Consider the following 72,089-nt stretch of genomic DNA (forward strand, 5'->3'; position numbering starts at 1 on the left):
CCCAGGGATGTTGGTTTTTTTTAAATATTATTCATGTAATTTTACCATTATTTTTAATAAAAAACTTTATTAATTTTGCAACTTTTTTTTTTACAACCTATTAATTTTCCAACTTGAATACATGAACTATTTATTAACAAGACCCTCTAAAAATTGTTATTGAGAATGAATTTTAACAAAATTGAAATTTACGAATAAAATTCTCACATACACACGTTCACGAGGAACGGGAAATAAATTGCAATTTTCAATGAAAAATGTTCCATTAACACTTTAATGAGAGTGTCTAACCTTGGAGAAAGAAATATAAGAGGAAAAAAATTATAGATACAATTGATGATATGATTTATTTTTACAATATATATATATATATATATATATATATATATATATATATTATTTTTTTACATAATGGCTAATATGATAAGAAAAAAATTAATTAAATATTTATATTATTAAATTATATTATTAAAGTGATTAATATATTGAACTCAATATCCAAGTTTTATCCTTAAAAGAGTTTTTTTATTAAATTTTACTTATCTCACTATTAAACTAATTAATCTAAGACAAAGGCTTAAAACATGGGTGAAAAAATATTTATTTTAGTTTTTTCATTATAATTAACTGTCTTGTCAAATTTTCATACTAATTAAAATTATTTTTCATATTTAAAAGAATTAAAGATAAATACACCGATTGTTAAAACCTTAATTATTTTCACAGTTAGCCTCTTCAAACACGAGGGAAAACAGAAAACTGAAAAGTCTTTATGCAGTTAAACCTTACCAGCAAGGAATTATATATGCTTATAAACAAAAATGGTTTTAAAAAAAAGGTAGGAACTTAGAAACAAGTTGTGACCTTAAAAATTATTAGTTACTCTCAGACAGCACTATATAATCCTATAAAAAAGTAAAGTTAATTTTAATCTTGGTTAATATAATTATACAGCTATAATCATAATCTTGGTTAGTTTTCTCGTAATATATAAGATTTTAATATATATAAAGTTAATAGTAGTAACGGTTAATTACTGTGAGAAGATTAATAAAGAGAATAATAATCCTGGAATATACATAATAATTTGTCTACCTTCAGGCTGAATGCAGATCCTCTGATGTGTCTCTCCAGCATAAACATTGGCAATTGATAAAATTCTCTCTTAAAATATGCAAAATAACCGATTCATGGTTAAGATATATGTTGTAAGAGATGGAATTGCAGTAGAGCAATTTGGCTGGAGAGGATCCTGGTGCGAAAAGATAATGGCGAACGTGCAGCTAGCTACAGCAAGTTTCAGTGCGAAAATAAACCTAAACTTTTTGAATAGTTTTTGAAAAACAGAAATGATAGGTACACGGTTAAAGAGAAAACAAATGAAAATCAGAAAAAGAAAAGTCTGCATGTCTGTCTGCAACACTGTGGTCTGCGACGCAACAGGCAAACAGTGTACGAGCGAGCTTTGCCGCGTGAAACGGCCACTCCTAGTTTAAGATTACTTTCTCGCTTTTTCACACATGCAATCGATGAATAATTAGTAGTATTTGAAACGATAAATGGAAGAAATAGTGAATTAAGCAAGAGTGGAGAGAATTGGAGTGAAAGTCCGTAGAGCAATTAATAATGGAGTAGGCGGTACCTAGTCTTGAACAAACAACGTCATAAGGAACATAAAATAGTGGAGTGATATGGCGATGGCTGAATCAGAGCAAAAGCAAACACTTTTGGATGATGAATCTCCTTGAGTCCAGAAGCAAACAAGGACATTAATATGAGAGAGAAACGAGAATAAAACTAGGGCGGTGTTAGGGAATAGGGAGGAAAAGACGAGAAATGTGAAGGAACACAGCAAAGTAGTAGTAACTTAATTTGCACTTGCATTCCTCGCACGTTAAATACAAACTAATAATAATGTTGAAATTATTCTCCTCCTCAGTCCTCACCAACACTTGCAACTTCACTTTTCTACCTTTCTCTTGATTTGCTTGATTAGGAGAATTCGGAATTGGCAATTATTGTGGAGTGGTTGGATCCATTCCCAGCTGAACGTTGCTCGGAATTAGCTAGTACACATACATAACCGGAGATGTAAGAATTAACCCTATATAGCTAGATCTCCATTAGATAACAGATTAAATCTCCAAGCATGGCTAAAAATTGAAGAATGGACAAAAGTGAATAGGTTAGGGTTTCTTACCGAGAGTGTGTTTGTTGTTGTGCATCCAAACCTTGAGGACGTGTCTCTTGACAGAATTTTCAGCACAGAATTGCTCCACAGCAGCTTCGTCATGCTTCTGGATTCTCCACCCAAGCTTCTCCGCAAATGCCAGCATCTTATCCTTTTGCTCCTGCGTGAACTTTGTCCTAAACCTCTTCTTCGTTCCGCTCCCGCCACCAACTCCTCCGCCGCTGCTGCTCGGGTTTGACATGTCTTCTTCTTCTCTACTGAACACTCCTCCCGAGGCCAGCGGCGGCAGAGCCAAGGGCCGGTGCTGCGACACCGGCGGAGTTACCAGGGGGTGGTGGAGATATCCCGCGCCAGCATGCGGCGGCCCGCGGTGGTAGTAAGGGGAGAATTGGTGGTGGTACTGCGGCTGCGACCGCGGTTGCTGGTGGTAAGGGCTGATTTCGCCGTCGATCTCCTTCCGGTGGAAATTGCGGTGGCAGTTACAGGCGGCGCATATGACGGCCTCCAGCGTGCCTTCCTCTCCGGCGGCCAGAAACTCGCAGCAGCCGTCGACGGCGTGGCCGCCGATGCTGACGGCGTGGTTCTTCTGACATTCTCTGTATCTAACAGTGGTCGTTCCCGCGGACACGCCTTTGCGAGCGGAAGCGGCGCCCTCGGCGGCGGTGACTTTAGACCTGAGCGGTGTGTTCCCGAGCGAGTCGTAACCCGGCGGCGCCACTGAGAATCCCATTTCCTCCTCTTCTTCTTCCTCCTCCTCCTCCTCCTCTTCCTCTTGGTCCTCGTGCTCGTCAAATTCCATATCGCTCTCCACTTTTCTAAGAAGCGAATAAAATAAACAAATAATAAATAATAAATAAATAAATTTTGTGTGCTGGTTGAGATGGGACTAAGAGAGAAGAAGATCTACAAATCAACAATTCTACTCGAGAGTTGGGAAGGGGAGCTGAATACAGTCATAAGGCACCGCTAACGCTAACGCTAAGGATAATAACTATCCCAAAGGTTCTCTCTCTTTTTTTTTTATATTTTATTTAAAATATATTGCCTGTAATAATAGTAATTAATATTAAGCCTATTAATTATTTATTTGTTTGAACTCGGAGTTGAAGATAAGAGAGGATGTGGTCATCAATGACCCGTCTGCAGAAAAAGAGGTGTCTCACTCTGGAAAGCCTTTCAAATACTTGCCATTACATTAACATCTGCATCCATGATCTTCACACTTTTACTTTTACTTTTACTTTTATCAAAACCTACTGTTTCAATAAAGTTTCCTTCAAAAATAACTATATATTCAACAATATATATATATCACAAAAACCCTTCCTATTAAATCTGACTATTCATTCATTTTTCTTTTTAATAATTTTATTCATTTGTCTCATTTAATATACGAGATTTAATAATAAAAACTTATCTCTTAAATATTTTCTACTGAAATTTTAATTCATTAAACTGATGATTGATTAAGTTTTAATAATATATCTCGAATTTGATTTTTGATAGAAATAATTCTTTTTAAACTTTTTTTTTATCTTATAGTCAAATTAAAGTAGTTAAAGTGAAGTCTTAAAAAATTAGTATGAAAACACATACTAATAAATTAAATATAAATTTAAGATTGAGTTGTACAAATTTATATACTTAATTTATTTTATGAGAGTATTTTAATATAATCAGACTAATTTTTAATTTGTTAATAGAGTTGTTAAAATTTACTCGATAAAATGCTTATTAAAACTACAAATTTGTGAACACTTACATTTAGTATCGATCGATGGATCTCATTCTTGATCGTATAATAAAATTTGATATTTGACATAAAAATGATAATTATAAATGTGTTGCCAAAGTATATTTATAAATAAAGTTGAGGAAAAAAATTAGAAATGTTGGAAGAATATAAAAAATTTGATGTTAAGAATTTGTATGATTAAAAGTATAAAATGAAATACATTATAAAGTACATCGTAGAAAGAAAAAAAAAAAAAAAAAAAAAAAAAAAAAAAAAAAAAAAAGGTGCTTGAAGAATTAGCAGCAGAAGTGAGAGGAGAGGACCCATAACCTTAGGACACCGACTTGTCATCGGAAAAATTAATCTGTCGGCATTTATGGGAGCTGCCTACGTGCCCTCCTCTTCCGACATGACATGACGTCACTCACCTGTCACCATTCTCTCTTCTCTTGTTAAATTATGGATCCTAACCAATGTCATAAATTCTTGCTTAAAATATTAACAGTAATTATTAAACGGTAGCTTTTAATGTATCTACATATTTCTATTTATTTATTTATTATAATTAATATTTTTGAAGCATTTTTTCTCAAAATTATTATCAATATATTAGCATGTCTTGTTATCAGTTTAAAATGATACATTAAGATAAATTATCATATTCTATTTTAATTTATTATTTTATGAGTCGTTAATTTATGAATTTATTCTATTTGTAATATTATTTCATTCAACTCAAAAATTATAAATTTAGAAGTTATCTTTATCATTACTCATATTATCTTCTTCTATCTGGAGAAATACGGTGAAAATATTTATTTTATATTTATTAAAAGGTTATATAATAAATTTTTTTAATATATTTTATTTCAAATAAATTACATTTTCATGTTTTAGAAAGTTTTCAATGTCATAATGAATGAGCGGAAAAGTAATATTCTCTATAATATTGGAAAAGTAACCAAATATTTTTTAAATATATTTAAGAATAACATTTCTAATTATAATATTTATGAAAATCTTAGGAAAATTTATCTTCCGAATCCTAAAGATCGAAAAGTCCTCCAACCTTTTGAAGTTTAATATTATGTCAATTAATTTAAAATAAAAATAATAATTTAATATAATAATTTTAACGTTTCACCTTTAAGACAATAATTCGGCATATACAATTCGAAAGGTATAACATATATTATAAAGATAAAACAAAACAATACCTTAAAATAATTTTATTAACTTTTATAGTTTTTTTACTATCTATTTTTTTGTGCACCAAATAAAAGATAAGACAAGGAGTTTATTACTATTCTTATTTTATCCTATTTTCTATAATACTTTAGAATATCATTATTAAAGTTAGCCTGCTAGTTCATAGAATTGAACTGCTCCAAGGTATACCTTTTGCAAACTTTTTTTTTTTTTTACCATTATCGTATTAACGAAACCGAGGTTGCAACCAACTATCTATGGTGTATCTATCCAGGCTACTTTACTAAAATAAAAAAAGGATAAATACATAAACTCTTATAAGACAATTTGACTCTCTAAGTACCAATTCTCTTTTTCTTTGACATTTATATTGTTGATCATCGGGAAGTTACCTCATATATACATATGTCTCTATATTAGTAAGTGTACCGTCTAGGTAAAAATCCGACTGATCTCTACTCGGTCGATACCCAACTATGTTACCAGGCCACAAGCCCTCTCGCCTTATCGGCTCAGGGCTGGAAGGCTAGTGTACCTTCTCGGTAAAAATCCGACTGGTGTACCCTCTAGGTAAGAACCCGACTTGATCCTCTGTCTGATTGGAAGCAACTCGCCTACAACCGAGTTGACATCCCTAAGCGAGCCGTCTCCACTCGCCTATAAGGGGACCTCTCGGCGCATACCCGATTGGACCCTAGGCACATGCATAATCGGTCAAAATCCGACTTGACTAATCCTCACTCGTTGCGCGGCATCGTAGCAAGAACGGTTGAGGAAATCCCTACGTTCACGGGGCCCATAAAGCCCATGGACGACGAAGTATAAAACCTAAAACCCTAAGGCTAAGAAGGCAGATTACACTTTTGAATGCTCTGGCTTCGCGGCTTGACCTAGAGGAAACCCTAGTTCGTCCCGTGGCCGGAACATTTTAAATAGGCATTTGAGAATTACCTCTTTCTTGTACTAAGACTGCACTGATGGCGCTATCGGAGGCCGACAAATACATCAGTAAAGGGAGATTGGCTTGCGGTTTGGAGAGTATTGGTGGCGAGGTGAGAGACTGTTTGAGCTCGCCGAACGCCTTCTCACATTCCTCTGTCCATGCAAAACGGTCGTTTTTCCTCAAGCACTGGAACAAAGGCAACGATTTATCCGCTACCTTGGAGAAGAACCGAGAGAGGGAAGCCATCCTTCCAGTTAGTTGCTGGACCTCTTTTACTGTCGCCGGGCTTCTCATATTGATGATCGCGGAACACTTCTCGGGATTCGCTTCAATACCACGATGAGTCAGTAGGAAACCGAGGAACTTTCCTGCTTGGACACCGAAGGAGCACTTCGCAGGATTCAATTTGAGTTGATAACGCGCCAAAGTGTCGAAGCATTCCTGCAAGTCGGCGGAATGCCGAGAGAAGCTGTCCGACTTTACGACCATATCATCCACGTATGCCTCGACATTCCTCCCTAGCTGCTTTGCCAGGACTTTGTCCATGAGCCGCTGATACGTTGCTCCCGCGTTCTTCAAACCGAAAGGCATGACTCTGTAGCAACAAGTAGCCTGATCGGCTATGAAGGCCGTTTTGTCCTCATCTGCTGGATGCATCCGGATCTGGTTGTAACCGGAATAGGCGTCCATGAAACTTAACAACTCGTATCCCGAGGCACCGTCGACGAGGCAGTCTATGTTGGGGAGTGGGTATGAGTCTTTCGGACAAGCTTTGTTCAGGTCAGTGAAATCTGTGCACATCCTCCAACTTCCATTACTTTTTCGTACCATTACTACGTTCGCCAGCCACGTCGGGTATTGAATTTCCCGAATGTGGCCAGCTGCCAGCAATTTCCTTGTCTCCTCCACTATAGCCTTCCTTTTGTCTTCTCCAAACTTTCGCCTTTTCTGAATTACAGGTTTCGCCTTGGGGTCGACCATAAGGTGGTGACATAAGAAATCAGGATCAATACCTGGCATATCTCCGGCACTCCATGCGAAGGCCGATATGTTGCTCTTTAGCACTGTGATTAGGCTTTCCTCGTCTTCCTTGTTTAAGGATACACCAATCTTGACAATTTTTCCCTCGGTCAGGGTAACCTCCTTTACATCCTCCGCTGGGGCTGGTCTGGTATCAAAATGATTCACTCTCGGATCCAACTCGATCGACTGAACACCCCGATCAACCTGTGTCACGTATAGATGTCGCCTCGCCCTCAAACTGTCCTCGTAGCATTTCCTCGCTACGTCTTGGTCCACGCAGACAACACCTACCCTTCCGCTGGGTAAAGGGTACTTCAGCTTCAAGTGAGGAGTGGAGACGACCGCTCCCAGCTTATTTAGTGTTGGTCTTCCGACTAGTATGCTGTAGGAGGATTGAGCGTTTACTACTAGGTATCGGACAGTGACAGTTTTCATGTCGTCTCCCTGGCCAAATGTTGTCTCCAAGTCGGCATATCCCCTGGCTGTCACTTGATCGCCTGCAAAACCAACTAACGTACCTGCGTACGGCATGAGACGATCGGCCGGAATCTTCATCCCGACAAAAGCTTCCCAGAACATGATGTCCGCCGAACTGCCTTGGTCCACCAATACTCGTTTTACATTATACCCCATGACGATTGCCGAGACAACTATAGGGTCATCCTCATGGGGGGATACCCCCTCAAAGTCGGCATCTGAAAAAGTGATGGGAGGCCGAGAAGGCCTCGCCCAATCGGCCACAGACAAAACCGACCGAGAGTATCTCTTCCGAGCCGCCGAAGTCGGCCCTCCTCCAGCAAATCCACCTGCGACTGTGTTGAAGTCTCCATGAACGGCCTGCTGGTGAGCTTCCGTAACTTTCTGTGGGGGATCCCTTAGGGGTGATCTCACTTCTCGCCTTCCTCCCCTGGTGTCTTCATTCCCCGGCCTTCGCCGTCTGTCGGATGAGCCCTCACCCTGCTTTCCGGCAATAAACTTCTTCAAGCGACCCTCCTTAATAAGGCGTTCAATCTGCCTACCCAAGACGAAACAACTCTCCGTCGCATGTCCGTGGGTTCGGTGAAACTCGCACCACTCGGATTTGAGAGGTCCCAACTGTCTGTCAGTCGGCGCGGGAAATTCAAAAAGCGATGCGCTGCTCACATCATGCAATACGTGGCGTCTGGGGACATTAAGTGGGGTAAATTTTTCTTCTTCGTTGTGACGCGTCAAATCGGCCCTTGGCCTGGCGACATAATCAGCCTTCCTGTAGTTAACCTCCTTATGATTGTAGCGATCGTGTCGCTTATTCCAATCCGACCGTGGCCGGAGATGCTTGTTTCCTTCCTTGTTGTTATTCCCCGCTTCTCGGTTTTCTGCCGCTCTCTTGCTGATTTGCCCCTCCTCCGTCTTAATGTGACTCAGCGCGAAAGCTCGCACCTCCGACATTGTCTGACAACTAGCCCTTTCCAGCGCAATGTCGAAGGCTCCCGACCTCAGTCCCTTTTGGAATGCGATAACGGCCATCTTCTCATCCAGAGACGCTATCCTCAAAGCAACCTCGTTGAATCTTTGCAGGAAATCCTTCAATGACTCTTCCCGCTGCTGCTTAAGATCAAACAGATCCGACGTGATCGGCGGCTTCTTTTTGTTGGCGGCGAACTGTGCCATGAACATTCGGCTGAACACGTCAAAATCGGTGATCGATCGATCCGGTAAGCCACTAAACCAATCAAGTGCAGCCTTTTTAAGGGTGCCCATGAACAGTTTACAACGAACTTCCATGTTTCCCCCACATATCAACATTTGGGCCCGGAAATTTGTCAAATGTTGACTGGGATCCTGCGTCCCATCAAAAGCTTCGACCTGAGGGATCCGATGATCCCTGGGGATGATCTCAGCCTCTATGGCTTCCGAGAATGGTCGAAAATCTCTAGGGACCTCCAGCATGACATCCTCCTCCAAAGTCCTGGTATTAGCCGTTATTCTGGCCTACATCTCATCTGCCCTCCTCCTGATCTCCTCATTCTCACGTTGAATGGCTTCTTCTCTCTCCCTGGAACGCGCATTCTCCTCTCGTAGGCCGTTGATCATGGCCATCATCTCTTCCATGGTGGGGGGTTGTGAATTGTTGTTGCTGCTGCCGCCTCTCGCCATGATAGGGCGTAGGTTTTTGTGTTTCTTGGGGCGTAAGGAAAAGTTTCACCGTAGCCCCACGGTGGGCGCCAAAATGTTCCGGCCACGGGACGAACTAGGGTTTCCTCTAGGTCAAGCCGCGAAGCCAGAGCATTCAAAAGTGTAATCTGCCTTCTTAGCCTTAGGGTTTTAGGTTTTATACTTCGTCGTCCATGGGCTTTATGGGCCCTGTGAACGTAGGGATTTCCTCAACCGTTCTTGCTACGATGCCGCGCAACGAGTGAGGATTAGTCAAGTAGGATTTTGACCGATTATGCATGTGCCTAGGGTCCAATCGGGTATGCGCCGAGAGGTCCCCTTATAGGCGAGTGGAGACGGCTCGCTTAGGGATGTCAACTCGGTTGTAGGCGAGTTGCTTCCAATTAGACAAAGGATCAAGTCGGGTTCTTACCTAGAGGGTACACCAGTCGGATTTTTACCGAGAAGGTACACTAGCCTTCCAGCCCTGAGCCGATAAGGCGAGAGGGCTTGTGGCCTGGTAACATAGTCGGGTATCGACCGAGTAGAGATCAGTCGGATTTTTACCTAGACGGTACACTAGCCTTCCAGCCCAGTCGGATTTTCTCTCGGCATTCCGCCGACTTGCAGGAATGCTTCGACACTTTGGCGCGTTATCAACTCAAATTGAATCCTGCGAAGTGCTCCTTCGGTGTCCAAGCAGGAAAGTTCCTCGGTTTCCTACTGACTCATCGTGGTATTGAAGCGAATCCCGAGAAGTGTTCCGCGATCATCAATATGAGAAGCCCGGCGACAGTAAAAGAGGTCCAGCAACTAACTGGAAGGATGGCTTCCCTCTCTCGGTTCCTCTCCAAGGTAGCGGATAAATCGTTGCCTTTGTTCCAGTGCTTGAGGAAAAACGACCGTTTTGCATGGACAGAGGAATGTGAGAAGGCGTTCGGCGAGCTCAAACAGTCTCTCACCTCGCCACCAATACTCTCCAAACCGCAAGCCAATCTCCCTTTACTGATGTATTTGTCGGCCTCCGATAGCGCCATCAGTGCAGTCTTAGTACAAGAAAGAGGTAATTCTCAAATGCCTATTTATTTTGTTAGCAGGGTGCTGCAAGGTGCGGAGATTCGTTACCAAAAATCGAGAAGTTAGCCCTGGCGATATTGGTTACGGCACGCAAGTTGAGACATTACTTCCAGAGCTACGAGGTGGTAGTCAGAACAGATCACCCGATTAGGCAAATACTGCAAAAACCTGACTTGGCAGGAAGGATGATGAAGTGGTCGGTGGAGTTGTCGGAGCACTCCATCAAGTATGAACCGAGAGGCGCAATCAAAGCTCAGGCGCTGGCCGACTTCGTAATGGAATTAACCTCACCAGTGGGGGAGGTTCGAACTGAAGACACCCAGTGGATCCTATCAGTAGATGGAGCTTCGAACCTTGGAGGAAGTGGAGCAGGGATTGTTTTGGAAGGACCGGGAGGAATTTTGTTGGAACAGTCTTTGCGATTTGAGTTCCGGGCAAGTAATAACCAGGCCGAGTATGAAGCATTGTTGGCCGGTATGACACTCGCAAAGGAAATGGGGGCGACAAGCTTATCAGCACGAAGCGATTCTCAATTAATCACGGGACAGGTAGCCGGTACTTTCCAAGCAAAGGACCCTCAACTGGCCAAGTACTTGGAGAAGGTTAAGCACCTTTCGGAAAACTTCCAAAAATTCACACTTAATCATGTACCAAGAGAGCAAAATTCTAGGGCCGACCTGCTCTCCAAGCTCGCAAGCACAAAGAAACCAGGAGCTACTCGGTCAGTCATCCAGGAAACGCTGTCGCAACCAAGTATAAACGAGGTGCGAGGAAATGTCCTATTCATCCAGGAAGAGCTAAATTCCTGGATGGCGCCATACATTGAATATTTGACTCGGGGGGAGTTACCGAAAGACAAGAGGGAGGCATCCTTGGTGCAAAGGGAGTCAGCCAGGTTCGTAGTCATCAATGAAAGGCTGTATCGAAGAGGTTTTAGCTCTCCTCTCCTGAGATGTTTGACTATGTCACAAGCGCAGAGAGTGATGGACGAGATACATAGTGGAATGTGCGGTAGCCATATTGGTGGCCGAGCTTTGGTCTACAAGGTTGCTCGTGCAGGTTACTTCTGGCCGTCTTTGAGGAACGACTGCGTCAATTGGGTCCAGAAATGTGATGGATGCCAACGACACGCTACCCTGCACCATTCTCCAGCTGAGCGACTACATTCGATCTTGTCTCCTTGGCCTTTTCACAAATGGGGAATCGATATTGTCGGTCCATTTCCGATCTCTGTGCGGCAGCTGAAATTTTTGTTAGTAGCAGTAGACTACTTTAGCAAGTGGATCGAAGCGGAGCCGGTGGCAACCATCTCGGCAGAAAAGGTCAGAACATTTCTTTGGAAGAATGTGGTCTGCAGATATGGAGTCCCTCAAATGCTTGTATCCGATAATGGGACACAATTTGCAAGCACGAGAGTCCGAGACTTTTGCAAAGGAGTCGGCATCCGAATGGCATTCACGTCCGTTGAACATCCACAGGCTAACGGCCAGGCCGAGTCGGCAAACAAGGTAATTCTATCGGGTTTGAGGAAGCGTGTGCAAGAATCAGGTGCTTCATGGGTGGAAGAACTTCCTCGAGTGCTGTGGTCATACCACACGACTGTTCATTCAACGACCCAAGATACTCCTTTCAATCTGGTATACGGAACAGACGCCATGATCCCGATTGAAATTGCAGAACTGTCAGTACGCGCTACAGCTTTTTCCGAAGAAGAATCCGACCAGGGAAGACGAGTTGATTTAGACTTGATTGCAGAAACAAGAGAAAGAGCTAGAATAAATCAAGTAGCGGCTCAGAGAAGGGCAGCCTTCAAGTACAACACAAAGGTAAACCCAAGAAATTTTATTGTAGGCGACCTGGTTCTGAAACGCGCTCAAATAACTCAGATAAAAAACAAGCTGTCACCCAAATGGGTCGGGCCCTACAAAATTGACGATGTGGTCGGAAAAGGAGCTTACCGATTGAGGACCTTGGATGGAGGGCTAATACCGAGGACGTGGAATGCTGCAAATTTGCGTTTTTACTATAGCTAATCTCAAACATTTGTACTAGGTGCACTCTTTTCCTAACTCAGTATTTTGTCCCCGTAAAAATGAGAGGGGTTTTTGCTGAGAAGGTTTTTAACGAGGCACCACTTATTCAATTTTTAATAAATGGCATTTCAAGTTGTTTGTTTTCACGGTTTATAACATGTGTTATTTTCAAGGATTTGAAGAACTCGTGATTGATCGGATGAATGCCGACGGGGCGAGTATAAAACAATTTGAAGAACTCGCGATTGATCGGTTGGATTCCGACTGGGCGAGTATAGAACTCGTGATTGATCGGATGAATGCCGACGGGGCGAGTATAAAACAATTTGAAGAACTCGTGATTGATCGGTTGGATTCCGACTGGGCGAGTATAGAACTCGTGATTGATCGAATGAATGCCGACGGGGCGAGTATAAAACAATTTGAAGAACTCGTGATTGATCGGTTGGATTCCGACTGGGCGAGTATAGAACTCGTGATTGATCGGATGAATGCCGACGGGGCGAGTATAAAACAATTTGAAGAACTCGTGATTGATCGGTTGGATTCCGACTGGGCGAGTATAGAACTCGTGATTGATCGGATGAATGCCGACGGGGCGAGTATAAAACAATTTGAAGAACTCGTGATTGATCGGTTGGATTCCGACTGGACGAGGATAGAACTCGTGATTGATCGGATGAATGCCGGCGGGGCGAGTATAAACAACTCGTTTGAAAAACTCGGAATCTCATATTGGATTCTGGCCGTCGACCTTGACGAATTCGGGATCCAGACGATTAGGTAGAGAAAGTCCACCATTTAACTTAAAAAATTTCCGGCAAATTGGTGGAAAAATCCATTTTTAAATTAGGAAATGTTACCGAGAAGATACTCGGTGAATGACCGACTAGCTACGGTGGAAACACATCGCGTTTTAACTTTTGACCGTCTTCAAACTCGGCATTTAGACGAGTACTTTCATTGGTTTCAACTTGAACGAATAGCAGTTCCTTCTACTCGCCAGTTTGGCGAGTACATTCATTAGTTTCACTCGGGAAAATTATTAGTAATTCCTACCCGGGATTTGGATGGGTAGATCCGTGGACATCCAGATTTAACTTATTAAAATTCTGTCTCTAGCCTGGTCGGTATTTAGACGACTAGGTGGTCTTATATTTGCCCTAGTCGGTAATAAGACGACTAGGTAGACTCAAAATTGATTTAAACTTAGCTGATTTTTAGGAGTTGTTTGCTCGGTTTTTAGCCGACTAAATGTTTCGATATTCAATTTTAAGACTTAGAATATTTTTGGCATTTTCCTAGTCGGTATTTGGACGACTAGATGTTTTGATATTCATTTTTAACGTAGAAATTTTTTGGGTATGTTTCCCTAGTCGGTATTTTGGACGACTAGATGTTTTTGATATTCAATTTTAAGACTTAGAAAATTTTTGGCATTTTCCTAATCGGTATTTGGACGACTAGATGTTCACTTCGAATTTAGCAAAATTTTGGGTATTTTACCGAATCGACACTGGGACGATTATATGGGAGATCAACTTTCTAAGCACTCTTCATCATTTTCCTAGTCGGTATTTGGACGACTAGATGTTTCAAAATCCCTGATTAACTTAGAAATATGCCCGATCAACTTTTTGACCGACTGTGTTCAAGTCGGTATTTGGACGACTAGACAATGTGATATTCATTTTCCTAGTCGGTATTTGGGCGACTAGATGCATTGAGATTCATTTTTAAACTTCGGACAAAATTGTGGTATTTCTGGTCGGTATTTGGCCGATTAGTCACATTAGAATTCAACTTTTAACTTAGAAAAAATTTCGTCATTTTCCTAGTCGGTATTTTGGACGACTAGATGTTTCGATATTCAATTTTAAGACTTAGAAAATTTTTGGCATTTTCCTAGTCGGTATTTGGACGACTAGATGTTTTGATATCCATTTTTAACTTAGAAGATTTTTTTGGTGTTTCCCTAGTCGGTATTTGGACGACTAGATGTTTCGATATTCGATTTTAAGACTTAGAAAATTTTTGGCATTTTCCTAGTCGGTATTTGGACGACTAGATGATTTGATATTCATTTTTAACTTAGAAAATTTTTTGGCATCAACATAGCAATTAGATTTTGGCCGATTTGGCTTCGTCAGTACTCAGCAAGTATCAACATCTTCATACACACCAAGTCACTCAACTCATATCAAAGGTAACACATAAATTTCATATAAAAGCAAAGGGTCACAATAGTCCATACAAACGATTAACAAAAACATGAAAGTACAAAGGTAAGAGCAACATTATAAGGCACCACTCAGTCATCCTCGGGAGGATCCACCAATTTACCATTAACAATCTCCTTAAAGTAGCCCATGCCCCCAATATCGAGATCGGCGTACAGAAATTTTATTTGGGAAGTCGCTGCATCGAAGCCTTGAACAAATTTCGTCAAAGAGTCCATCTTCGCGGCTTGAAGGTCATTCTGGAGTTTCTCCACCTCAAGCTTCATCAAGGACAAGTCGTTCTCAAAAACATTCGCAGCATCGGCCGACTTGTCCCGGGCTAGGCGCATCTCGGCCAACTCGCTCTCCATCGCAGCCTTCTCGGCAGCCCAAGCTTGCTTCTCTCCTTCAAAGACGCGACGCCCTTCCAGTAACTTATCTCGTTCATCGGCCACCCACTTGAAGTCAGCTTTGCTCTTTTTCAAACTTTCTTCTAAGGAAGCAATCTTTTTCCCCTGCACCTTCGTCTCCCTCACCAACCCACGAATCTTGTCTTCGTTGATAAGTGAAAGAGCAGAGAGGCGATTTGTCAGCGATTCAATGCCCTTAGCGATGGAAAAAGCACTCATTTTCTCCAGGTCTTCTCGGTCTCCGTCCAGCAAGTCGGTTGTCCGAATATGAGCGCTGTGATTAAATTTCTCGTCCCAAAAAGAAGCCACATGGTCGCGATCAACTACATGGTCCACTGGCTCCCAATTCTCGCCAAGACATACACTCAGAGTCCTCTCAGCGGACTGAACTTCCATGTCACCTTTCTCCATCTCGGTGGCCATTGCCGTCTCCAGGTTCACCACCGATACACCCTTATCGGTCTCCCTGCGCCGTTTGTGTGAAGCCTCGCCGATAGCCTTCGACACAATTGCAGGACTCCCGGCCTCCACGATTTTCTCGGTCGCCGACTCCCCCACCACAGCAGCTTGGGAAACTTTTTGTTGTTTCCAGAGTTTCATCATTTCCCGGTTGCTCATGCTGGCCATTCTCTCTGCAAAAAGTACATAAACAAGTCGTGTTGGAAGTAGAAAGCTAAACGGAAAGGAAATTCTCAACATTCAAAATGATAGTATACCTATGTATATTTTCAACTCTTGAGGCCTACTCTCTAGATCTAGGAGTTTCCCCGTATTGAATAGGGTTTTCAACTCTTCAATTTTCTTAACATCACCCTGATCACTCTCGCAAAGCTTCGCGGAATCTAGACCACCAAATGCTCTCGGCTTCTGATTCCAATGCAAAGGGAACCCCTCTAACACACTTTCATGACCCGGTATGCTACGAACTCGGAAAAAAGATTTTTTAAAGTCCTTATAGGACGACTGGAATAATGATAACACTCCCCGACCCGAAACCCCGCTAACAGACACCCAGCTAGTACGTTTGCTAATCCTACTCTCAAAGAAGTAAAAGAACTTATCTACAGTCGGGGCTATATCGAGCCCCGCACACAACACCTCAAAACCACGAACAAAGGCCCAACTATTGGGGTGCAATTGGGTCGGGGCAACACCCAAGGCCTGAAGTACCCCCTTTTCACAGTCAGTAAGGGGCCATCTCAACCTAATTTTAGAAATGAGAGTCGTATAACAAAACGTGAACTTTTCCGACGAGGGTGAACTAATACACACCGGTTCTTTGTCAACACAGGGTTCACATATAACTACGTCATTCCCATCACGACAAACCACATGGTCTCTACAAAAGCTATCCATAGCCTCCCAAGAATTTATCATAGACTCACATTTTAATGCGTCATCTTTAACCCATCTATATAACTCCCCGTAACTCGCGACAGCCATGGCAAATATAAACTTAGACTAACCTACAACCCAAAGGTTTGCAAGAAAACCACTACAATAGCAGAATAAATACGCGTACCTAAGGGTCTCTCACACCACTTCACCCACTAAAAACAGGGACAACCACCGTCGACCGCCGTAGCTCCAGAAAGGAAAAAAAAAAGAGACTTCCGGAGAAGGAGACACGCGAAGGGGGAAAAGGAAATAACTCGAAAAAATGAGAGGCCGCCTCTATTTATAGGGGTGAACGGCCGCGCGTGAGGGGGAAAACCCAAAAGCCACAACGCGCGTGGGGCGTTGTAACCCCTAGGCCAAGGGGGCCCCACCTCATTAACCCTGGTAGCAAATGTCGTCGCGTGGCTCCGTCATTAATTACACCCCTGAAACGCCGTCTTTGCAATAAATGCATGTCCCTTCCTCGACTAGAGGAAAAGACACGGCTTGTCAAGACCCGAGAGGTCCCCCAATTCCCAGGATGACATACGTACCGTTACGTTGCTCATCCGAAGAAGTATTCGGTCGATACCCGACTAAGTTAATAGGCCACAAGCCCTCTCGCCTTATCGGCTCAGGGCTGGAAGGCTAGTGTACCGTCTAGGTAAAAATCCGACTGATCTCTACTCGGTCGATACCCGACTATGTTACCAGGCCACAAGCCCTCTCGCCTTATCGGCTCAGGGCTGGAAGGCTAGTGTACCGTCTAGGTAAAAATCCGACTGATCTCTACTCGGTCGATACCCGACTATGTTACCAGGCCACAAGCCCTCTCGCCTTATCGGCTCAGGGCTGGAAGGCTAGTGTACCTTCTCGGTAAAAATCCGACTGGTGTACCCTCTAGGTAAGAACCCGACTTGATCCTCTGTCTGATTGGAAGCAACTCGCCTACAACCGAGTTGACATCCCTAAGCGAGCCGTCTCCACTCGCCTATAAGGGGACCTCTCGGCGCATACCCGATTGGACCCTAGGCACATGCATAATCGGTCAAAATCCGACTTGACTAATCCTCACTCGTTGCGCGGCATCGTAGCAAGAACGGTTGAGGAAATCCCTACGTTCACGGGGCCCATAAAGCCCATGGACGACGAAGTATAAAACCTAAAACCCTAAGGCTAAGAAGGCAGATTACACTTTTGAATGCTCTGGCTTCGCGGCTTGACCTAGAGGAAACCCTAGTTCGTCCCGTGGCCGGAACAGTAAGATATTGTTCACTTTAAGTTTAAGTCCTCACGGATTTGCTTTTAGTCATCACCTAAAAGGTCTCTCAACCAATAGAGACAAGTATGTGTATATAAACTCATGTCTATTCTTGCAGCGAAAACTATGAGTATTATCCGATAGTGGCCCCACAGAGCTTACTCACGTTCAGAGTGCTTGCACTGCCGCTCCATCAACCTTCCTCATGACAGTGGGACACACCTCCTAACTCTCCATGTTAGGAGGAAGCCTCTCTTCCACATGGACTCACCGTTAGGAAGATCCCAAACTTGGATCTACCTACCAGCCATCATACTCGTCAAGTCGTTCACTTGATCAGACCATTGACTCTAATACTATTGGCTCTCTTTTACATTGGTGAGATATTGTCCGCTTTGGGTCCAAGCCCTTGACATCATCCAAAAGGCTTCTCAACCAATGGAGACAAGTATGTATATAAACTCATGTTCATCCTCTTATTTGAACGATGTACAACTTTGCTTGCATCCTAACACATATTTCTTAAAATTAGAACATATAATGATATAGATTAATCTAAGCATCGTCTCATGGAGAGTTATTGACATAATACTAATATATATGCAGAGACGGATCTTCTTGGAGACTGGGAGGAGCCACGGCTTTCCCAAATTTTTCTAAAAAAAAATTATATATATTTAATATTATATTTGTATAATTATGTTATGAAATAATTAATTATTAATAATAAATTTTTGAGATTTTATTATTATGTATGTTCAATTTAAATAAAAAAAATGAGAAATATTTTTTAATTAATAAAAAAATTAATTTATATATAAAATAATTAATTTGTCACCACTAAATTTTTTATCTAAGTTTCGCTCCTGTATACATGTATAAGTCCGTAAAAGATCGAAATGTAAATTGGAAATGGAAAGAGATGTTAGAATCTAAAGTGAGAAAACAACAGAATGAAAGCAACTATAACACGAATAGCACTATTGCTATAGACAAAAAGTGGATCGTACGCAGTTTCTGAACCTGCAAACATTTCAAAAATAATTCATATACAAACTCAAACTCACATAGGATTGGGTGCGTATATATCTAGGAGTTTCAGATGTAACTTCTGCAAAGCTGACATCTATGCATGGCGACACACATGATTGTTAACTTTGATCTTAAAGAAGTATATGCTAATTAGCTCTTCAAAGAAATCAATTAATTGTTCAATTTCGAAATTATTTACTTAATTAAATTGCTAGCTCGGCATCCTCCATTGTGACATGGTAATTCTGTCATATATTCAGAGAACCCTCAGAGTATTAGGACCATCATAATTACCTGACTAGCCTTCGTATACTCCCTCTTTAGCCTTTGTTTATCTAATTAAGCGTATACAAATTAAATACATACATATCATAAGAGTAGTTTCATCATATATTTTTAAAAGTTTTTAAACAATATTTGTCATATGAAATATTGTAAGAAAATTATAGGATGTTATTGATATCCTCTCAGTATAGAAGCAGACAGATGCAGCTGTTGAACAATACCCCGGCCTTCCTGTCTTCCTGTAAGATGATATAGACATATAGTGAGTGTTGCGTTTTTCTTACCCTATGCTTGGTGGTGAGGAACAGAGGAAGGAATTCAACAGAATAAAAAGGAATAGATGGAATTAATTAGATAGAAATAAAATAAAATTTGTAATTGATTGATTGAATGAAATAAAGTGAAATTTATAAATGAGAAATTAATATTTTAAAATAATATATTATATTAAAAGAAAATTATATAGTTTTAACTTATATTTATTTTAATAATTAATATTATTTTAATTATTGATTTAAAATAAAATAAAATAATTATTTATGTATACTCATAATCAAATATGTTAAGTGTTTTAATCGAACAGAATTATACGTAATTGATTGATATTTTTCTGTTCATGTAAAAAAAATCATTTTTTAAGGTAAATATTACTTACAGGAACCCATTATAATTTCACTTAAATCCTCTCTTCTCTTTTACCAAGCAGCACTATTTTTTTTTTTTTCAATTCCTCGTAAATCCAACATTTTTCACTTCTCTTCCTGCTTAGAAACACTTCCCTTGCTATTCCTGCTTCGTGATTTTTTAAGTTTTTGGTGCCGACCAGATAGTGTCCTTAAAGGGTGGGGAGGGTACCTGCAAAAGCACTCCGACGCTCAAGTAAGTATTCAGTACAGAACAATAAAAACTTTTATACTAGATAATCATACCTGTCTCATCAATCCTGTGAATACTATATTTATAAAGACGTGTTTGGGCCTGGTGGGCCTTATGCCTTGGAGTATGGGTAATTGGGAATTATTATTCATTAATTAATCATAATGCTAGTTACTTAGTAAACTTTGCTGTTAACTATCCTATACAACACCTTCTTCGGTCAAGCTTATGACCGAAGGGGGTCTCGGCTTTTCCCCGGGCCGGAAGTTGTGCTAGGAATCCTTTTCGGTGAGGGTTTAGGCCGAAAGGGCTCTCGGCTTCTCCCCAGGCCAAGGACTACGCGAGAAATCCTTTTCAGCGTGAGTGTAGGCCAAAGGGGGTCTCGGCCTCTCGCCAGGCCGAGAAGTGTGCATGACTCCCTTTTGATGTGAGTTCGGGTCGAAGGGGATCTCGGCTTCTCCCCGAGTCGGAGCTCTTAACTATTTTAGGGCTTCGTTTCAAAGGAGAGGATCTACCTCTTAACTGACCGAAGGGGTCATTGGTACAACTCCTCTTTCCTCAAATTCACCTCTGCTATGAGAGTTAAAATTTGGGCCCTTTAAATAATAATAATAATAATTATTATTATTATTATAATTATCTAGCTATATTTATAAAAGCATGCACCTTTATGGGAAAAAGAGAAATTATTCCTTTTTATTTCCTTTTTTCTCTATTTTTTAATACATTTATTAATAAATAAGGTGGCAATGGTAAGTTGAGAGACTCTGAGTAAAGGTTAATACATATGCTTGAATCGCAGTCAAATTGATTTTTCGAAGAAGGGTTGCACACTTGGCACAAAAAAAAGGATTAATTTATAATAAAAATAGAAGTTCATACGGTTGGAAACAGTGGACTAATGTGGTAAATAGTTTATTTTTACGGTGATGTTTCTGATAGAGCACTTTTATAAGTGGTGCATGGTACACCATGAATTTTTACTATAAGATGCATCTTATTTAATAGCTTATTATACACCCTATCACAGGATCAAAATTTCCAAATTTTTTACTAAATTTTTTTTAATTACAAAAAAAAAATACGTGTTACGATGCACTGACGCAACTGCTATTTACCGGAACGGGCCGTTCTGAAATCAGAACGGGCTGTTCTAGATGAAACAATAACACATGAATAATGGATCAGAACGAGCCGTTCCAAATAAAAAAAATACATGACGAATGGATCAGAACGGCCCGTTCCAGATTCAAAAATAACACATGACTAGTTAAACCAGAACAGGCCGTTCTAACTACATATTTGTCATAAGAACTTTTTTTAAGCAAAATAATATATTTTTTTATTCTACTAAATTACATTTAAAATTTAAGTATAGTTTTTCAATTGATAATGTTTTTCTATTAGAATTAGAGGTTTACATTAATTGTATGCGTAAATTTCTAATTCTAATTAGAAAATAACATCAAACAAAATTTTCTATTATAAATATAATTTTCTCATTTAAATCATTGCAAAAATTTGTTAGTTTTAATTTTATATCTCGACATTTTCCTCTTAAAAAAATGATGTTACCAAATATTTTTAAATTTGATTTACATTAGTTTAATTGCTTTTAAGGTGCATAGACTTTCGTCGTTTTGTTGCCAATGCCACAAACATTAGGCGTTGATTAAATGTCACCTAGTGTGAGGAGAGATACTCATTTTCTGTTTGGATTTGCATTGGGTGTTGATGTATGTGGCGTTAAACATAAGTTAGACAAAGGCCCTCTGCCTAATTAGGGTCGGGCGTGAGTTTTGTCATACTAGATACGAAAGAATAGGAGACTTTTTGCCTCAATAAAATTAGGTGTTTGGTGCTAAGCGTGAGTGAGATATGAAGCTTCTTCCTCAATGACATCAAGCATCCTATGAATGAAGCCCAAAACTAGGCCTAATAAGCTTAAAACCCAAAAAGTCTTATACTGAGGCCCATAATACAAGACCAAACAATATAAACTCCTATACTACCAAAAATATGAGAAAGGAAGTCATCCATGTAAAGCCCAAGTAAAGAGAACCCTAGGCCCACCAAATCCATTAGGCTCACTGAGCTCAGAAGCAGTCAAAAGCTCAAAGGCCCATAAAGTCTAAAACTAGGCCCAATAAGCTTAAAACCCAAAAAGTCTTATATTAAGGCCCATAATACAAGACCAAACAATATAAACTCCTATACTACCAAATATATGAGAAAGGTGGTCATCCATGTAAAGCCCAAGTAAAGAGAACCCTAGGCCCACCAAACCCATTGGGCTCACTAAGCTCAGAAGCAATCAAATGCCCAAAGGCCCATGAAGTCCAAAACTAGGCACAATAAGCTTAAAACCCAAAAAGTCTTATATTAAGGCCCATAATACAAGACCAAACAATATAAACTTCTATACTACCAAATATATGAGAAAGGTGATCATCCATGTAAAGCCCAAGTAAAGAGAACTCTAGGCCCACCAAATCCATTGGGCTCGCTAAGCTCAGAAGCAATCAAAAGCTCAAAGGCTCATGAAGTCCAAAACTAGGCCCACTAAGCTTAAAATCCAAAAAGTCTTATACTAAGGCCCATAATACAAGACCAAACAATATAAACTCCTATACTACCAAATATATGAGAAAGGTGGTCATCCATGTAAAGCCCAAGTAAAGAGAACCATAGGCCCACCAAACCCATTGGGCTCACTAAGCTCAGAAGCAATCAAAAGCCCAAAGGCCCATGAAGTCCAAAACTAGGCCTAATAAGCTTAAAACCCAAAAAGTCTTATACTAAAGCCCATAATACAAAACCAAACAATATAAACTCCTATACTACCAAATATATGAGAAAGGTGGTCATCCATGTAAAACCCAAGTAAAGAGAACGATAGGCCCACCAAACCCATTGAGCTCACTAAGCTCAAAAGCAATCAAAAGCCCAAAGGCCCATGAAGCCCAAAACTAGGCTCAATAAGCTTAAAACCCAAAAAGTCTTATACTAAGGCCCATAATACAAGACCAAACAATATAAACTCCTATACTACCAAATATATGAGAAAGGTGGTCATCTATGTAAAACCCAAGTAAAGAGAACCTTAGGCCCACCAAACTCATTGGGCTCATTAAGCTTTGAAGCAATCAAAATCCCAAAGGCCCATGAAGCCCAAAACTAGGCCCAATAAGCTTAAAACCCAAAAAGTCTTATACTAAGGCCCATAATACAAGACCAAACAATATAAACTCCTATACTACCAAATATATGAAAAAGGTGGTCATCCATGTAAAGTCCAAGTAAATATAACCCTAAGCCCACCAAACCCATTGGGCTCACTAAGCTCAAAAGCAATCAAAAGTCCAAAGGCTCATGAAGTCCAAAACTAGGCCCAATAAGCTTGAAACCCAAAAAATCTTATACTAAGACCTATAATACAAGACCAAACAATATAAACTCCTATACTACCAAATATATGAGAAAGGTGGTCATCCATGTAAAGCCCAAGTAAAGAGAACCCTAGGCCCACCAAACTCATTGGGCTCACTAAGCTCAGAAGTAGTCAAAAGCCCAAAGGCCCATGAAGCCCAAAACTAGGCCCAATAAGCTTAAAATCCAAAAAGTCTTATACTAAGACCCATAATACAAGACCAAACAATATAAACTCCTATACTACCAAATATATGAGAAAGGTGGTCATCCATGTAAAGCCCAAGTAAAGAGAACCGTAGGCCTGCCAAATCCATTGAGCTTACTAAGCTCTGAAGCAGTCAAAAGCCAAAGGCCCTTGAAGCCCAAAATAGGCCCAATAATATTTGTTAACATAATTTTTTTAAGAGGAAAATGTCGAGATGTAAAACTAAAACTAACAAATTTTTGCAATGATTTAAATGAGAAAATATTATATTTATAGTAGAAAATTTTGTTTGGTGTTATTTTCTAATTAGAATTAGAAATTTATGCATATAATTAATGTAAACCTCTAATTCTAATAGAAAAACATTATTAATTGAAATACTATACTTAAATTTTAAATGTAATTTAGTAGAATGAAAAAAATATTATTTTTCTTAAAAAAAAGTTTGTATGTGTACCTGCCTGAGGGTACACTCGTAATCTTCAGGGGAATATGAGGACCGAACGAGAGCTTTAGGTGGATTCTTCGGAGGGGGAGGTACCTGCAAAAGATACTCCGATGCTTAAGTCAGTGTGGGCACGATTTTCTAGGGTAATGAATGAACAGTGACATACCTTGTTACGTGTGACCTATTTATAGCATCTGACATGGGCCTGAGCGTGATGGGCCCTCTCAGATATTTACCAAATTAGGTAATACGGTACTAATTGGTCGTTTAGGCTTTAATCATGTACTTACCTTTCTTGATTGTGATTACTTGTTATGACTTACTTAACCCTTCGGCAAGAGGCCGAGCCGGCTAATCAATACTAGTCGGAACGGCAAATGACCGAACCGTCTAGTCCGTATACGGCAGCCTGTATACTTCCGGTATGTTCTATGTCGGAACGGTACCTGACCGAGCCGACTCGATGAATGACGATGGTCCATATTTGCATTAACCAGACTGATGTCGGTTCTCGGCCTCATGCCGAGCCGACGTTGATGGTGATGCTTGTTCGTGGCTATGCATGGGTGTCTGACGAAATGGCACGTGTTGGCCCACGTGACCGATACGGTCTCTCCGGTACACAAGCCCCCAGCCTTTGAGGAACGAAGCGACGCGAAAGGCTAATGAAATAAAAAGAGGATTTTTCAGTCGGTGTCGTGAAGAAGAAGCTAAGGGTTACAACTGATGGTGGGATATGAAGAGTTGTAACCGTTGGGTATTTGATGGCGTACGCGAGAAGTTATGGTGGGATATGGAGAGTTGCGTGCCCTAGACCGTTGGATCTAAATGATCCAACGGTAGGCACGAGGGGGTGTCTCTTCAGTTGCCTATTAAGAACGCCTATAAATAGATGTGTAGGAGGAAGGATTTCCACACGCAAACTTACTAGCTGCTCCGAGCCGAAGATATCTGCGAGCGTTTTGAGTACTCAACAGCAATTGGTCAAGTTCAATCATCAGGTACGTAATGGCTAACCTGGACATTGTTCATGTTGACTCCTCTGGGGACGAAGAGGAATCTAGGTTAAGGACGACGCCGAACCAGGAGGTAGCGTCGGCTTCAGCTTCAAATAGGGACGATTCCACAGAGTCGGCTTCGGGGTCCGGTCGGTCGCAAAGCGGGAATGAGTCGGCATCGGCTGTAGGTTCCGATGAGCAACCTAGTCGGGGTGGAGAATCATCAAGAGTGTTCCCTCCAATATCAACTCCAGGATATTCATGGGTGCACGGTGAGGTTGGTAGTGTATACTCTCGGTATACAAGTAAAAAATCTCTGGTGGATTTTGTATCGGCCGTGAAGTTTTTGGACTTTCCTGAAGATGAGGAGCCTTCTGCCATCTTCTTTCAACCATGCCGAGGCGACGGGGTGTCCAATCCTGATTTTGTTTATTTGAGTCAGGGGACTTCTAAATACCCTTTTTTCTATGTGTATGATTATATGTTCCGGGATTTGAAGATATCTCTCCCATTTAACGATTACTTCATGGGTATACTTCGGCTTTTGAATGTGGCGCCGAGTCAACTTCACCCGAACACCTGGGCCGCTATGCAAGGGTTCAGGCATTTGTGTCTGGGTCTCGGTCTTTCTCCTACTCCACATCTATTTTTGCACTTCTATACTTCTCGGCCGACGAGGAAGGCCAAGTGGCTGTCTTTGATTCGCCACAGTGATTGTCTACTACAACCTTTCACCACCTCCTACAAAAAATTTAAAGTGGGATTTATGAAGGTGATGATTCGGCCGGAACCAGGGAATAAGTATTTCTTTGACGCTGAGGGAAATCCACTATTTCCCTTCTACTGGACCCGGAAGCCGCGCAAGTATGACACGGTTTCCAAGTCACGCATGTCCCCAGAGGAGAGAGGAAGTCTTGATTTTTTAAACAAGTTGCCTCGGCCCTTACCATGCCGTCCTCTTGTCCGATTGTTTGATTCGGCCGATGTGGTCGAAGAATTAATCGGTATGGTATTTTTCCTACTTGTTTGAATTCAAGTGTTATCATTGATTTTGACTAATGATGTGCAGGTATAATGGCGGCTCATGATGATTTGGATATCCGCAACTTGCTTCGGAACCAACTTGCATCGAATACCGCGAATAGGCCTGCGCCCGCCGCGCGCGTGAATCGACCAACTGGTCAAGGTAGCGGGGTCGGACCCGCGTCTCGGCCGAAGAAGACCACTCGGCCCCAACCTGAAAAAAGGCCTGATTCTAGGGCCGAGGAGGAGAGTCGCCGGGCAAAACAGCGCCGAGTGGCCAGCCCCCCTGTTCCCGAAAGCTTGTCGGCACCAAGTTTCTTGGCTGGCAATGTTAACGCTCAGGATTTCCTGAGTCAAGACCTGACCTCCGAGGTAGGCCAGGGGCTGCTGAGCCGAATGAGTTCGGCGCAGAAATGGAGCTTCTTTTGTGAGTTCCAAGTGCGCGATGTGGCCATGGCACAGAGTATTGTCATGCAGCCGAACGGTGAGGCTGACGAGTTACGCAAGCAGCTAGCTGAGCAGGAGAAGTCTCTTCAAGAGACACTGGCTGCTTTGACCGACGCCCAGACGGATAGTAGCAAGTACCAGGCTGAGATGGATCGCCGAGGAAGAACCGCTGATGACTTGGCCTTAAAGGTACAGCATCTCGAACTTGCTCTGAAGGGCGAGACTGATAAGGTGACAGCTCTGAGCAAGGAGCTGGATGCTGAAAAGGCTGCCTTTGGTGCTTATCAGAAAAAGGCGCGCGCCAAGGTTCTCAGTCAGCATCAGGCCGGTTTTGCTCAAGCTGCTCGGCAGGCTTGCTATTTCGGCGACTTTCCTCCTGACTTCCACCTGGACATGACAAAAGATTTTTTCCAAGGGAAGTTGGTGGACATGACCTCCATTCCACCTGATCAGGAAGCCGACGAGGAGGCTCCAGCTCGGCCAGCTGGGCCGAACGAAGAGGAGACTCTGAACGAGGAGGCTGCGCCTGAGGATGGTCCAGTTCAGGGGGAGGCAGAAGTAGTGTCTTAAATGTGTTGTATCCTGGGGCCGATAGCGCCCATTGATAATGTACCCTTCGATTTTAATGAAATTTCTCTGTTCTTTATGTTATAATTGACGTAATCTTTTGTGGTGATTAACAACTTAACTTGCGTGGGCCGTCTCCTTGGCCGAGAGACATCTCGGGAGGGAAAACTTGAATAATTTAATTAAAGCCACATCCTTGGCCGAGAGACATCTCGGGAGGGAAGACTTGAATAATTTAATTAAAGCCACATCCTTGGCCGAGAGACATCTCGGGAGGGAAGACTTGGAGAATTTAATTAAAGCCACATCCTTGGCCGAGAGACATCTCGGGAGGGAAGACTTGAATAATTTAATTAAAGCCACATCCTTGGCCGAGAGACATCTCGGGAGGGAAGACTTGGAGAATTTAATTAAAGCCACATCCTTGGCCGAGAGACATCTCGGGAGGGAAGACTTTGAATAATTTAATTAAAGCCACATCCTTGGCCGAGAGACATCTCGGGAGGGAAGACTTGGAGAATTTAATTAAAGCCACATCCTTGGCCGAGAGACATCTCGGGAGGGAAGACTTGAATAATTTAATTAAAGCCACATCCTTGGCCGAGAGACATCTCGGGCGGGAAGACTTGAATAATTTAATTAAAGCATGAGTGATTGAATCGTGTTGTTATTGATAAATGGATGCCTCGTTAAAAACCTTGCCGGCCAAAACCTCTTTTCACTATTTTTTAAGAGGGAAAAAGACCGGTTCAAGGAAAAGAGTGCACCCTTACAACGCTTACAAGTTTGTGAAATAGACAACTAGCTATAGTAAGTCTTCAAGTGCGTAGAGTTCCATGTTCGTGGGAGAACTTTTCCGGATAACTCCTCCAACTTGTATGCTCCGTTATGAAGAGCGTGGCGCACTCGAAACGGGCCGTCCCAATTGGCTGCCAGTTTGCCCTCAGACGGGTTGCGCCTTGCCGAGCCGGTTGCCCTCCATACAAGATCTCCGTCGTGAAATGTTCTTGGTTTGAGGTTAGAATTGAAGCGCCGACTCATGCGTTGCTTGCATGCTTCGGCTACCACCTGCGAATTGTCCCGTACTTCCTCAAGAACATCTAGTTCGGCCCGAAGAGATGTGTCATTGGAGTCCTCTTGAAAATGTTGTCGTCTGAATGATGGCTCCCCTACTTCAACCGGTATCATTGCGTCGGCACCATATGTTAGGCGAAAGGGGGTTTCTTTAGTGGTGGACTGTGGTGTGCATCGGTATGCCCAGAGGATTTCTGGTAATTCATCAGCCCATACTCCTTTTGCTGAGCCGAGTCTTCTTTTCAGTTCGGTAAGGATAACCTTGTTGGCCGCTTCGGCCTGGCCATTCGACTGAGGGTGCTCAACCGATGTGAACCTGTGCCGAATGCCAAGGTTTTCGAGGAATGAGTTGAACCTTTTGTCCGTGAATTGGAGACCGTTATCTGAAATGATGGCATATGGGATGCCGAAACGGGTGATGATGTTCTTCCATACAAACTTTTGGACGTTAGCAGCAGAGATGCAAGCAAGTGGTTCGGCCTCAATCCATTTTGTGAAGTAATCTACTGCCACGAGAAGGAACTTAACTTGTCCTCTCGCCATGGGGAATGGGCCAAGTACGTCAATTCCCCATAACGCAAACGGCCATGGAGAGCTGATACTGTGCAGTTCGGCGGCCGAGGCGTGGATTAGATTCCCATGCCGTTGACACTGTATGCACCTCTTAACAAACTCAGCACAATCTCCTTTTAGAGTTGGCCAATAATATCCGGCTCGTGATACCTTTGCCGCAAGAGTTCGGCCTCCGGAATGGGATCCGCAGATGCCTTCGTGAATTTCCCTCATCACATAGTCGGCCTGGAGATTGTCAATACACTTAAGCAACGGGGTGGAGAATCCGCGCCTGTAGAGTTCGCCGGCTATGATGGAGTACCGAGCTGCTTGGGTTCGCAATTTTCTGGCTTCCACCGAATCAGTTGGCAATTCTCCCTGGAGGATGAAGTTCCGAATAGGAGTCAGCCAGCTTGGAACTTCGACCTCGGCAGCCATGCACTCGACGGCCACACTTGGAGAGGGGACTTCGAGGTGAATTGTTGTTCTTAGCTGTCCTGGCTTTCTGGTGCTGGCGAGCCGAGCTAACTGATCGGCTCGTTCGTTGTTACTTCTTGGGATATGCCGAATTTGAACCTCGGTGAAATCATCTTTGAGTTTTCGGAAGAGGTGATAATACTGCAACAAATTAGCATCTTTGACTTGAAAGTTGTCGTTGACTTGTTCGGCAACTACTTTCGAGTCGGTCCAGCATATGACCTTCTTAACATTCATCTCTGTTGCTAATCTAAGTCCGGCTATTAAAGCTTCATACTCGGCCTGGTTATTGGACGCGCGGAAGCCGAACCGAAGGGATTGCTCAATTGTGATGCCTGAAGGATTAGCGAGGATTATGCCTGCACCACTACCTTGGGCGTTAGATGATCCATCCACATGAAGGATCCAAGGTTGGTCTTCGAAAGATCCTGGAGGAGTGAGCTCGTTGACGAAATCTACCAAGTGTTGTGATTTAATAGGGCCCCTTGGCTCGAAGGATATGTCAAATTCAGATAACTCAACCGACCACGCCATCATTCGGCCGGCAATTTCTGGCTTCCGAAGGACCTTTGCGATCGGACAGTCGGTTCGGACGACAACCTTATGGCTTTGGAAGTACTGTCTCAACCGTCGGGCGGCGTAGACGAGTCCTAGGGCAACCTTCTCGAGCAATTGATAACGTCGCTCGGCGTCCTGCAACGTCCGACTAATAAAATAGATGAGCTGTTGACCTTGGTTTTCTTGCATCATAACGGCACTGATGGAGCTGTCCGAAACCGACAAATAGATAATCATATCTGCATCGACGACCGGTTTACATAATACTGGGGGCATGCCGAGCCGGTTTTTAAACTGCTGAAAAGCTTCTTCACACTCTTGGGTCCATTTGAATCGTTGCGTTTTCTTCAGCAAGAGTAGGATCGGCCCGGCAATCTCGGCTAAACAGGGAAGGAAGCGAGACAACGAAGTGAGCCGTCCGGCTAACTTTTGAACCTCTTTCAACGTTGTCGGGCTTTTCATGTCCAAGATGGCTTGGCATTTATCCGGATTCGCCTCAATGCCTCGGTTGGATAGCATGAATCCCAAGAACTTGCCGCCCGAAACTCCAAACACACATTTCTCGGGGTTGAGTCTCATCTGATGTTGCCGAAGCGCCTGGAACACTTCGGCCAAGTTATGCGTATGTGCCGATACATCACTTGATTTTACCACCATATCATCAACATAAACTTCCATGCTTCGGCTGATCTGGTTGTGGAAGATTTTATTCATCAAACGTTGATATGTGGCCCCGACATTTTTTAATCCGAACGGCATCACCCGGGTAACAGTAATTGGCTGTTTCGGTGATGAATGCAGTTTTTTCTTCGTCTTGGGGGTGCATCCGGATCTGGTTGTATCCCGAGTAAGCATCCAGAAAAGACAAGAATTTGTGGCCGGATGCCCCATCGACGAGCCGATTGATGTTCGGGAGTGGGTAGGCGTCTTTTGGGCAGGCTTTATTTAAATTGGTATAATCGGTGCACATACGCCATTTCCCATTTGACTTTCTAACCATGACCACGTTAGCCAGCCAAGTCGTGTAGTGCACCTCTCGGATAAACTGAGCGTCTAGCAACTTGGTCACCTCTGCTTCGATGGCGGTTTTTCTTTCTTCCCCCGTTTTCCGGCGCCGTTGAGCAATCGGCCTAGCCTCTTTGCTAACGGAGAGCTTGTGGCACAGGAAATTAGGGTCAATGCCAGGCATATCAGATGGGTGCCAAGCGAACAAGTCTCTATTCTCGAGGACCACACGCTGAATGGCTAGGCGCTCCCCTTCGGTTAAATAGGTTCCCAAGTAAGTAACTTGAGATTTTGTCGTTCCTACTTGGAAGGGTTGTTTATCTTCAATGGGCTCTACCCTTTCCTCCTGATCGATTCGTGGATCGAGGTCGATGGCCGACTGCTGCGAAACCGAGTGCACCCTTCTCGGTTCGGTTGGCTCCTCCATTCTCGGCAACCTTAAACTACTAAAATAACATTCGCGCGCCGTTTTCTGGTCAGCGTGTATGGTGACGATTCGTCCGGACTCAGCCGGGAACTTCATGGCCAGATGAGGAGTGGAGACAATGGCTCCGAGCCGATTCAAGGACGGTCGTCCTAGCAGAATGTTATAAGATGTGTTGGCATGCACCACTACGTACTTGACTGGGATATCGCGGTGATCAGCTTCATCAAATCCGAACCGTGTGGACAGCTTGATATACCCCTTCGTCTTCACTCGCTCACCAGAGAACCCCACCAGTGGCTCGTTGTAGGGGACCAATTCGGATTCTGGAATACCCAACTATTTGAACGTGTTCCAGTACAAGATATCTGCCGAGCTCCCCTGGTCTACCAACGTTTTACGCACAATGCAGTTATGGATTTCTACACTGATTACCATTGGGTCGTCTTGCTCCGGATCAATGCCTTTGAAATCGGCTTCGGTAAAGGTGATAGTAGGTAATTGCCGACGGACTGTTTCAACGGCGTGAACATGCCGAACGGCCCGTAGATGTCTCCGTTGCGATGAGGAAGATGAGCCACCGCCAGCAAATCCACCTGCTATGGTATTGATGACTCGCCGAGGCTGTGACGAGGGTTCGACATCTCGTCTTTCTCTGGACCGGCTCCGTTCTCTATACTGACGTGGTTCCATTCTCCTTTGCTCAGGGTCATGCCGTCTTGACCGGTCGGCGTGCCGAGTTGTGTGCGGTCGGTCGATGAAACCCTGTAGCTGGCCTTGTTTGATTAGGTCTTCGATCTTGTCTTTTAAAGCCGCGCATTCTTCTGTCGAATGCCCCCGATTGCGGTGGTAGCGGCAAGACTTTGTTGTGTCGGCCCTGGGGGGGGTAGAAGCTCGTTTTGGAACGGTCAACACGTCCGAGGCCAGCGCTTGCTCTAGTATGGCTGCTCTGTTAGTGTTAAGTGGTGTGTACTGGGAATACCTTAGGCCACGAGGGGGTCTCTCCCGAGGTACCAATTCTTTCGGGCGACCTCGGAAATTATTCTCGGCTGGCCTTTCAGGCTTTGCCGCTACTTCTGCTCTAGCTTGGTTGCGGAACTCAGCTAGCTCCTCCATTTGCATATACTTATCGGCTCGTCGCCGAAGGTCATCCATGTCGGATGGTGGCTTCTTGCAAATACTGTTGGCGAAGGGACCTGGCTTCAAGGCGGTAGTCAGATGATGCAGGGCGACGGCCGGGTTTAGGTCTCGGATTTCCAGTGCCGCCTTGTTGAATCGGCTCATGAATGTCCGAAGGGATTCCTTTTTCTCCTGACGAATGCTTACCAGAGCCAACGAGGTCAGTTGGTGAGGCCTACTGGTAGCAAACTGAATTGTGAATTGGGAGGCCAATGTACTAAACGAATCAATTGAGTTGGCCGGAAGCCGAGTGAACCAACTCAGAGCTCGTCCTTTTAGCGATGTTGGGAAAATTCGACATAAGGCGGCATCATCGGTTGTGCTTAAAGTGACTTGAGTCAAGAACACATCTACGTGTTCATCGGGATCAGTGGTCCCATCGTACTTGTCGAGAGGCAACGACTTCCAATGATCAAGAAGCGCGGTCTGCATGATATTTGATGTAAAGGGATGCCGATGTGCTCCAGCCGGCATCGGCAGTATCGGCTTACTAGCTGAAGCATGAGCGGCTGGGGTGGCAATAGAGGTGTGGTTGGCAGGGGTGTGGTGTCCGTGTGAATGAAACGACCCCTGAGTATGGGTCGTCTCGGATGGTTTCCATGTGGGATCTCGGTATTGGTTTTTCAGGGCAGCATTTTCTTCTCTCAATGCAGCCATTTCGGCGGCATCTCTCTCTCGCTGCTGTTTCATGGCAATCATTTCCTCTTTCATTTGCCGTACCACATCGGTCAAGTTTGTCTCCTCTACCGTTTCGGCCCCGGACTGATGCTCCTCCTCGGACTGGTGTTCAGCGTTAGTCTTCCTTGTCTTCACCATGACGTCGAAACAGTGCTGGATACGTCTTTCTCGAGAGCTATCGGTTCGGCCCCACGGTGGGCGCCAAAATGTACCTGCCTGAGGGTACACTCGTAATCTTCAGGGGAATATGAGGACCGAACGAGAGCTTTAGGTGGATTCTTCGGAGGGGGAGGTACCTGCAAAAGATACTCCGATGCTTAAGTCAGTGTGGGCACGATTTTCTAGGGTAATGAATGAACAGTGACATACCTTGTTACGTGTGACCTATTTATAGCATCTGACATGGGCCTGAGCGTGATGGGCCCTCTCAGATATTTACCAAATTAGGTAATACGGTACTAATTGGTCGTTTAGGCTTTAATCATGTACTTACCTTTCTTGATTGTGATTACTTGTTATGACTTGCTTAACCCTTCGGCAAGAGGCCGAGCCGGCTAATCAATACTAGTCGGAACGGCAAATGACCGAACCGTCTAGTCCGTATACGGCAGCCTGTATACTTCCGGTATGTTCTATGTCGGAACGGTACCTGACCGAGCCGACTCGATGAATGACGATGGTCCATATTTGCATTAACCAGACTGATGTCGGTTCTCGGCCTCATGCCGAGCCGACGTTGATGGTGATGCTTGTTCGTGGCTATGCATGGGTGTCTGACGAAATGGCACGTGTTGGCCCACGTGACCGATACGGTCTCTCCGGTACAGTATGACAAATATGTAGTTAGAACGGCCCGTTCCGACTTCAGAACGGCCCGTTCTGGTTTAACTGGTCATTTGTTATTTTTAAAATTGGAACGGGCCGTTTTGGTTTCTTCGTTATGTGTGATTTTTTCATCTGGAACGGCCCGTTCCGAGTGTAGAACGGCCCGTTCTGGTTCAACTTATCATGTCTTATTTTTGAATCCGGAACGGGCTGTTCTAGTCCATTCTTATGTGTTATTTTTTTATCTGGAACGATCTGTTATGATTTTAGAACGGCCCATTCTGAAGGTGAACACTGACGTGTGACAGTTCAAATATTTGGATAATTTTCTTTTTTAAAAATTAATTTAATAAAAAATTTAAAAATTTAGATCTTGTGTGATAAGATATATGATAACCAGTGGGATTAGATGCATCTAATGACAAATATTTATAATGCACCCATACACCACTTATGCTATTGATCTAAATTTACCTATTTTTACATGTTGAGGTCAATGAACATATATCTAACGAATGTTATGAGTGATGGTGGAAAGGCCACACGTGACGTGATTCCCTCTCAACACCAAAAGAAGGTTTCTTTATTTTTTTTATATTTTTTTTGGGGTTGGTAAATATTGTACTTGTGTCACTCTCATGTCAGCTGGCTGGAAACCACCTTTCACATCCATTTTCCCCAACAAAACAAGAGACATCCTTCCACACGCACGCCCTGCATTATCCTTTCATTCCCGCGTGCATCCCATCACATCACTTTACTATTTTTATTTGATTTTTCTTTCAAATTTCTAAGTGAATTTAATAAAAAAAATATTTATTTTTAAAATAGTCGTGGTATGGATTGAATTTTGATAACTTATTATTACCAATTTTATGGGTATGGGTGTCCGATCAAGTCGGCTCATATGCATGAATTGTTGTAAAGTTTTAAGTCTAATGGAACCAATTGTGAGAAGATTGGCTACTTGAAAGCAATAAATATATCATTTGATTTCTAAGGCAAAGACGATAAGAATTGACAAGTCTCATCATACCCTTCAATAGCTACATATCGATCTTCAAATCAGGAAATGATCCAATAGGCTGTAGGGGTGGAGCACAATAAATATTTGTCCATGGTTCCTTTCGATTGCGCCTACTCCTTAACCATTGCATGTCAACAACTTCTGATATTCTGTACATAAGTCTCAACCTTTTGTGTTTGGAGGGTACCCTGACTTATGTTGTGGGAAATGAATCTGATTGAGGAAAACATAATATTAGATTCTTATAAACATTCCTCCCATTCAATTCTCCTCCATATACTTTTTAGCTATTATATTTAAATACATCAAATTCATTGATAAATATAAAATGACATTTTATAATGAATGTAAAAATAATAAGATAAGTAAATTAGTTTCTAAATAAAAATAAATAAATAAATTCAAATGAATTAATAGAGGTAAAAAAAAAAATTGTTATAAACTGTTTCAACCAACTTATTAAAATAAGTGATTTTTTTTAAATAGATTTGTATAGCCTCTTGTACCAAATAATAATTAAATTTAAAATTCCTTATAAACATATTTTTAGACTTTAGAGCCGATAATATAAATACCATTAATGTGTGCTTTTCCAATAAAATAAAATACATGTTATCATTTATGTTTTATAATTAAAATTAATATTATATCTTAATGACTGTCATCTTTTATCTTGATACTAAAATTAACTAAAGTTACCAATATTGCTGAATTTAAATGTTACCATGAAATAAATATTTGGGCATCGACGTCGACAAGATGATAAAATAAGTTGCAGACAAGGCATGGCGAAGGAGTGTCTGAGCTTCATTCCCACACTTTATGGCAGCCTTTTTACTTTGTTCTTTCTCTGGTGCGATAACTGTTCCTTTTTATGAATACACTAGTTTTTCACTATAATAGTAATGTAATTTGTTTGTTAATGCATAAAAATACTAGAGATTTAAATATGTTAATAAAGTCATTTTTGTAACATTGTAGTCTGACTTAATGATGTATATTAGGTAAGTTTTAGCGAGAGAGTCTCTCATATGAGATTTAGTTAACTTTGAATAGAGAAAATATATAAGATTTCTTTTGAGAATCGGACTTCATAAATACTTAAAGATCTTAGAGAGAGATTAAAGTGAAAATTTATAAAATTCTAAAACTTCTTCCTTTTAGATTTCTTGAAGGCGTGAGAGGTTTTTTGATCCGCAATGTAGTGATTCAAGCATTTGAAGGTTGAAAATCTAAGTTTCAATTGTTGTGGAGCTTGTGGAAGCTTAGAGTTCTTCCTTCTCCTCTTTTTTGATTTCGGTTGGCTTCAAGTTAAAGTAATGGAAGTTAGAACTCAAGTCCTGATGGATTGATGGTTAAATGTATTTTGAATGAGTTGAATGCATGATTACATGTATGATTTTGAGATGGAATTGATGACTTGATGAACCTTGGTGTCATGAGTTCATAAAAGTGGATTTTTGGATGAATGACCCGTATTGTTGTTATATGTTAGGGTTTGGATTGAGTTGCTTATGTTGCATTTGCATGATATGTTGCATTGCATGTCTGGTTTGGGCTAATTTTTAGGTCTTTGAGTGCAAATTAGTGATCTACATTTGTAAATTTCTGATGTCGTGATAGATGCACTTTTATGGTGTCAGACACAATTCCAACGAAAGGTCTTTATCTTGATCATATGTTGGACACAGGATCGATGACATTGAGCATGAGGAGAGAGAGACTCGTCTCGAATCGGGACAACACTGGATATGATTTGAATGGTGTCGAATGTGAGAATATTAGAAAGTCTCTAACTTGGTGACATTGTGTTCCAAATTGGGTGGCACCAAGCGTGATTAAGATAGAGACTCTTTGCTTAGACGACGTCAACCACCAGTGAAGTGACGTCGGATGTGAGCCAAGTAGAGACTTTCTCTACTTGATATAAGGTCAGGCGTAGGTTTTGCCATACTAAGCATGAGGTCTCAAGGGTTCCCTACCTTAGTCACGTCGAATGCGAGGTGAGTGACACAAGTGTGGATGAGACAAAGAGCTCCCTACCTTAATGGTGTCGAGCGCGAGTTATGTTGTTACCACATGTTGTATGATGTATGATAAAGGTTAAGTCTATATATGTTGATCTGTGATGATATATGTAGATGTGACATGGTGTATTATGATGATGAGCATTGGTATGTTATTTATTGTATGGTTGAAATGTTGATAAGCATTGGCATGCTACCCTTTCATATGGTTGAACTATAAGTAGAGCATTGGAATGCTGTAATTATATGATTAAAATTGGTGATGAGCATTGATATGCTATGTGAGATTTATATGCTATAATTGCATGATTGGTGTGTGAATAAACATTGGTATGCTATTATTGAATAAGTTATTGAGCATTGGTGTGTGATCGGTGTCGTACCCGATCAAATAAAATATGATTTTTATACTACTAGGAAGTGACTCCTAGGTCGTTTCTCTCAAGGAGCAACAAGCCAAGCAAAGGTTCTCGCGATACAAATGAACACACAAGGGGGGGGTTTCAGATTCGAAATAAAACTTAATGCATGAACAGTAAAGCAATAAAACAATGATTTAATACACGTGAATAGTAACTCTCCAACTTAGTTGTAGCACCATGTCATTAGTTCAAAATATTATCTTACTGATCTAAACCTCTATTCAAATCCGAGTAACCACTAAGTGTCATTATCATCATTGAACACATACATACGAATGAAGCATTAGCACGCATCTCTATTCACGGGATTAAGCAAATCATGAGCAAAGCAAAACAAACCAGTTAAGTTGAAAATGAAACCATTAAGCATGGAAACAAGACCAACATAATAGATTCGTAAGGATCAGAATGCAAGAACACATTGAATAAATAAACCTCAATGATGCATTAAACTGAGTCAGAGAGTATTACAAACTAGCCTTCCATGGAGGAAGAAGAAGAAGAATAATAAAAAGCTACAGCAAAGCAAAATACAATACAAAAATGGTATCTCTCCAGCACAAGAGGAGGAGGGAACTGAAATACAAAAATGGTGTCTTTCTTAAACTCATCTGGAACCCAAAAGAAGGGATGTCGACTCTCTCTCTAGGGTCCCATCATCTGACCTAAAAACCCTAGTTCACCTTTTGTCTCCCTCTAGAATTTTGAATGCACTAGGGTCAAAACATTGGGTTGGCCCAACTGGCCCAACTGGCTCATACAAGCAGCAATACGAGAATTACAAAATAAAATAAAATAAAAATAAAAATATGCTAAAATAGGTCCACGTGGCAGTGCTCTCATTCCATTAAGTGCTTCCAAATTCTCTACAAGTATTTATGAAATTAATTAGGCTAATAAATCTAATTAAATGAAATTCAGAATTAATAGCCCAATAAACCTCAAAACAATAAAATATGGCACAAGAAAATAATTAGGCACTAACAATATTTAATACGAGCTTATAAAGGTAAGAAAATGCATGAAAATTATGATTCATCAGTGTGCTAGTCTTGGATGAGGTGTATAACATTGGTATGCTAATTATGATTCGTGTAATTTGATCTCTATATGCATTTACTTGAGGTAATGTATATAGATGATGTATGTGGGGGTGTTGATGCTGAGAATGTTATGGACACTAAAGCATGTTGATTGGCATAGGATTGAAGGGGGGTGTTATTTGAAAGTTGAAGATTCCATATAGGGAATCTTGTTTTGGTGCTCTGGGAGGTCCATTATTGAGAACCTTCCTTGAGTAGGTTTGAAACTCTTGGAGTGTATTTTGTTGAGTCTCCTTTAGGCCCTTAGTCAATAAGGAGTAAAGTATGAAGTCAACAGCTACAATCTTTAACTAATTACTAGAAAGATTGTGTGATTCTTTGTAAGTAGTTAATGAACTAACTCCATATGAGACTTAGTAATACATGTCAAAGTCATGATACGTCTATACCTAACTATATTATTTCAGATGATGGAACCAGACTTTTCTAGTGTAAGTGGCGACACTCGAGAAATCAAAGGTAGTGATTGATATCCCATTTTAGCTATTAATCCAGCTAGCGCATTGGGCATGAAAGTGATCAGTTGGTTCAGTAGGGTCAAGCCATTTAGACTACTCAGATGTGTTAGGAGATATTCATAGGTAAATGCATAACAACGCATTAGATAGGATGTGTGCATATGATATGGTGTGAGTTGATATATGCATGGTCTGAATACCTTGATGAATGATATAATTCTGGTGAATGTTTGAATTTTCTTGGGTGTTTAGCTTTCAAACATGTTGGTGTTGTGATATTTGGTGAATATTGTAAACCATGTGACATATTTTTGCTGATTTACATGTCAGTGAGTAGTAAGATGTTATTTCTTATACTTGTATGTTTTCTAAATCTAGTTTATCCTTGCATGTTTTTCATGTGGATGGATTGCAATAATCATACTTTATATGGAAGTAAAACAATAATAAGTTGACGGAGGTGAATAGTGGAGACCATATGGTGGATGGCAATGTTTTTGGATGTTTTGGACTACTCTAATAGTAGTTGTATATAGTTGTGTTTGATCAGTACTAGGGATCTTATATTATCTTTATACTAGATGGTTGTACAACATATTATTGTAAGGTTGTTTTTAGTTGCTTATATTTATATACATGTTATAATGTATATATCTAGTATTTCAAGTATAAATCCTTTAGTATGAGATAATTTTGTTGCTAATAGTTATAATTCATAAGTGTGATAGTCATAGTAAGTCATTACAATTTTTATGAGAAATGTAATTTTTTCTTTTACATTATTTTCAATAAAAAAAAGTTATGAATGTGAGACCCCTTCTTCCTTTTCCTTTTCTGCCCCCGACTCTCTTTGCTTACTTACTCTCATTTTTCCCTTCACTTATACTCTCCTTACTCTCTTCTTCTCACTTCACTGATTTTCACTTCCGTTGTTTGGATTCAAGGTGGTGTGGTTGAGTAGGTGAATCGGAGCTCTTCTTCTTCTAATCAGTTGCTCAAGTTGATCTTTCTCGTTCAAGCTCCATTCCTTCTCTTTTTCTTCTCCGGTCAAGTTCCCGGAAGCTCGGAAATCTTTGCCCGAGGTAAGGGAAGCTATTAATTTTATTTTTTTTCTTTTGTCGCTGTTTTTGGTTGTGGATGAGTTCTAGAAACTCATTAGATGCTTATTGATGGCTGATTCGTGGCTGTGTTGAAAGAGAACTTGTTTTTGGGGTTTTGGGGTTTTTGAGAAAATTTGGGGAAATCTTTGATTTGTTGTTGCATGTTGAAAAAGGTAGTATTTTTGGGCTCTTGGATGGAAATGATAATTTGAATCGATTGCATGTGGAGTTTTGCTTATTTTTTTGCAAATTCTTGAAGAGTTTTCGAAAATATGAGGTTTGCTACTGAACTCGCGCTAGGCGCAGTCCTTCGCGCCGGGCGCGTGGCCATCTGAAGGCAGCATTTAGGCAAGCTCGCCGGGCGCAAAGATGTGTGCGTCGGGCGTGCTTGAAAGTGTTAGCCTCTAGATGGCCCACGCCGGGCGAGGTTTGAACCGCGCTGGGTGCGATGTCAGTTGTGACTTGTTTTTGGGCTTCTGGCATGGCGCTGAGCGCGATTTTGGCTGCGCTGGGCGCGGGGACTCCTTGGAGTCTTTGCCATGGGAGGCGTCGGGCGCAATTCAAATTGCGCTGGGTGTGAGACCAAGGGAGGTCTCTGCCTTCCCCGCGCTGGGCGCGGGTTTGGGCACGCCGGGCGTGTGAGACTCCTTGAAGTCTCTGCCTGGCATGCGCTGGGCGCAATTGGTTATTGCGCCAGGCGCGTGAGAGCCTTGGGCTCTCTGGTTGAGTCCCGCCGGGCACGGGCATGCTTGCGCTGGGCGCGCTAGTCCCCTGGAGCTCTCGGGTTGCACTGCTGGGCGCAACCACGAGTGCGCCGGGCGCTAAGAGGAGATTTTAAAATTTGATGGTTAATGATTATTTGATGATAAGTTGAGTTGAAATAGATGAATATGATGTGGTGACTAGTAGAGAATGATGTTGATGATGTTGGGCTGTATCAGATGAATATTGTTGTAAGATGTGTTGATGTGTTGTAAAATGATGTGTTGTGTTGTGTTGTATGTTGGCTGAGTTGTTGTAGGCCGAAAGGCTGAGTTGTTGTAGGCCGAAAGTCTGAGTTGTTGTAGAAGATCTCTGAGTTGATATGCGTGACGACGCATTGTATGCTTATGGATGATTATGTTGTAAGGATTGACGGGATGCATATTGATGAAGTGTTGATAAATTGTAGTTGTTCTTATTACTTAAATCTTCCTATATGTGGTTTCTTTTTATGCTAACTTACCCTTTTGTTGTTTTCCATGTGGTTGGACTGCAATGATCATACTATGTATGGGAGCAGAGCAGGGATAGGTGGTGTATCTGTAGCTGGCAAGTGGAGTTGACTCCTTTTGATGCTTTGTTTGTTTTAGTCACTTGGCATAGTGGCTTTTGATGTAATTCTTGTATTGCACGCCCTAACTCTAGTCGGACTCGGGACAATTGTATATATTTATATTCTAGATCCTATATTTATATATCTGTTCTAATTTGTCTAGTGTTTCCGGTGTGTTATGGTTGTGAGTGTAGTGGCCAGCCGGGTCGTTACAATGAAGAGTAAATTTATCAATAAATTATATTTTTTTTGTCTTTTTTATCTTATTTCAGTATTTAATTTGTTTTTAATTTAAGTCAATTTTATATTTTAAAATAATAATAATTTTTTAATTTTATAATCTAAATTTAAATTATTTCTTTAATTGATTCAGAGTGTAAAATTTATCTTATTAAATTTATTTATACAAAATTTATTGAACTCAACTAACATTTAAATAATAATAAAAAAAGTTTAAGATATAATGAAAAACGCATAAAAAACGAACAACGATACATCATCATAATCTTTTCTTCTAGTTCGTGGAAAAAAAAATTTATGGGATATTATTTTGTTTATAAAAGTAACTAGAAAGGTTTTAATTGTACTATTTGCGCAAACTATATAAAATATGTCCACTGTCTGAATGATTTTAAAAAGGGTATATAATTCAATAATGTTACATAGAAATCCACAAGAAATGTGCTGCTATATATTGTCGGCTTCGACCTTCAGATCCACCCAAGCTTGGACAGTTGGACCATGATTTTATAATATCTTGGTCGAGATCGAGAATAAGAGTGTGTGTGCTTTTTTGGGCCAGGATGTTAGCTGTTTTGTGATCAGTTTTCTAGACTCATGATATATACAACTTGCTTTTTTTTTTCATAAGTATACCTCTTTATAAAAAAAAAATTAAAATAACTTTAATATTTTTTTTAATTTTTTAATTTTACACATATAACATTCAATTTAAACTTCTCCCCCTATTTTTTTCAAACATATTATTTATTCTATCACATTTCATATGTATCAAAGCCATTAAATTGATGTGCAATGACAATGTCGTACATACAACTTTTTTAATAGTGTCAAAAGTGTTGTGTTAAGGGTGCTTTCTTTCTTCGAGTACTTATTTCTCTTTTACACTTTTAAAAATCATAACACTAAATTCAGTGTTCGAAAATATTAAGTTTAGTGTTTTAGATAATATTTTTCGGAATAGTGAAATTAGTTTTATGAAAAATACTTTTCAAATTTGTATTTTTTATATGCTTTTAAAAATATTTTTTAAAATACTAAATTTTTACTTTTATAAAAAGAACTTTTCAAAATTATATAAAACAATACACTTTTTGAAAGTGTTTTATGAAACACTCATTTTACTATAGCAAAAATACTTTATAGAATAATGAAATTAGCACTCCAAAAAGTATTTTCTAAAATCACTAATCTCAGTATTCTAAAAGTACTTTTCAAAATACAAAGTATTTTTCAAAAAAAAACTAAATTTTCACTGAATTTGATGTTGAGATTTATGGAAGTATAAAAGAGCAGAAAATGTTTGAAGAAAAAAATACACATCTAGTTCGACACGTTTTATATTATCAAAGAAGTCACATGCAGTGATGGATCTAGAAATTTTAGATAATGGGAGTAATATTTATTTATATACTTATAATATTAAAAATTTTACATATAACTTTTAAAGTATAAATATATATTATAATTATTTTTTACAAACTTTTATATTTACAATTACGAATAAGGATGAAAATAAATTAGTTCAGATTATATTATATTATAATTTAGTAGGTTTGAACCTAACTTTTTTTTTTAAATACATGTTCTAAATATGACTTATTTATCTATCATAGACATTTTTTAAATGTTTAATTAGAATTACAATTCTAAAAATATACTTTATAATAATTTAATACTAATAAAAACTTAAAAATAAATGTTAAATTGCATAAAAATCAAGTTTAATTTAGTTATGATATAAACATATTTGTATATCTAATATAATTTTTTGGACGAGAATTTATTTCAAAACATATTTTATAATAAAAATTATAAATAGAATATAAACTTTTAATATTTCTTATTTTAATTTTTTTAATCAACGTATACAATTTTACAATCCTTACTATTTTGATTTTTTTTAATCAATGTATACATAAATAAAAGGTACAAAAGATAAACATACATGTTGCAAAATTTATTTTATCAAAAATTAAACTTTTTTAAAAAATTTATTCTTTATTAAGAAGTATTCTTTGTCACATATGAGAACTAATCTCCTTCGAAACTTTGATAAATATCAAATAAATGAACAATTCTTCTTGTACTATGCGTACCGCTATGCCGAGCTTGAGCTCGGCATCACAGCACGGAGTGACCTCGGACACGCGCTAGGCGACATCGGCTCGCTATCCAATTAGGTCATAAACTGATCTCGGGCCCAAGGCCCAACAAAACCCTAATACACACAAAGGTACGTGCATTACTTATACGAGACTCATACACCCACAAACACTAACTTTAACATCGGAGTCTCTTTTGTAGGTACCACCCCCACATCTCGAAGCACCAGCGTACCAGTGAAAGAGGCTCACCTATCTTGCCCAGCGGATCGTCCCTACGACCGATTTCCGGTAAGAACACTTCTAAATTTATATTTTATACATATGATAATTTAAAGATATATATATATATATATATTTAAAATATAATATTTATTTTTAAAATATATATTATTCTTTTATATAAAAAAAATATGTGTGTAAAATACTCTGTTACATATAGATTCGTCTCTAGTCACATGTGCTTACAACGTTATCGTGCACTAGTTTTATACTCTCGATATGTGTGAAAACTAAAAGAAGAAAATGGAAAAAAGAATAATGTAAAATTTTAAAGAATCCAAATTACCTACTAAAATAGGCACAGAATGAAAAAGACAATGAGATGTGTGTAAAAATAAAAAATGAGAGATGAAAGGAGGTGTTGAAAAAAAAATTAAATTGAATGATTTTGAAAGTCTAAAATTAAAAAATTAGAGAATCAAAAAATTACAAATATTTAGATTCTTTTTTTAAAGGAAAGGAGATGTAATTATAAAAAAATGATATATATATATATATATATATATATATATATATATATATATATATATATATATATATATATATATATATATATATATATATATATATATCAAGAGCCATTTTCTAACTTGGAGCCCAGAATAATATGAGAAGAAAGACGGAAAAAAAACTCGGTAAGTTCTCTTAGTAGCCCGGAATTGATGAACCTGAGCCAGATAAATGACGTAGGTCCAGTTCGAATATTGTCGAGTGAGATCATTGGTGTATCCAGATAATTTATTTGGTCCGAGATGAATTGTCTATACAATTAGATAATTATCTTAATTATTTACTTATTTAGTAAAAAAAATATTTATAAATTTAATCATAAAAGTTATTAAAAAATTATCATAAAAAACATCATAAAGCTAAATAAATTTTGCAATTTTTTTTTGTTGTTTTTCCAAAGGTTCTCTAATTTAATTTACTGGTACCCGTATCAAGAGGATTGGCTTTTTGACCTCAGTAAATTAAAAAAAAAAAAAAATACATGAAAAAAATTTAAAAAAATTTAATTATTGAAATAGGTAGTTTTGGACAAGTCAGCACACACGTGGCACTGAAAACGCCTGGGGGTGGGCGTTTTTTAGAAAAAGCCTCCCCCCTAGGCGCCTTCTATTGCTGATGTGGCACGGGCGTGTCAGATTTGAACTGAAAACGCCTCCCCCCCAGGCGCCTTCTATTTTTAGAAACAGCATCTCCCAGGCGCTTTCTATATATGAAAAATTTGAAAAGAAATAATCTGTGGGGTAGGCGTTTTCAAAGCCACCTCTCCCTGAGAAACGTACTTAATTAAATTTTCTTTAAAATAAATATTTATGTTTAATAAGACTTTTCTAAAATATATTTTTCAATGATAGTGTTTTAGAAAATTTCTTTTCAAAAATAATAATTTATCTTTTTCTTTTTTATTTCAAAATTAAATTTCAATATTTTATTAAAAAAATTGTTAACAGTTAAAAACATACCTTGTATAAAATATAATTATTTATTACAAATTAAAATATTTTATTTGTTTAAAAACATTTATTTATTATAAATTTTAATTATAATATAATTTATATAATACAAAATATTTATTTACTGATATTTTAACTTTTTTAGTAACTATGTTGTTAATACAAAATAATTGAGTCTTTTCTCTCAATAATATATTTTTTTTACACAAAACCTAAATTCTAAATTTAGAGAACTGAGTCATACACCACCCAGACTAGACTTATTAAATGTTAAAAATTATTTTGAGTCTATTATAGAAAGATGTGATTCTAGTTAATTTAAAAGTTACATACCGAGTTTGGAATTTAATGCGCATAAATTTTATTTGAATTTATTTCACTAAATGAATTAGTACTTAAAACAATGGTGAATTATTATTTTTTAATTTTTTGATTTTAAATAATATTTTCTCAAAATTAGGACATGTTTTCTTGCTTTTAAAAATAAAGATTTACTCCTTTTATTTTCTATTATAAGTAAAAAAAAATGTCTTGAATATAAGCAAATCACAACTACTTGTATCTCTTTAAAAAAATTTAAAATATCATTTTTTTGCTTTTCAATTTTCTGATACTCATATGCTCTATTGGTTTGTCTCATATTATGTCCTCACCCTTCTTATCTAAAAATTAGTTTTCAAAAATACATCCTTACATATAAAATAAAATCGGTTATTTTGTATGAAAATATTTTTAGAGATTTTATTTTAATAATATTTTTTTATAGAAATTCCTATAATTTTTTATCTAATATTTTAATCTGTGCAATATATATGCTAAATATTTGTTATATATAGTTAAAATTTTATAAGAAATTATATATAAATAAATACTATATTTGATAATATAAATTATATTTAAAATTAGTATACATAAATATTTTTAAATATATAAATTATATTTTAATTTATGATAAATCATTTTATTATAACACTATTTATTGATAATTTAATTTAAAATATTAATATTTAATTAATAAATAATTATATTTTAATTTTATTTATCATATTTATTTATAAGTTAAATTTTATTTTTTAAACAAAGTCAAAATAATTAAAAATAATAATGTGCTACAATATAAATTATTTATCTCAAATCTAAAATATACATTATACATTTAAAAATATCTATTTATATAAATTTTAAATATAAATTATATATTCAAATATAATATTTATTTATATGTATAATTTATTATAAATTTTAAATATAATAAACATTTACTCTTTACGATATGTAAACTAAAATATTAGTTATTTTATGAAATGATTTTAAAAATAAAAAAAACAACTTAATCAAACACAATGTTTCTCAGGGAGAGGTGGCTTTGAAAACGCCTACCCCACAGATCTTTTCAAATTTGCCATATATAGAAAGCGCCTGGGGGGAGGCTCTTTCTAAAAATAGAAGGTGCCTGGGGGGAGACGTTTTCAGTTCAAATCTGCCCTGCCACATCAGCAATAGAAGGCGCATAGGGGGGAGGCTTTTTCTAAAAAACACCCACCCCCAGGCGTTTTCAGTGCCACGTGTATGCTGACTTGTCCAAAACTACCTATTTCAGTAATTAGTTTTTTTTATTAATTTATTTCATGTATTTTTAATTTTTTTAATTTACTGAGGTCAAAAAGCCAAGAGGATTTACCCCGAGGTAACACCATTGGATGGTTGGTTGAGCCTTAACTTGAATCCACTGTTAAATTTTAGTTTTAAACCAAGTCTTTTATCCAATAAGTATAAGCAGAAACGGAATCAAGTACATCTGCATAGGGCCCCCTCCCCCTAAAAATATTTCAAAAATTTAAGCTTTCATATATTATTTTATATATATATATATATATATATTTTTTACCCCTAATATTTGATATTTGGCCTAAAGAGATTAAAATGCTCATTTTCACAATTACAGGGCTAATCTCACAAGTCGGTTTATATTTTTAATCACAGTTCCTACTATTTTAATTACATCAAATATGTTTTATCTTAATTAATATATTATATTTTATGTTTATGTGTTTGAAAAAAAAATTGTCAAACTATTTATTGAAAATAAATGTTTTATTCTTGGTATTTTGTTCTCCATCAAAAGTAGTTATTCTTTCATTTATGAGATATATAATATTTTATCTTTAATTAAACTAAATTTTAAGAAGGTAAACTCATTTTTAGTTCGTATATTTTTGTCAAAGGTGGTTAATGTCCATATAATTTTATATCATCCATTTTTCAAACTTAAAAAAAAAATATATGGATTTAGTTCATATTTTCTGAGAATTCATTAAATTCACATGTTTTTTTTTACGTCTTGTTTGTTACGAGAGACATAGAGGTAGAGAATAAATAAAAAAGGAGAGTGAAAAAATAGGAGGAGAAAAATAATTTTGTTAGTTTGATTGTGAAAAATTGTGTCACATGAAAAATAAAATGATGTGAATCCCACACCTTTTTTATTTTCACGCTGATATATGCTGAAATGTGAAAATTACACATGTTATTTGTATTTATTGTAGATATTTTTACTTTCAGTTTCAAAATCACCAAAAAGAAAAAAACGACAGTAATTGAAACTTTTTTTTTTTTTTTTTTTTTATATTTCTGATGGTAAAAAATTGTAACAGTCATTTTTTAAAAATTTATAAACATATATTAGTGGTTTCAAATCGAAAAAAAATATTATTTAAATAAATAAATATCTTATTCAAATACGTGAATTCAATTTCGAAATAAGAATTTTTCTTATTCAAATACAAACTTTTCTTACTCAAATAATTTTTTTTATTAGAATAAAAAAAATTATTCAATTACGAAACTTTTTATATTATATTTAAAAATGTTTATGCACTTTAAATTTATTTAATTATGTTAATTAGTTTTTAATCTAAAAAAATTACTTTAGAATTATTTATTTACTTTTAGTTTCTTATTTATTTTATTTTAAAATATTATTTTTTTAGTTGTATAAATTTTTATTAAATTAATTAAAATAAATATAATTAATAACAAATATTTTTAAAATATTTATTTTTTATTTCATTCTTTTTACTTTTTATTTATTTAATTCTCTTTTTTCTCTTTATATATACTTTATTTCTTACTTATTTTTCTTCAACCAAATAACTAAATTTTTACTCTATTTCATATCTATTTTTACTCTTTTTTTTTCTCTCCTCTATTTTTCATCTACTTTTTTCCTCTCCACCAAACACAAGCTTCAAGTTTAAGAACCAAATTTATAAATATAAAAGTACAAAAAAAACATTGACTAAGTTTGATCGAAAGTATAGTTTTTAGATTAACTTTTCTACAAGCACACTTCTAAGAAGAAAAAAAAAATAAGAAGAAAAAATTAAATATGTTTCTTAATAAACTAAAATTAGCATGTGTATAAGTTAATTCATAAAAGTTCTCTCATATAACTCCAAAAAATTATAAATAAGCTTATACATAAACTTTGTTTCATTTTTTTTTCTATAATTAATTTTAGAGAAATTTATCCAAATAAATCCTAAAATCACAACTTTTTTCTTCTTCTAAATTCTAAATACTTATTAATATCAATAAAAATTCACCATATTATTTAAAAATTATAAAAGATTAAAATCACATAAATTTTAATGTTTGAAGAACAAGTTCGTCAATATAAAAGTATATTGACATACTACATTTACCAAAAAGTATAAAGATTAAAAATATTTAATTTTAAATAAATATTAATAGAAGAAATTAGTCTTTCTTGCTTTTGTTTATTGTGTTGTGAATTGTTGTCCTCTTCAATTTTTTTTTCTGGTTTTTTCCTTGGTTGTAAGACTTGCCCTGAAACATGCAAGAACCAGCAGAAATCACGTTCCGCGAGCACATATTAATTTTTGATCGTTAGTTTTGGGACACTACATGAATTATATTCGAAAAAAACTAATTTTAATTTTAGACTTTAATATTAGACTAATATTTTAGTATGTGTGATACATAAATTGAATGTTTATTATGTATAATTGAAATTCATAATAAATTATATATAAATAAATATTATAGTTAAATATATAATATATATTTAAAATTTGTATAAGTATATTTTTAAATATATGAATTATATTTTAGATTTATGATAAATAAGTTATATTATAACAAAATATTATTTTTATTTATCAATAGTTTATTTTTAAAATATTAAAACTTAATTCATAAAGAATTATGATAAATAAAAATTGAATTAGATAATAAATTAAAAAGAATCTCTAAAAGCCCTTAAGTCGATAAAAATATGAGTATTTAATATATAGAAGTTGATTGATTTAGTTTTAGTTTTTTAAATTTGATTCATTTCGATCGAAAATGACGTAGTTAAGATATTTGAACAATGTATAGTTTTTTGTTTAATGAAACAATAAATAAAAAAAGAGAGAATATGTTGTGAGTTTTATATAATAAAATGGAAGTTACTTTAAAAAATAATATAAATAATTATAACTTATTGCTTATAAAATATGAATTATGAATTATATGTATAATTATAACTATTTAATATATGATTTATTTTGTTTCTTATAAAAAAAATTTCAAAAAAAAGTTATCACGAGTCAATCCACATTTTTCTATAATGCATGAACTATTGATTTTTAGGAGATATTGTAACGACTCGTCATAGTCCTTATACTTAATAGTTTAACAATTCATAGCGGAATGATAAACAATTATCTAGAGTTAACATACAAATAATTTCTGAAAATACATGCAACAATATAAATATATGCATAAGGAGGCAACCACAAATAGTAAATTGTTCTTCAATGGAATTATAACCTATCTTGAAGACATATATGTATATACATTAATCCAAAAGCTGAAATGTACACCTAGATTGTCAATCAAACAACGACTAAACCAACTAATTATATCAGAGTAACCTAGTAAAGTAGCAACATGCCTGCCTTCGGCATGGCATCCAAAACATCACCTCTAGGGATGGCAACGGGGCGGGGTGGGTACGGGTTTTATGATACCCGTCCCTGTCCCCGCGAGTCAAATCCATCCCCGTCCCCGTCCCCGTACCTGCCGGGTATGTGGTTTTCATCCCCATCCCCGTCCCCGTCGGGTATCGGGTATACCCGTACCCGTACCCGTACCCGTCAATTTTTTTATTTTTTATTTTTTGTAAAAAAAAATAATATTTTTAAATTATTTTTTTTATTATATTATAATTATAATTAAGTTATTTTTCTATCTCATATCATAATAAATAATCACACATAAAAAATATTAAATTTTTTTTTAATATAATTAAATTAAAAGTGAGTATTAAATTAAAAATGGAAACGGGGACGGGGACGGGTACAGGTACGGGGCGGGTAAGTACATACCCGTACTCGTACCCGTACCCGATTTAATATATCGGGTTTTACCCGTACCCGTACCCAGTCAAACCGGGTATTCTCCGTCAAAGTCGGGACGTGTTCGGGTATTACCCGCGGGTACGGGTATATTTGCCATCCCTAATCACCTCTGGCTTAACCATACCCTACTCCCATATAAATATGATAATTAGAGTTCAGCCATAATGAAACATGCAAATGTAAGCTAATATTCAAAGGGATAAACATATACCAAGTATAGAGGTAGAGACAATTATACTCTCAACACCAATATGTAGCCCACACAATACAACACCTCATGACTTACAACATAGCAACATAACGATAGTACCTCAACATGACATTCAACAATCAAAAAGGTAAACAACTTAATTATTTCACAAAAATTTTAACTTACACCACAACCATGTCATTCAACAACAAAATCACATAGCATATGAACAATACCACAACCAACACATCATATGCATAACACTTCAACTACATACATCGTTATGCATTCAGCTACGAAGATCTTTTACAATAAAAATGAGCATTTTAAGTGGTTTGACCTTAGTAAACTAACACAATCTTTTTACACTTGTTAGATTAACAACCAAATTTGATAAAATTGATGACAACATGGTTTCTCGAATTTCGCCACCTAAACTAGGAAGACTAGTACTCTTGTTAGAGTAGAATAACTTGGGTGTAAGTCTACCATAACATTAACTTGCATAACTAAGTCTCCTATGAGATTAGTTCGCTGACTATCCTCTAAATACTACATCTCTTCCAGTATTTAGTTAGGGGTTTTGGCCCTTAACCTTGTACCTTACTCAATTCAGCCTCTTATACATGTATGCCTTGATCTTGTCCACATACGAATCAACATTGGCCGCTTGTGATTAGTATAACTTGACTAGACCCCGATACTATGGTTACTTATAGTCGGTATGCCTCAACTTTACCCACATACTACATCAATTAAAATCGTAAATGAGACTCAATTATCTACTTTAAGAGTTGACTATTCAAGGAGGATTTTCAATAACTAGGCTCGTATAGCATCACAACAATATCCTCACAATACAATAATAGAATCATCAATACATATTATCCTAGATCAATGCATAGAGAACAAACAACATATATCAACATACAACATGCAATAGATTCAACTAACCTCTACATGTTCACCATTTTATCAAGAAAATAACACATTTTCATAAGGTAATCCATGCCTGACGCCATTCTCCCCATACTTGGCGTTATTGAGAAAGAGAACTTTTGGGCTCACTCACACCTCACACAACTCAATCCACCTCTGACGTGAGTGAAGTAGAGAGCCTCTATGACAAGCACACCTAACATGGCTAAATCTATGCCCAACCCCATTTTAGATAGAGAACCTTTGCTGACTCACACCGAACGTCACTAAACTAGCATCAGGCATCATCTAGGTAAAAAACTTTTATCTTGATCATACCTGGTGCCATCCCACTAGGGCCCAACATCACCAAGTTAGACAGTTTTCTCTCTCATCCACATCCTATACCATTCAATTTACGCTCGACATAACCAAGTCACAAACTTTTCTCTCTCATCCACACATAACATCACTAATCTCATGCCCAACATAATTAGAGTAGCGAGTCCCTGATTTGAGTCATGTATGACGCGATGATGATTTTTGCACATAACAGAATCACAAAATTGTTCAATTCACCTAAAACTTAGAAGATTCCAAACATGCAACATGTAACAACATATGTAGGCACATCAAGCAACTCAAGTCCAACTAGAATTGCAATATGCAACATCATATTCTCAAAATCACCAAAGTTTTTTTCTCTTGGAAAATTGAGAACACCAAATCTCAACATTCAACCCCAAGATAATACAATTCAATAACCCAATTTTCATCATACAACAACCATTTCATGCACAATGACTCAACAATCAACAACAAATTAGGGCATAACTTCCCTTACTTTGTAATAGAAGAGAAATGAGGAAAAAAAGGAAAAAGAAGATAACTCTAAGTTAACACCAAAACTCCACACCAACTCAAATTCTCAATCTTCAAAGCTTAGAATCACCCATCAACAACAATTCTTAGGCAAAGAATCTTGCAAGCACTGGGAGGTCAATAAAGGAAAGGATTTCTCATGAGTTTCAAAATACTTCTACCTAGTATATCTCTCTAAATTTTCTTAACAATAAATTTATGAAACTTAAATCTTAAAGAGATTTTTTATATTTTTTCTTCAGGATCAAAATGGGCTTTTACTTAAAAAAATTCTTAAACACCTGAAATTCACATTTTTTATAAAAAATTTCTCATGATTTCTCAATAGCAAATTACTACAACACAATTATTGATAAAAAAAATCAATCGATAGTTGAAAAAAAAATGTGTGATACAAGCATTGTTGTAGATTCAACGTTTGAACAATGAAAAGAAATTCAAACAAAAAAAATCTTGACGATGGCTGCCACAAGCAGACACGTCTGTTGTCTATTTTAGTAATACTATATTAAATTTATAGTTAGGTTGTCCGTGATGACTATATTCGATGTTAAATATATTCATGATTTTTTATTTGATAGGAAAACATTTTTTTTGTTGTTGAATTTGATAAAAAAACATCTGAAACAGTAAATTTTAAAATATTTAAAGGATATCGATCCGCAGAAACTCAAAAACCTTATTTTATAATTTTTTTTTATTAATTTGTAGTATATAGTATATAATATATATATATATATATATATATATATATATATATATATATATATTCCATCTTTATTGCCTTGTACTGTAGACGTCAAAAAAAAAATGTATCGGCATATAGCTACAAATAAAATTTATTATGGGTAGAAAATGAATATTATAAATTGTACTCACAGCATGCAATCAACAAGCACACCTTTGCTCTCTAACATCTGCCTGGTGCCTCTCCACCAGTACTCAGCCTCGTCCACCAGCATGTAAACTGCATAAGCCAACTTCCTCTCCTCAGAAGATCCCAAAACACTGAAAATCTTCTCCATCTCACTCAACCACTGATCTGCCACATTAGGATCTGAATCCCCCTTGAACTAAGGAGGCTTACATCCCCTGAATTCTGCTAAATCTCTTTCATCCTGAGAGACCACCGGTCTAGCTGCCTCAGTCGTAGCTCTACCTGCCTCCATCTGAGCAAAGTGAGCACTCTGCTGCTGCATCGCCATGGCCATCATCTCCATGGCCCTAGCAATCTGGTCATACTGAGGCCTCACCATACTACAAGAATTCAAACATCTTTCTTTAGTAACGTAATTCCAAAACAAATCACTAAAACCTAACACATATCAGAGATATGACACAACAGAAACTTAGAAGGATCACTCCCCACAGAGTATCCTAAAAGACTCGACCGACTCTGATACCATATAAGTTTAACAACCCGCCATGGTCTCTACACTTAGTGGAATCGCACTACAACTAGTTAACTAAGAGAATATAAAATTGGATAACACATATCATACAGGCATAAATATAAGGATCAAAATAATTAAGTTTTTGTATACAAAATAAAACACCATATATGAACAGTCATCCCAAAATATTCCCTAGTGTCGGTCAAACACAGACAAAAACCGTTACCCAAAATGGTAACTCTAACACGAGGCTCAAACTCCCCGTCTCGGAGCGATCACCTCTACTCCAAGCTATCCCTGACCTGCTCTCATACCAAGTATGATCATTGCAATCCCACCACATGGAAACAGAAGGGTAAGCTAGAGTTCAAAAATCAATCATACAAGTACAGAATAAAATCTATACTACACATGCATCCCAATCAATCATCCATTCATCAACCATGAAGTCAAACACCATACACTTCATCATCATGACAATCATGCAATACATGCAACTCATGACAGATATCAATGCATATCAATCATCTAATGCGTCGTCACGCATATACCTAGGAGATCTCCCTAACAATAGAGCTGTATAAGTGACATTCCATCCTACCGAAACCACCCCAACCGTTTTTACGTCCAATGCGCCTGCTCGGTCACAGCTAAACAGGATATAATCCTCACTCGGGTTTACTCGGATGATGTCACTTACACAATTGGAAGTCCAGATCCACCGTCAGGTATAACACGGTTGGGTACGGGCTTACCACGACCTTGGCATGCATAACCAAGTCAATTGTGCAGTTCGCCCATCGATTATCTGCAAGGATCCACGCACCTTCCCGAGTACTTGGTTAAGGGAATAACCCTCGACCTCATACCCCGCTCCAACACTAGCTAAGGACTTAGAGGAGACTCACCCAACCCAGTGGCCTACCTGAGCACCATTCTCAAGAGACTCTATGTGAGCTCTTCTAGTTCGAAAATATTTTTTCTCTCCTTAAGTCCTAGGCTAAACTCATGTCATAAGGCATCACATGCAATCATGCATCATACATCATACATGGTCTGCCCACCATCATGATCAACAATCATACACATGTCATAAGACATCACATGCAATAATGCATCATACATCATACATGGTCTACCACCATTATGATCAATAAATATACCCATATGAACATATACACATGTCATATCATATTCAACCATTCATACGTATCATCACAAAGCATACATATGAATCATACCTCACCATACATCATATATCATACATACATGATCTAAAATTTCGACTTTAAACATGCATAAGCATCAAATTAAATCAATTATTTATGAACATATTCACGCTCGGCACAGTCAGCTTGCGCCTGGCCTAACACCAACCGAGAGCTCTAAGCTCTTCCACGCTCGGCGCGCTCAACCTGCGCCCGGCCTAAATCCTAATCAGAGAGTTCAAAAACTCTCATCCAAACCAACAAATCCAGCCACATGCAAACACAAAAACACAATGCATAGGCTCCATACAACTTAAATAAACTTAGATCTCACATGCATCCAACTTATGCATCAAAATCATCAAAATCCTTCTTTTTCTCAAAACCCCAAAAAAAATGAGATTTTCTTCAATCCATCTATAGATTCTCTACATTCATGCATCAATTGAGTTTCTAAACTCACATGCAACCTAAACAACAAACATTCTAGCTTCCCTCACCTGAAGATTGGCTCAAAATAGCCAACAACTGAGACGAAATAGAATTCCCTTCCAAAGCTCAACCCGGAACTTCAATCCTCCCAAAGCAAGCTTTCTAATATGAATTTCAAGAAAAGACAGAAGGCATTAGTGATCTAGAGGAGAAAAGGAATCATACAGAGAAATTTGGGAGAGAAAGGAGTTCACAGACCCAGAGACCTTCTCTCTAAAACTTCTCTCTAAAACTTCTCTCTAAAAACTCACATTCTCCTCACTGCCCACAACCCCTATTTATAGACATTCTGGAGTGGCCAGAACGGCCTGTACCGAATCCAGAACGGCCCGTTCTGCACCCCTTCTTCATGTGCAAAAATCACATGCAGAACGGCCCGTTCTAAAATCAGAACGGCCCGTTCTGGAACTCATCCAGAACGACCCGTTCTCCATCCAGAACGACCCGTACTCCCCCCAGAATGGCCCGTTCTCAACTACGATTTACAGGTCAATTTAATAGCTTGGAACGGCCCGTTCCAGATTGGGAACGGCCCGTTCTGGGCTACTAAATCACCTATATTCGGCTTTCTAAAACAACTTGCTACGTTACACATAACATAACTAATCTCATGCCCAACATAATTAGAGAAGAGATTCCCTGATTTGAGTCATGTTTGATGCGATGATGATTTTTGCACATAACAGAATCACAAAATTGTTGAATTCACCTAAAACTTAGAAGATTCCAAGCATGCAACATGTAACAAAATATATAGGCACTTCGAGCAACTCAAATCCAACTAGAATTGCAATATGCAACATCATATTCTCAAAATCACCAAAGTTTTTCTCTTGGAAAATTGAGAACACCAAAGCTCAACATTCAATCCCAAAATCATACAATTCAATAACCCAATTTTCATCATACAACAACCATTTCATGCACAATAACTCAACAATCAACAACAAATTAGGGAATAACTTCCCTTACCTTGTAATTGAAGAGAAATGAGGAAAAAAAGGAAAAAGAAGATAACTCTAAGTTAACACCAAAACTCCACACCAACTCAAATTCTCAATCTTCAAAGCTTAGAATCACCCATCAACAACAATTCTTAGGCAAAGGATCTTACAAGCACTGGGAGGTCAATAAAGGAAAGGATTTCTCATGAGCTCCAAAATACTTCTACCTAGTATATTTCTCTAAATTTTCTTAAGAATAAATTTATGAAACTTAAAGAGATCTTTTTATATTTTTTCTTCGGGATCAAACTGGGCTTTTACTTAAAAAAAATTCTTAAACACCTAAAATTCACAATTTTTTTTAAAAATTTCTCATAATAGAAAATTACTACAACACAATTATTGATAAAAATCAATCTATAGTTGAAAAAAAAAGTGTGATACAAGCATTGTTGTAGATTCAACGTTTGAACAATGAAAAGAAATTCAAACAAAAAAAATCTTCATGATGGCTGCCACAGCCAGCAGACACGTCTGTTGTCTATTTTAGTAATACTATATTAAATTTATAGTTGGGTTGTCTGTGATGACTATATTCGATGTTAAAGATATTCATGATTTTTTATTTGATAGAAAAACATTTTTTTGTTGTTGAATTTGATAAAAAAACATCTGAAACAGTAAATTTTAAAATATTTAAAGGATATCGATCCGTAGAAACTCAAAAACCTTATTTTATAAATTTTTTTAATTAATTTGTAGTATATAGTATATAATATATAATATATATATATATATATATATATATATTTCATCTTTATTGCCTTGTACTGTAGACGTCAAAAAGAAAATGTATCGGCGTATACCCGCAAATAAAATGTATTATGGTAGAAAATGAATATTATAAATTATACTCACAGCATGCAAGTAATTTTTGTACTTATATGGGTAGTTTATAAATATCCTCCATCTTTAACCTACCGAGACGCTGTTTAAAAGACAAAATCGTGATGGTTCAATGAGTGTCAAAGCGAACAATACCTCGGATGTAGTGATCCTAACAATGACAATGGACTTACGGTAGGAACATTTGGCGCTAGAAGGAGAGCCTAGGCCACTCTTGCTCCTTAGCATCGACTGTGGGGCCTGTTCCGGTATGTCTAAAAGTCTCACATCGCTTAGGAATCGAGACTAAGGGTAGTTTATAAACACCCCCCATCCTTAACCCACCAAGGCGCCTTTTAAAGGACAAAACCGTGACAACCCAACGAGTGCCAAAGCAGATAATACGTCGAATGCGGTGACCCTAACAATGACAGCGAACTTACGGTAGGAACACATGATAATGAGATGAGTATGGTATCATAGTATTCATACATGTGGGTATCTATTAATATTCAATTACATAATTATATATTAAATTTGTTTAAATTTATGAAAATAAAATACTTTAATGATGAAATTTAGTTTTTAAATTGAAGAATCTTATTTAATAAAACTATGCATAATATTTGAATAATTTAAGTTTTGATTTTAAACTATTAATTTTAAATAATTTATTATAGTAAATAGAAATTATTGTTAAAATAATTTTTAAAATTTATTTATTTAAAATAAATATCACAAATATCCATAGATATTTAAAAAAAATATGTAGGTACGTATATCCACCTAGATATGAAAATAGATACAAGACAAATATTTATTTAGTGGAGTGAATAACGAGAGGATACTACTCGTATCTATCTCGCCTTGTTGAGATCCTTATTCATTTGACCGGATAGAGATAATATTTGATTTATTAATCAATTTTAGTGATGAAAATGAGTCATCTTTATCAAAATTGATTTTGTGCTACATCAGTCTTACGATATCTCAATCTACACTTTCTTTAAAATTTATATAAAAAAATATTTTAAACATATAAGTTATATTTTAATTTTATGATAACTAATTTACATTATAACATAAAATTATATTTATTTATTAATAATTTATATTGAAATTTAATTCATAAATGACAACAAAATTTAAATAAAAAGTTAAAAGAATTTTTAAAAATGTTTTTGTTTAATAAAACTTGTAAAAAAACTTTATCAATGTTTAAGATATAAGGATATATAAAAAAGAGTGTAATTATTAAAAAGATATATTAAAAAAAGTGTATTAGTCTTGTTTAATATATTTGACTCCGGTGCACACGAACACCCAGGAGTTTCATGATGAATGATCCGCCCATGGTCCATGGATCTATATCAGATAGATATCTATCATTCATTCATTCACAACCAAAAAGAATGTAGACTGATGCAAAGGAGAAAAAAGGAAGGAAAACAAAGAGAATTGCCACTTTACAAGTTATCATATTAAAATCTGACCGAAAAAGAAAAGAAAAAGTATGAAAGCAATAGCATTCAGCAGCATTGCCCAAAAAAGAAAAAGGAAAAAAGAAAAGCTCTTAAGTATTAATGGCACAAAATTACAGTACAAATCTGGTTGAATCATCTCTCTCTGTGTCTCAGCTTGGAATTGACTGAGCAATAAGTAGCATCCAATGCGAAACACTGCTCCTTCATTCCCAATCATTTCAGAGCTGAAACATCAAACATGTCATTCCTCCAATGATTCCTTCATTTCCACTAACGGTTTCTTTTCCAACTTATCCGTAACAACCAACTTCGCCATTGCCGAACAAGTTGCATCATTGCTATTCTCACCATACAAAAAACCTTGCAAAACCCCCATAGACTTTGACTTCTTCAGCCTCGTCACTTTCCTTCTCCCTAACCCATGCCCATGCCCATGCCCATGCCCATGCTCGCTTTGCTGGGCCTGCTGCATTTTCACCCAACCAGACCCAGACCCAGACCCAATGGATTTTGACCTCATCCCTTTATCATTATTGGAGACCACACTCCCATACCCTACACCCGACACACTCGATACTTTCCCCTTCCTCCTGTTCCCACTTTTCACCACCTCCTCACTCCCATCATTCTCCGACTCACACTCCTCCCACGCCGCCACCGCCACCGCGCTCTCCACCACGCGCCGCCGCAGACTCGACCACACCGCCGGCGTCGCGCGGATCCCCTTCCGCGCGAGGTCAAGACACTCCACAACCTCCGCCATGGAGGGGCGCTTGGCGGCAGTCGACCTGACGCACCTGGCGGCGAGCAGCGCGAGGCGGCTTACGAGCTCCGGCGGCGGTCCGATCCGGGGGTCGAAGATTGGGGCGAAGTCGCGGAGCTTGATGGAGGGAATGGCCCAGTGGAGGAGGGAGGGGGGAGTGAAGTTAACGTCGATGGCGTTCCTTCCGGTGAGAATCTCGAGGAGCAAGATCCCGAAGCTGAAGACGTCGCTCTTGGAGGTGAGATCCTCGGGCGCAAGATAGCAGGGGTCGAGGTAGCCTAACGTCCCGGCGGGCGGCGTGCGGTTGACGCGAGCGTCCTGGACGTGTCCCCTGAGCGCGAGGCCGAAGTCGCCGAGTCTGGCGTTCCCGTTCCGGTCGATTAAGACGTTGGAAGACTTAACGTCGCGGTGGATAACGGGAGGGTTGGAGGAGTGCAAGTGGCGAAGGGCTTTGGCCACCTGGAGTGCGTAGCGGAGCCTGCGCTTCCAAGAGGGGGGTTTGTTGAGTTTGTGGAGGAGGTCGTGGAGGGAGCCGTTGGGCATGTATTGGACCACGATTACTTTGTTACCGTTGGGGTCCCTGCTGAACCCTATCAGGTTCACCACCCGCTCGCTCGCCACCTCGGAGAGGATCTCCATCTCGTTTTCGGCGGGGCTGCTGCAGTTCTGTTTGCTTATTTTCACGGCCGCCAGGAGCTTCCCGCCGTCCAGGGTGGCCTTGTACACTCGGCCGTGGCTGCCGCGGCCGAGGAAGGTGTCCGGGGAGAAGCCGTTGGCCGCGGCGACGAGGTCGGAGTAGGCGAACTGGCGGATGGGGATGGGTCTTCTGAAATGGGGATGGCAGGTGGCGATTGCGGAGTGGGCATTGCAAGAGAGGTAGCCCATGATGGGAAGTGGAAGTGAGAGGAAGGATGAATCACTGAGACATGGGAAGTGGAACCCATATCTGGAAAGAAGGAGTCTTTCAACTTTAAAGTGGAAACTCTCATTCTTTCCTTTGGACTTTCAAGGCAATGCATTCCACGCACATTTCTTTTTCTTTTTCTTTTTTCCTTTATTTATTCTACTAATAATTAAGTGTTTCCTGCATGCAAAAAGCAAAACCCTCCACCCCAGCACCTCCAAATCATTATAATTCTTGTCACGACGATTCGCTGGGTAAGATTAGCGAGTCTTTTTTACATTATTAATGATGTCATATGGATTTCAATGAAAAATGAAGCTTCATCAGTTTCACGATAGCTCGAGTCTAATATTGAATTTTAGATCATTGGATACTTTGATTAAATTTATATAAAGTGCAAAATAGGTGTTGCCTTTAACATTGTAGGACACCTACCCTCTCTTGACTATTTGCACCGAAATCCTAATTTTCATGTTACAAGAGTATGCTTAAAAAAAGAAAAATAGGATTGGGTGTGAGGGGACATCTGAATCCGTTGCTATCAACACGGACAAAATAATAGAATATATATACATCTTAATAGGACAAAGTCCGATAATTGATTAATTATGGCTAAGCACCGAAGAGGACAAACCCATGGGGGACGCATTTTCTTTTCTTAATTTTTAGATCGTTGAAAAAAGTTAACTTGTTCTGTTGTGCAAGATATAGTTTCGCAACTTTTCTTATTAATTCTTCTAATAAATACTTTGTAAAATAAGTATCGGATCTCCATATTTTAAGCCTAATACTTGAATGTCTACAATTAATTATCACGAGACCCCATTCATTGACTCCAAATATATAACGCCAATTTTATTTTTATTTATTTTTATAAAATGCTTTATGCATTTTTTCTCTTTGCTTTACATTACTTATTTTATTTATACATCTTTCTCTTACTCATAAATCAATTAACCATGCACCCCACCTTGTTTTTTGTTATGGTATTTGGATAGAACTAGAAGTAGGTGTGGTTATGGAGAAAACTCTAGATAAACTGGAAACAGATGCAACAAAGTACGTTTCTACATCGATCGAAACAGAGGTACTATATTTATGTGTTTCTTTTATGAATGCGTAATTAAAATATAGTTGGATACGCCATGGGCAGGGTCCAATAATTCTTTTTATAGAAATGCAAGAAAGTGAGTGTGGACAGATTACACACAGTGACGTGCTTGGGCAGCATGTGTTTGGCTTTAACAACACTCTGAAACGTGGGACGAGAATCTGTTGGTTGCTTTTTTTTTTGTAAGTGAGAGATCGATGTGGATGGAGCATTCTACAACTTTTGACAATCAAGTGTCTCTTTGTAAGAAAATCACCTTGCTCCTTGGACTTCTCAATTCAAATGCTTAATGATTCTCTTTGCCTTCTCTAGTTTTCTTACACATGGGATGGGGTGACAGTTGAAATTGATACTCTAACTTTTAAATTTAATTCTGGAACCGTCTTTATCAAGCTATTATGTTTATGGTACCCTTTCGTTCAATTATTATACGTGTCTTTTAAGTTATTTTATCTATATTAATAATAATAAGAATTAATAAATAAATGAAAGGTAATAATAATTTCATGAAGTATCCATGCAAAACTATGTGGTATTCGAGATGGATTGCAATTAGAATGTGAGCATGGACTTGCTAAAATTATTCTGGAAAGTGATTCTGAAGTTGCTATTGAGATGATTAATGTTGGTTGTGTTCTCACCCACTCATATTATTATGTGGTTCAAGAGATTAAGTTGTCAGTTAATATAAGGAGGCAAACCAGCCAGCAAATGTGTTGGCAAATTATGGTTTAGACATGGATGTTGGGCTCAAGTTCTTTAATTTTGTTCCAGATTTTGTTAACTTTGTATTTATCAACAGATTCTGCCGGAGCTTATTTTTATAGAGGTTTCTAGTTGTAGGGAGCTTTAGCTCCATTTATGTAAAAAAAAAAAAAAAAAAAGACTTTAATTAACCTAACTTGAGATTTAAATAGTGAAGATACCTTTCAAACTCTACCTGATGTGATATATTTTAACATTACCAAAGTAAGGACTAAATAATTAATAAGAAGGTTTGTCTAATTAATTGAGTCAAGAAAATTTCAAGACATCATTTTATTATTGGTTGAGATAAATGTAATTGTAAATACATAAAAAAATGTAATGGTAAGATGTTCACATTAATCTAGTTTATAGTTGAGCTCACAGGAAATTATACAATAATCAATATATTTTATTTTAGTGTTTTATATATATCTTCTTAAGATAATCTTGTTCAAAGTATAATCAGACATTAAATGCGAATATTTTTTTCAATTAGAATTCAAATTTTGGTTCGTTAGGCTGTGAGAAATTCATCTTTTCTATCAGACTCAACTCTTATTGGTTATACAAATGCTTATATGTTCATAGCAATTATTTAATTTAATTAGTAAGACGTGATTTTGAAATTTTTAATTGTAGATTTTTTGGTTTCTAAAATATGAAATAAAGAAAAAAATTATCATCTTACGAGTAAAAATAGTTTTAAGATCTCCGGATTCACATCCAAACATGCACTTAAACCAAACGAAAACCAATGTTTGGATGTTTCAAAAATTAAACTGCAGTGGGTTGAACATGTGCACTAATTTGGAGTTTACAAAAATAAAACTGAAGTGAGTTGGACTTTTATCTCCCATGGCAGACATGAGTGTGACCCATCAAACAGAAGCAGGTTAGGTGAAACAATTCTATTGAAGCAACCTGGCAGTGGGAGTAGATATTAATTCTAGAAATATCTATATACTATGTGCAAGATCCACCATAGAAAACGGATATTACGGGCTTTGGAATACGGTTTCTGACCTAATTGTAGTTGTTAATCTCGTTCAAAATCTATCTTTAAAGTTAAAACATGTCAAATACTGGATAATCACTTTTGACTTTTGCTCCTCCACGATGGAAACATGTCAAATTGCCGCTAAATCATGTTCACATACTTTCAAATTCATGATAGGATAATAATAACCTCACTGGCTTCAAACTTTAGGATATATAATAGTAACTAATTATGCACCAGTATGCGTGAAGTGGTCATCATTATTATTAGAGAAATAGTGTTCTATTAATTGTATGCATGTATTATAATCATTGTTCTCGTGTGCTCATTGAAACCCCTTGCCTCCACTTCTCTTAGAAATGTAATAACCAGTTCAAGAAATTAATCAAAAAGTGTGTATTCTTAAACAATTAGATATTTCAATTGAATTCTTTAGCTAGATATACCATGACAATTAAAAATTTATAAGTATTTTAAAGCAAAGTATAAATTATTTATAAATAATTACAAAGTCTATTATCAATTAAATATTATAAGGCAAGGTTTTATAATCTTGAGCCATGTCACGTGGTAATTTAGAGTCATTTACTCTTCTAATATATATATATTTTTCTGCAAAAAACATTTATTTTTTAACCAATTTGTTTAGTTATAAAAAAATATAAACAATATTAGGTAAACTTTGACATATTTTATTGAAATCAATCAATTAATTTTTAAACTTAAATCAATCACTTTGATCATTTGGCTTAATTAAGTACATGATTGATTAAATTCTATAACATCAATGATTTATGAAAAATATTAATAGATCAGTTACCATTTTAAAAATATTTTTCAGCTTTAATTATATTATACAAAAGTAAGTTTTTCCAATGCAGATCAGGCTACATGATATTAAAACAATAATTTTTTTTGTACTGAAAGTACAACGATCATTCTATTTTCTTCGTAACATATTTTATTTTATAATTATTTTCAGCAACTATAATTTCAACATTATTATTTTGATTAGTTTAAGAAACATTTAATTCGACAAAAAATCATTTTATATTTTTCAACTACTAAAATTTTTAAAGGATTTTAAGGAAAACTTTCACCAAAAAAAAAAAAAGAATAAGTCCTATTATGCTACAAACTTTTTATTTTTTTATTTTTTAATTTAAAATTTTCATTTTCACACCACTTTTGTTTTTCCCCCCTTCTTTACTAGGGGTATCCATGTAATTTTATTATCTTTAAATTTATATTTTTAAGTTACATTATTTCACCTTTTTTTTAATCTTCTATAAACTAAGTTTGTTTTATATATTTTAATTTTAATGTCTACTATAAATAACGAAAATATCATACTCAGACTATAAAACTAATACAAACAAAGTAAAAAGGGAATAAATTAATAAATTTAAATTAAAAAATAAATCGTATCCAAAAAAATTTAATTAATATTTCTTACTTTTAATCGAAATTCGAATTAAGTATGAAATTAACATTATATTGTACACAAACAAAAAATTACATAACATTTCAAAATTAACTTAATTCCAAAAATTACTTTCTAATTATAGTTCATAGTTTTCAAAATATAATTAATCCTGTAACATTCCTGAATTTAATTTCCAGAATATTGTCAAAATAAATTTCTAAAGTTCACAATTTTCATGTATATGTTCCACAAATTAATTCAGTGAAAAATATATTTATTATAAATTAAAAAAAGAGCCAGGATTAAAATGCATAACTATAATTCCCCCAAATCTAAAAATGCAAAATTCTCAGTGGGTGGCATTTTAACACAAAAATATATTAAATGAAACTTTAAGGAATCAATTTTTTTAATTTTTTTTTTATAAATAATTAATGTTTTGTGAAAAAAAAAACCCCTTAAACATCACTTATTTTAAATAAAAGAAATGCGATAATATCCGTGCTCAAACTAACAGGATTTCTTGGGATCATTTACTATATACAGAGATTATATATAAGAAATGTAATATTTTAATTCAGTGACCACCTTTTACTATACACAATATATAAGCAACCATGACAGCCAGTGAATTTGTACAGCTCTCTGTTTTTTGTTTTTGTTTTTTTTTTTTTTCAAATCATAAACAGTCCAGGAAATAAATCCAGGATAATACCTTTTTACCAAAAAAAATCCAGGATAACACCCCAGATTTATTTTCAACGTCCCAAATTATTCTGCGCGTCCTTAAAATGCCTCCCATAGTCAAAGCTCCTACCCACTGAGATAATGCTCCCCATCGATGTCCAGATTCATGCGCACAACCAAAAGAGCACCTACAAAGGATGTTTCCATATCAGATACAAACACGAGCACGATGGTTCCATATCAGGCCAGGAATGTTCCACAAAGGATAGAAACCGTTCGAAATTTGGTCAAGATAGCCACAATTCAAAAAGTCAAAAATAAACGTGCTCTCTAAACATCTTGAACTCAGCCAGATTTGAATGCTTCAGCAACTAAAGCAAATCCCATTCTTAGATTCCTAAGTGTTGTTTAAAACTGATAATTATTTAAAAATCATTATGATGTTTGAGGATCATGTGATTTCCGGTTAAGTAGTGTATGATAAGGTATATGAAATACAAGTTTAATTGATAAGATATGAATTAGCAACAATACCAGGAAATGAAAATTCAAGATCACATCAAACAAAAAATTGCAGATTTTGATATATTGTCATGTTGTTTGGTTTGTACTTTGGTTGAACCCATCAAGTTAGTTAGCCAATAGAAACATTCAAACCACAACCAAAAGGTCTCACTGGAATATTGGTCTTGAAACATTACTAACGCCAAAAACTGAGGCTCTTCTATTCAGAGATCAAAGTCTAGCTGTCAGCCCATTTGGGGGATATTTATCACTCTAAAAAGCTTCCTAATTATACTTGGGAGACACTTGGAATAAATATCTCAATAAATAATTGCTGAAGAAGAAAACAAGAAGCAACATAAATCAAACTTTTTTTGCAAGTTAAAATCAACTTATGCAACATTATTTTTGGAGAAGTTAGAAGAGAAAACCTCTACAAATCTTAGTGTACAAGTTGATTTTAAATTTTAACTTACGAGAGAAATGTAATTCATTTTACCTTTCAATTTATCTGGACAGGGTCTTATAAAGGAATCCGAATATTACTCACGTGCAAGAGAAATGAACAAAGTAGGATTTACCAGCAGACGGGAATTAGCAAACCTTTAGCTTTGAGCACATTCAAATGGACGCAAGCGTAATGATCCTTCAGGAAACTCATGCATTCTAAACGGTTCCAAAAGCTCAAAGGGCCTGCAGAAAACAAAATAACTTAAACCAGAATATATATCTAAATGGTTTATTCCTCTTGAAGCACCAAGGGAGAGGCCAATTTAACTAAACATATCAATGTAGCAAAGAAATAGAAAAAGAAGAATGGATCAAAATATCATGCTCAATTCATGCATAATGACAGTTATATATCGAAGACATTAAATCCAACCCTCCTGGTTAATTGCCTGACATGCATCACCTGGGCGCACTGTGAAGAGGGAAGTGCAGCCTACTTCATAAAATATTAGGATTAAGTCGAGAAGAAGTGACCAAATTAGTGACTCTAAAGTTGGAGATGTTGAGTATGACCCACAACATTAAGAGAGAAACAGTGAACCAGTTCATCAATTATAATATATAAGTAAAGTGGACATGTAACAAAGTATGACTCCCAATATTTAATGGTCTGTTTTGAAGAATTTTTTTCCATTTTTTTTTTAAATTTTCTTCTCTTATAAGTACTTATGGAGAAGTTTTTCGAAACACACTCTAACATAATGACAGACTGAAATATAAGTCACGCTCATAGCTATGCACTTTAACCATCAAATATATTTATAGACAGGTTTGCAAGGCATTGTGCACTTATAATAAACTAGCCGAACACAAACCAAGCTGCATAATTACATTTCCAATATATATATATATAAAAAGGTTTAATGATCCTTACAAGATAGAATTACGGCTACGGGATATTTTTTGTTGATTGCTCTCCATAGCAACCAACACATCACCAGTTTCTGGTCCTGCTGAACCACCAGCTACAGAAGATGCAACAGGAGCACTTGGAGTCCATATCTAGAATAATGTACCACCAGAAAGCTTCAGAGATTTAAGTTTTATTCAATTCAAAACAAACTACACATCATAGAGCCGTCATTCTCACCTTTATTGTGCTATCAATCCCACTGGTTGCAACAACAAAATCAAATGGATGGCATTGTACACAATTTACAACTATAGCAGGAAGAAAAAAAATAGCTTCAGACAACCATACCAGAGGACACTACTAAACCTGAAAACCTTAAGGAAAACAATACTTACCAGATTCATCCCCGTTCAGCATTTTTATGAGTCTACCAGTACGCTTTTCCCAAATAAACCATCTGCCATCATCACTTCCAGTGGCAACATATTCACCTACAAATAAACAAGTGAGACGATCTTGAACAAAATTGCAACTAAGGTGAACTAACAGTCAACTCAAACTCACCACTTATCTTCCAAACATGAAGAACAAAAATCAGGAAATCATTAAGATGCCAAAAAAATACAACATAACTATGTTTTTCCCTGATGGCTACGCATATTAACATCTGAACCATTGCTTTTCATTAGTAAAGAAGACACTGTCATTCATAATAAAAGAAATAACTCAAGTACTTATGCATAAATTAGATTATTTAATAATTACTGTAGTTAGGATATTTAGGGATTCTTCACATTTTTCTTCAAAGTCTCCACTGTGTCACACACGAGACTTTTTTTCCTCTCATCTCAACAATTGATATTCAAATGATATAAGCCAATTGTTTTTGGTATATATATTGTACGTTTCTCCACAGCAAACAAGGCAAGAATACCATGTGAAAAAAATAAAGCAACCAAGAGATTGAAAGTGAGAAAAAACATCTAGCTTTTATTTTATTTGTTTACCAATTCTAATTTATTAAATCACATGAAATAGCATACCTCTTTGACCAAGAAAACTGGCTTGTTTTATGTCAGTGCCAATATTGCAGTGGCCAATAAATCTCTGTTTCATATCAACAGCTGGTTCAGGCTGCACGATTAACGATAGAGCAATAATTATCCACAATGTTTAGTAAGTTATAGAATAAAAGATTCGTTACCAAAGAATGAAAGCACCATATTAAGCAATCAAATGGACTACAAATAAAACCTAAAGAACATGAAAAAAAATATATCTTCTAAAGCACTTCAAATCTGGTGGTTGTTGCACCCTTCCCACATAATATTAATCATTACATTTTAGGTTTATGCATTGGAACCAATAAAGAGGATGAAAGATAAACATCAAATAAGCCATTACAAAAACCCAGGAAATAAATTTAGAAGAGAGCAACATGTTTTGGAAGGATTATATTGATGAAAAAACACCAACAACAATAAAATTTGAAGATAGCAAAAATGCACCTGATAAGATGTTCTACTGCTCTGTGATGATGATGGTGATTCACACAAGCCACTTGCTCCAGAATTGTCTCTGGAGTCACCTCTCCTATGAATTCTAAGATTTAAACTTCCATGAAGAATATTTGATTCAATATCATGTCCCTCGTCACCAGATATTGATGTTTCAAAGTCCAACTCCAATTCCTCATCGTAATCAGAATCATCCCTCTCTGATCTCGGACCATCTTGTGGAGCATCACCGTTGGCCTCATGTCGATATAGTATGTCACTTAATGATAATATTCTTCCACCCCGACTGTCAAACCTTGATGGTCCATCATTGGTCTTACTATTTTTTTCAGCTTCAGCTGTTAAATAAACCAGTTAGATCCACATAAAATCATAAATAAAAAAAATAATAGCACACAATTTCCCAATCATAAAGGGCCATATTTGGAAATCAGATTGATTTTTCTGAAACAAGTTATAGCAGGGAGGACAATACAGTAACTACTAAATACTCTAATATCATTTGTCTACATATGAGGGGGAAAAAAGTAAAACATGTTTCAGTGAGCTCAACGGTGCACAAACTTCTTTACGCGACAAGGGTTGTTCACAAATGACATCAACAACACAAAGTAGAATAATTATTGACAAATTTGCACATACATGCAGCAATTCAATATAGACACCTTTATAACAAAATCCAGCCATGAAAGCCATTTTAGCCCTACCTAAAGCAATATCCTTCTTCACATTTTCCACTCTTTCTGCAAGTTCAGATTTGGAAGGGGCCAACAAATGGGAAGCAACAGCAAAATCCAAAGCATCTTCATGTCTACCCAACTGCAACAAAATAACATTCAGAATAAAGTATAATGGGTTTTAAAACTAAATAGTCAGGTTCTGTTATCAAATGGTATGCTTGAGTTATTGACAAAAACAAATGGCATGAAAATGAAGTCAAACAGACCCATACAAGTCCTGCAAGCCAAAAGTCAACATAAATTCCCAGATACAGATAACTGATTTATCAAAAAATGCCTTAAATCTCAAATTTCTTTTAATTGAAGCTTATGGAAAGATCCTGTACAAGTATTCCCCCTTGCACCCTAAATTGTATCAAGTTGGGCTTAATACCTTTTATTCTTTCAATTAAAAATTTCACATATAAACAGGTTTCAACCAACTCTTTAGTTGCTCGTTTCCCTCTGGGTTTCTACAATCTTCTCTCTTGGAGCTTTAGTTGGCATTTTCTAATCTACAGCAAAAACAATTGTAGGATAGATTGAACTATCATGATTCTCCCCTCCAATCCTGGCTGGCACAGGAATTTTATGGACTTAAGATGCTTCCAACTAGAATAGCCCTCTTTTCATATTTCAATTTATCTCCTTCCCACCCCGACCACCCTAACATGACTTGCATATAGATGCGTATAGAACACAGTTATAAGAATCAATATCAATCACACGTGCTTCTGCATCAATTCTCTCTCCCATTCTCACTACTACAGAACCTCTATGCAACCCAAAATATACAGATATTCTTGTACAAAACATGAAAAAAAAAAAATAGACAAGCTCAAACACTATCAACTCCATCCATGTGTGTACACTTCCCTTTCTTCAATTTATGAAGCTTTTGTTTCTTATGAAAAACAAATAATTATACAACTCTAATAATTTATCCTATTTTTAATAGCAGGCTTAACTAGTCTCAATAACCAGCATGATGCGTTAGTTATTTTTAAGTTAACACATTTTAAAAATGCAGTTCATAAAACAAAATTACCTGCGACAACGCTTCTGACATATGGTAAAGGGCTTTATAGGAGGAATCATCAATTTTCCTGGCAGCATAGCAGTCTCTTATAGCCATATGAGCATCATTTTTCCACTTCCTCTAGATAAGGATGGAAAATTTCAAAACATGTCCCATCAAGAAAAAATGATAAAAATAAATAAACAAACAAAAGGAAAACAAAATTCTAAGACCCCGTTTAGTAGTAATAACAACCTTGATCAGTAGTGCAGCACGAGTACACAAGCATTCATGTTTCAGTGCAGGTCCAATAATATGGCTATAGCCATTCAAAACCTCATTACATGCCTCAATTCCATAATAGGGTGTCCCAGAGTCCAATGATTTCTTAGCATATTTTATTAGTTTCCTGCACTTGTCAAACTGTAAAACACAATTAGTCAACAAAATATTATGCAAAACTAAAGTGACATGTCTTAGTTGCATTACACGCATGTCTACAGAAAAAATAATGCATAGACATAACCCCCCTCCCAAAAAAAACCGCATACCATTGCAGCAATGTTCTTTTTTATAGGAAATCCATTTGGGAAAACATTAGACACACAAGGCTGCAACTCAGTCCCATTAATAGTCGGAGAGTAAGTCATCAGCTTTGATATGTCTCCTGAAGTATATTGCATTTCATTCACTCCAGCTGCATTAAGAAAAAATTAAGTACAATCTCAACAACTTTTACATTCTTCATAAACACTTTAACCAGAAATAACAGAATGAAAGTAACTGCAGTTACACAGTTATAAATACATTTTGGGGAACATTCAAACCCACATCATACTAAAAACCTAGAAAATAACTTAAGACAGATCATGGAAGAAAACCTGTCAGCAAATAAAATAAATACTGCTTTAACATGCACACACAGCATCAAATGGCCTTTTCAAAACCCAGTTCAAAACACAAGGGAGAAAAATGGAAGGAAATTCAATATTCAATCTTTATTTCATTATTTAGAGTTTCAATATCTTCTAACCAACATTTCATAAAGCAACACACAACACATCCCTTCTGAAGTCTCTGACAATGTGACTTAAAAGATGACACTGTGCAAATAGAATGTATTACCCTTCCCATCGTTAATAAATTAAAATGTTGGGTCATGGGTGATTAAAGAACTCCTATAACTCACCCAATGCTCCCAAATAATTTGAACAAATAAAAGTACATTATTTTATACTATTAGTGAAAATTTTGGCCATTCATCAATTTGAATAA

General features: G+C 37.3%; 5 protein-coding genes and 1 pseudogene across 8 annotated transcripts in view; all 6 read right to left on the reverse strand.

Annotated features, from left to right (window-relative positions):
• Positions 1-1,706: 1,706 nt before the first annotated feature.
• Positions 1,707-3,251, reverse strand: LOC109796911 (zinc-finger homeodomain protein 2). 2 transcript variants are annotated; one of them, XM_020356761.3, is made up of 3 exons: positions 3,099-3,251; positions 2,201-3,006; positions 1,707-2,104 (listed from the first exon to the last, which is right to left on the reverse strand). In XM_020356761.3, the coding sequence occupies exons 1-3, from the start codon at positions 3,146-3,148 to the stop codon at positions 2,067-2,069; spliced, it is 894 nt and encodes a 297-aa protein (XP_020212350.1). In that variant the 5' UTR covers positions 3,149-3,251; the 3' UTR covers positions 1,707-2,066. The 2 variants fall into 2 exon arrangements, with proteins under 2 accessions (XP_020212350.1, XP_020212349.1); XM_020356760.3 differs by having other exon boundaries at positions 1,707-2,066; positions 3,099-3,244.
• A 2,812-nt stretch (positions 3,252-6,063) lies between these two features.
• On the reverse strand, positions 6,064-9,030 carry LOC145958717 (uncharacterized). The gene has a single exon (XM_083076232.1). It carries the CDS (start codon positions 9,028-9,030, stop codon positions 6,064-6,066), a length of 2,967 nt encoding a protein of 988 aa, XP_082932358.1.
• A 4,583-nt stretch (positions 9,031-13,613) lies between these two features.
• LOC145958869 (uncharacterized) lies at positions 13,614-16,980 on the reverse strand. The gene is made up of 2 exons (XM_083076405.1): positions 15,690-16,980; positions 13,614-15,605 (listed from the first exon to the last, which is right to left on the reverse strand). Exons 1-2 carry the CDS (start codon positions 16,414-16,416, stop codon positions 14,656-14,658), a joined length of 1,677 nt encoding a protein of 558 aa, XP_082932531.1. The 5' UTR covers positions 16,417-16,980; the 3' UTR covers positions 13,614-14,655.
• A 13,311-nt stretch (positions 16,981-30,291) lies between these two features.
• Positions 30,292-33,009, reverse strand: LOC145958718 (uncharacterized). Its single transcript, XM_083076233.1, has 2 exons — positions 31,450-33,009; positions 30,292-31,353 (listed from the first exon to the last, which is right to left on the reverse strand). The coding sequence occupies exons 1-2, from the start codon at positions 33,007-33,009 to the stop codon at positions 30,292-30,294; spliced, it is 2,622 nt and encodes an 873-aa protein (XP_082932359.1).
• Positions 33,010-59,032: 26,023 nt separating this feature from the next.
• Positions 59,033-62,276, reverse strand: LOC109797412 (serine/threonine-protein kinase-like protein At3g51990 pseudogene; annotated as a pseudogene).
• Positions 62,277-65,508: 3,232 nt separating this feature from the next.
• ASG2 (transducin family protein / WD-40 repeat family protein) overlaps positions 65,509-72,089 on the reverse strand; it is an 11,771-nt gene continuing 5,190 nt past the window's right edge. Inside the window, exons 10-20 of one of the 3 annotated variants that reach the window (XR_002239605.3) lie at positions 71,366-71,511; positions 71,070-71,237; positions 70,845-70,955; positions 69,785-69,896; positions 69,069-69,415; positions 68,604-68,694; positions 67,956-68,051; positions 67,798-67,868; positions 67,582-67,709; positions 66,697-66,890; positions 65,509-65,881 (exon numbers count right to left, since the gene is read on the reverse strand). Coding sequence is in view for 2 of the 3 variants with exons in the window: in XM_020355550.3 (XP_020211139.1) it covers positions 66,803-66,890; positions 67,582-67,709; positions 67,798-67,868; positions 67,956-68,051; positions 68,604-68,694; positions 69,069-69,415; positions 69,785-69,896; positions 70,845-70,955; positions 71,070-71,237; positions 71,366-71,511 (1,358 nt within the window). In the remaining variant the exon portion in view is untranslated. The remainder of the gene's footprint in view (positions 65,882-66,696; positions 66,891-67,581; positions 67,710-67,797; positions 67,869-67,955; positions 68,052-68,603; positions 68,695-69,068; positions 69,416-69,784; positions 69,897-70,844; positions 70,956-71,069; positions 71,238-71,365; positions 71,512-72,089) is intronic. The other 2 variants (XM_020355550.3, XM_020355549.3) reach the window with 2 other exon arrangements.

This window comes from Cajanus cajan, chromosome 6 (assembly GCF_000230855.2).
Source record: "Cajanus cajan strain Asha chromosome 6, NIPB_CcT2T_4, whole genome shotgun sequence".
NCBI lineage: Eukaryota > Viridiplantae > Streptophyta > Magnoliopsida > Fabales > Fabaceae > Cajanus > Cajanus cajan.

Excerpts from the sequence above, each read along its gene's own strand:
- LOC109796911 (XM_020356760.3), bottom strand. The coding sequence starts at position 3,148 with ATGACTGTATTCAGCTCCCCTTCCCAACTCTCGAGTAGAATTGTTGAT. Across the intron at positions 3,007-3,098 it reads TCGAGTAGAATTGTTGATTT|AAAAGTGGAGAGCGATATGG; the intron begins GTAGATCTTCTT and ends TTCGCTTCTTAG. Across the intron at positions 2,067-2,200 it reads CAACAACAAACACACTCTCG|CTAATTCCGAGCAACGTTCA; the intron begins GTAAGAAACCCT and ends TATGTGTACTAG.
- LOC145958717 (XM_083076232.1), bottom strand. The coding sequence starts at position 9,030 with ATGCTGGAGGTCCCTAGAGATTTTCGACCATTCTCGGAAGCCATAGAG.
- LOC145958869 (XM_083076405.1), bottom strand. The coding sequence starts at position 16,416 with ATGGCTGTCGCGAGTTACGGGGAGTTATATAGATGGGTTAAAGATGAC. Across the intron at positions 15,606-15,689 it reads AGAGTTGAAAATATACATAG|AGAGAATGGCCAGCATGAGC; the intron begins GTATACTATCAT and ends TACTTTTTGCAG.
- LOC145958718 (XM_083076233.1), bottom strand. The coding sequence starts at position 33,009 with ATGGTGAAGACAAGGAAGACTAACGCTGAACACCAGTCCGAGGAGGAG. Across the intron at positions 31,354-31,449 it reads CGGAGCAAGACGACCCAATG|TTGGGTATTCCAGAATCCGA; the intron begins GTAATCAGTGTA and ends ACGTTCAAATAG.